Here is a 72,089-nt window from a genome sequence, read left to right as displayed (position 1 = left end):
GGCTATACCCAAATGAAAAACATTTCTTTTATTCCTGATGATCTGATATTGAATATTATTTTAAAGCTGCCAGTCAAATATGTTATAGTATGCAGATCGGTATGCAAAAAATGGAACTTTATGCTACGAAGTTCTAATTTTATTTCTCTTTACGATAACCATCGCACATGTAGAAAGAAAAATGACAAGGAAGGTGGGTCATCTTTCATCCTCCTTAAATTCGATTCAGAATTTTTTGAAGGACTTTGCGACTACATGCTTCCTCATCAATTCCCTGATGTCTTGATTTCGTTTCTTAGTATAAAGAGAAATTGCAACGAACTAATAGCCACTATTGATGGAGAGGAAAAAGTTGATGTACCCTTTTCATCACCAAACATTGGAAAATATTATTTCCGTAATTCATTTAAGTTAAAAACTGTTTACGATGGAATTATATGTCTGTCGAATGAGATTGACATACTTTTGGTTAATCCCTCCACTAGAGAATCTCAAAGGTTACCTTTCTCATCCTTTTCATATCCATGTGCCGATGCTACAGATTCTTATGTTTTGGGTGTTTGGTTTGATGGTCATCAGTCCAATTCAAATCAATCTCCTCCACGAGTCCTACAACATTACAAAGTTTTTAGGGTGGTTATTCTCTTTATCAGATACAATCATCATGATCAAGAATTTGAAGACGTTAAACTTGTGTTTGAAATATACGATTCAAGGGCGAATTGTTGGAGGAAAAGCAAGACAATGTATAAAGATTTTAGTAGTTGGTACCACTTGTTATTAAACGGAGTTTTTCACTTAACTGTTGATGGAGATTATTTGATCACATTGGATGCAAGATCAGAAATATTGGGACGCCTTCCATTGCCATCTGGAATGAATCGTTCAACATTGTTAGACGCACCCTTGTTTAACCTTAGGGGATCTCTAGCCTTGCTGAAAACTAATTACGACACTCCTCGTGTTCCATACTGTCTTACCGATATATGGCTTATGAAAGAATATGGGGTCAAGCAATCGTGGACAAAGCAATACACTATCAAATTTGATGTTCCCTTGGTGCAACATCATTGTAAGCCGATAAAGTTTTGGAAATACATGGACAAGGAAGAGGAGGAGGATGCGTTATTCCTTCAAAATGATGATGGAAAACTCATCTCTATTAACCTTGTTACTAATAAAATAACAAATTTTGAATTGTATGGTATTCCTAGTTCAATGATGATTGTACCTTATATTGAGACCTTACTTCCTCTCAAGTGATTAGTGATTTAAATCAAGCTCTTATTTTATTAATAATAGTTTTAATCTTTATTATCACTCTTACTACTATTATAACTATTATAAGATATTAATATTAAACTTCTTTGAATATTAATATTAATAATTTTTTATATGTTTTATGGACTTTTATAATTTTATTTTATTAATTCACTAAAGTAGTTTAAATGTCTAGAGTGTAAGTGGTGCCCGTTTCTTAAATAAACATTATTTATTAATAAACTGATTTGTTACGCTTTAATAGTATGAGTTAATTTTTTAATTAATAATCTCATTCTTAATCTTTATAACTTTTTTTCATTTATTATTATAATATAATAAGCATTTTCATGATTAAATTTGATGAGTAAAACCTATTACCAGACACTAATTCGATTGAAGATGATGAGTGAAATTTGATGACTAAAATCATTATGATCGAATTATCATTAAAGAAGATTTCGAATGATTCTTTTTCTTTTTCTCTTTTTATAATCTAAACTTCTCATGAGTTATTGATATCATAGCCGACACTTTATCCTACAAAGAAGTAAGCAGCTCGAATCGATCACTATAAATGTGTATCCAATTCATTAAATTTGTCATTACATTATAATAGACTAAACTATTTTGGCATTTTAACAAGAATGATACTAGGCTCTCACTAATCTTTTTTAACTTATAACATAATAAGTAACTAAATGAATTTAGATTTTCTGTTATTATATCTAGGGATGAATGATATACTAATACTATTAAAACCGACACTCACACATACTAATTCGATTAAAATGGTATTATCAGATTTGTCTTGCTAACTAATACTATTTTGATTAAATATGAAATGGAGGGTTTATTTTGTTGGACAGTACAAAAGAGTTTTATTTCAAAAACAACCACTAAGTTCAGTCAGAATTGCAGTATTCAATGGCTATTACAAATTAAATATTTCTTGACGCTTAAGTACCGACGACAGATATGCGCCGGTAATAGAATAAATAAAAAATAAAATACAAATATTATGACCTTTAAAAAAATGAAAAATATATATATTTGTTCAATACAGGTCTCCCACAACATAGTTAGTAAAATTCCTTCTCTAACCGCTTCACCATTGATAAAGTTTGAGATGTCGATCCATAGAGAGGATGAAGAAGACGAGTAGTTGGATTAGAGTTGTAGGCTAGACCAGAAAAGACCAGTGGATATAGAGGCATGGTTTAGCTTTGAGATTTAGAGCCGGCTAAAAGCGAGGAGAGAGAGACATCGATTAGTAATTGCTTAAAAATATTATAAATGGTGTTCTACGGGAATTCCCCGAACCGAATAGAGCGGAGATAGTAGTAAAAAAATCTCCAAAATAAAATAGGACTATATTGATAAATGTATTTGGCGTCCCGATCCGCCCATTGTCATGTAGGTACTCCAATAACTAACCAAGACAACTTTTCTTCAAATAATGATTGTTGTTTCACTTCTTGAATCAACAAGACCATTTAATCTACTACACATATCTTGGTTGAAAAAAAATTAAAGTTAAAAATTATGAAATATAATTTATTTAAAATATTTCGAATTTAATTAAATTGAAAACTAATGGATACCAACCGTTTTCATTCAATTATTTATTTAATTACATTCAATTATTTATTTAATTACGTATCATGAGCTTGTATAGAAAAATTTAAAGTGTAAGTCTGTTGGCTCCGAATTACAATTATAAATTGTGAATAAAAAACGAGTATCTACACATATTAAATTAAAACTAAACAAGTTAATCACATTTATAAAATTTTAAAATCTTAAAAATAAAATAAGCTTAGTTAGGCAAAAATAATTATAACTAAAAAACTAAATGTGGTTTTTTTATTTAATATTTTTAACTTATAAATTTATTTCAACATTTTATTTATAATTTATTTTTCACATATAATAAAAGAAATGTGTTAATCGAGTAAAAGTGTGTTAAACTATTCAAAAAAAAAAATTCTTTGGGAAACGACATAATGTCATTTCATTAAAAGCCCAAAAAAAAGGGGAAACCTATATGAGTGCATGAATTAAAGCAAATCAAGCATTTACTCTAATTTTTAAAAACCGGAATTACAAACCAAATGAATAAACACAAACAAAACATTCAAACAAACGAATTACAACTTTACAAACAAACAATAATAAGTTTAATATCGTCTTGAAGTTGTTAGATTGAGTGACTTCATCGTAACTAATACCATAATTTTGACATAAACACAAATTTTGCTCATTTTTGGGAATTTGCCTCCAAGTCCGAACAAGGGAATTGCAATCAAACTTAATGCTCTTACAAGCATCATCAACACCACCTCTCACCCTCGTGAAGACTCTTGAGTTTCTTTCCATCTAAACATGGTAATCGATAGAAGAAAAACCACATTTAAACATATTTGAATGAAATAGATTACCTTTAGCTTTCAAAATGGCCACCTCCTTGATATCAATCCAATCCGATGGGAAGAAAACTAACTCCATAATTTTTGTAAACCGCCTCCATAACTCAAATGTAAACAGACAGCCACCAAATAAATGATTCATCGTCTCTTCATTGCCATCACAAAGTAGGCATTTAGAATCCGGAATATCCATAAAACGCTTAAGACGATCCATAGTTGAAAGTCTTTTCCTAAACAAAAACCACAACACATTGCTGCCTCAGAATGATTTTGGATGACCATACAACATGAGACCGCCCCACAACGTTCCCCCTATCGCGAATAGACTCCCAATCTAGGTTAGAATTGAACTTTCCGTCTCATTCCACCTTTCAAACTCGTGAGTCGATAGTGTCATTAAAGTGCATCGTTTGTATGAAGTTGAGAATTATAACACCTTCCAGAATATGTCTCCGATTCCAATCTCCATCCCGAATGTCATAAGAGTCATCTCCTAGCCTCCACAAGCTCATTACAAGTAGCAGCCTTTGGCGGTGGGCTTCATGTGAAGCCTTGAAGAAGTCGAGCCAATAGCATAATTGACACGGTGATCCAAGGTTAACCGCATGCCAACCACATAATTGGGTGAATCTGAGGTTAACCACGGGACAACCATGTTGACCTTTACTAAAAGAATATACATGGAGATCTTGATCAGTAATTATATCACACGTGACGTGAGCCATCATATTTAAGGTGCGCTCATGATTGAATTGAAGCAGTTCACAAACCATATCTTAGAGTTACGTCCCAGACCTAGACGACTCAAGAGAACTTGGCTACCCTTAGGCATGAAATAAGCAACCACCATGGTGTCATAGATGGACACATGTGGGGCACTGAATGGAGACGAAAAGATTTTTTAAAGCAAACTTTAATGTAATTGAGATTGTTGGGGCTAGATTAATGAACAAATCAGTTCTTTACGACAACCTTGTCTAGTTCCTGAACGGTTCTTACCAATATCTCTAGTTGATATATATCTTCCGAATTAATGAACTAATTTTTAATAATATATATTTAAATATATTTTTTATAATTTATAAATATAAATGTGTTAGGTATATAAGTATATATATGTCTAAATAAGTTTATTTACCTGTAATTATGTGATAAATATTTATAATATTTTTTAAATAATATTTTTAACTTAAATTATTTTATAATATATACATATATAGAGAGAAACACAATTTTCTCAAATCACTGGATTTTATCAACAAAAATACATGACCCATTTTGTTTAGTAGACGAGTAATGTTTTTAATTTACAAGTTGACCCACCCAAAAAATTTAAAGAAATTAATTTAAAAAAATATTATATATTAACCAACTAATCTAATAAAGTTTTATATTTTAAAATCACATAAAGTTTAATAAAAGTGTGATATTAAATGTGATTTAAAAAAAATATATTAATAGAAAAGCAGTTTTCTCGAATAACTGGGTACCCGCTTCATATACACGATCCGTTTTTTTAGAGTAAATATCGTATTTTAATTTGTAGGTTGACCCACTCATAAAATTTAAAATGTTTAAATTTAAAAAACAATATTAAATATGATATATATAAGTTTTGAACATACACTACATTTTAACCAATAGTTTATATTTCAAAATCAATATAAAATTTGATAAACATGTCACACTTTATTTGTGTATTTTAAATTTTGTATTATAAACACAAAATTATCAAATTACTAGGATATTGCACCAAAACGTAAGTATTTTCACTTTATTTTTAAAAATTAATTTTAAATATTATATACACCAATAAATAAAAATAATTTTTATAATTTTCTCTCTTGTAAAATGATTCAAAAAACGTACCCTATTAATGTTGAAGTCATTTTTTTAAATATATATTGATTTGGACTACTGTTTTTAAAATTGACCTAGTAAGACACACAAACTATACAATATAAAACTATTTTATATTTGTGTATTGTGCTGTTCACATCATATTTAAATTAAACTAGACTATTAAATCACATTAATAAAATTATAATAAAATTTTAAAATCGTAAAAGTATAATAAACTTTGTTGGAAAAAAGAGGTGGATACCAATCCTAAGTTTCTGGGTTTGAGTCCGTCAGACGGCATGTTCTGCGCTTGGTTAAATGGTTAAGTGTGTTTGCGGGCTACATACTTAATCCGTTTTCCCATTCTTTTCCAAAAAAAAAATTGTTGGGAAAAAATAATTATAATTAAAAAATAAATGTGATTTTTAAAATAAATTTATTTATAACTTATTAATTTATTTCAACATTTTATTTATAATTTATTTTTCACATATAATAAAAAAATGTATTAATGGAGTAAAAATGTGTTAATTGATTCAAAAAATGTTACATAGATCAAAGCATATTAAACAAGTTAATCACATGTTAAACAATCGAAAACAAACTAAAATGTCAAAATACAAACTAAAATGTCAAAATATGTTAAGTGAAACAAAAATTATTAAACGTATGCTAAACAAGTTAAACAAATGTGTTAAAAAAAAGTTTAAAAGGTTTTAAATTAGTCAAAACGTATTGAACGAGTTAATTAAGTGTAAAAAATGACTTTGGTTTCCCTAATTTTATTTTATCGGCGATAATTTAAGCGTTGCTAATTTAAACTTTTCTAACTTATGCGTCGCTAATTTGAGCGTCACTATAATTTACACAGACCGTATTTCCTCCTGTGAACTATGTATAGTGGTCTATTTGGCGACGCTATTAAGTGCCGGTAAATTGTTAATTTTAATGTGACAAATTTAGTCTGATTTGTTACACAGTAACTTATTTTGGATCGCATCAAAGTTCTCCTTTACAAATGAAAAAACATTATAATTTGCAAAAAGTATGTGCATGGTTGTCTGGCGTGAATTGCAGCTATGATATATTTTAGTTAGATATAGATAGATAACTATAATTAATGACCATAAATTAATTGGACTCAATAATAGAAGTGGGAACATAATGGTAAAGTAGTTATTCTAATTTTTTAAATTAAAAAATAATAATAAATTAAAAGTTAATACTATTTTTAATTGTTTAGCTTGTTTTTATTTCCGCACAATTCATTAATTGAAAAACCTTAAAGCATATGCAGCGCATGACATGTGTCCGCATTGAACGTATTGGACAGCGTGTAAAAGGGCATGTCATTGCTTTTTTTAATTTTATGCATTGTATGTAAAAGAAAAAAGAGGGCAGCGCCCTCTATGCCGGGCATGCCCAACTCTGATTTTTTAATTATTATATAATATAATATACTCTATAATATTTAAAATAGTATAAAATAAAAATAACATTTTAATTATTCAGAGAATGGCGGACGAGAGCATTGGAGTGTTTTGACCAAGTACAACATGTGCCCGTCTTCAGCTGAGGTGGAAGATTGATTTGACAAAAAAAATGGGCAGAGGTCTTGTGCGCTGGACATGCTCTTAAGTATACTATGATTACTAATAATTTTAACCCGGAAAACAATCATTGATAAATATTTTTTCATAAAACCCACAGAAAAGTTAATAAGAACATCATATAAATTTTATTAAAACCTTTAAAAACTCTTTTTTTTTCTTTCTTTTTTTAAATCCATACATTATAATGACCCCATAATATACAACAAAATTATATTTTATTAGTAAAACACCTAAATTTCCACAATTAACAAAGCTCAGATGAAAGCATATTATATATACATTTAGTTGTCCATAGCTCTACACCTTTGTATTGTTAAGTTCAACATAGAACCTCTCATTCAAGCGTGGCTTTGCAAAAACATATAGAGGTTTGGAGAGAACCATCTCATCAATAGCCTCCACAAGCTCAATAGAAGTAGTGTTTGGTGGTGGACTCCATGAGAAACCTTGAAGAAGTCTAGCTAGAAGCATAATTGAAATGGTGGATCCTAGGTTGACCGCAGGACAACCACGCCGACCTATACTGAATGACAATAGATGAAGATCTGGATCATTCAATATCACACCTGAGCAGTCATTCTTAAGGTGACGTTCAGGCTTGAATCGAAACGGTTCATCCCATATCCTAGAGTTACGCCCTAATCCTGGGCGACTCAAGAGAACATGACTTCCCTTAGGTATGAAGTAACTAGACACTATGGTGTCAGAAATGGACACATGTGGGATATTGAATGGGGAAACTGGATGGAGACGAAAAGCTTCTTTGACGCAAGCTTTAATGTAATTGAGGTTATGAAGGTCAGTTTCTTGGACAAGCCTATCAGTTCCGACTACTTGGTCGAGTTCTTGAACGGCTTTTACCAGTGTCTCTGGTTGGTTTATCATCTCGCCAAGAGCCCATTCAATAGCATTCGATGGGTTGTCAATCGTTGCTAACATTATTTCCTGTAGACATGTATACAATAATTATTTTGTAATGCATCAATGTTAAAACATCATTGATTTCCATGCCAATAACATTACTTTTGGTTTTAAAATTACTTAATTGCTTCTTTGTCTTACAATCTATGAATAAGTGTATATCATTAATAAAACACACCAAGGAAATACATTAAAGTTGTATTACCAAAATTTGTGCTTTAATCTCCTTTGATGTCAATAGAACCTTTCCATCATCATTCTTTAGAGTAATTAAAACATCAAGAAGATCATGTTTCTCTTTTCTTGTTCCATTTTCCCATTGTTCTATTCTCATATCTATTAGCGGGTCTTGATATTTCCTCACATTCTCAATAGCTTGTCGTGTTCTTTTCTCATTGCCGTCGAGATCCATTCTACAACGAAGAAATGGAAAATAGTCAGAAATGCAGAAATTGTTTAAACAACTTAGTATAGTGAAAATCCCAGCCACATATTCCTCTTCTTCAGGTTCTGGTCCCCCATTTTTAGCAAATTTCCTAAAAGAACTCTTACTAAAAACCATATTTCGCATCACATTTCCACAAAAGTGTTGTGATGCAACTCTAACGTTTACTTCCCCGCCATTGGTCTTGATAACATGATAGACATAACGAACAAGGTGGTCAGCCTCCTCAATTCTTTTATTTTCCATCCAATGGAGGGTTGTCGGGGAGAGAATGTTAGTGACCAATACACGTCGCATCTTTTTCCACTGGTCACCAAATGTCGTAAGGGCGGTCGTGAAAAAACCGTCACTCACTAGCTCTGATGATAGGAACGAAGGACGTGAAGCAAAATTTTCATCTTGTTTTTTCAAAAACTCACATGCAATCTCTGGAGACGTAACCACTATCACATGCACACTCCCTAAACGGATGCAAAAGATTTCATAGCCCATTTTCGACATGGTGTCATGCACCCATCGAAAAAAAGGTCTATTTCTCATCATTATGAAAAGACTACCAATAATTGGCCATGGTTTAGGACCCGGTGGTAAACATGCTTTAGGAGGTAACATTGGGGTACTTATTATTTTCTTGTAAAGGAAAATGGACAATGTAATAGCCAAATATAAAATGACAACATGAAGGATGATGATGGACATTGCTTAAAAGATGGAAAATGCTATGTGGAGTAGACATGAATATATGTGAAGGATGGAATGAGCAAAATATTTAATGAGATAGTTGGGGAGGAAATCCATACAAGATAATGTTTTCCCTTTGAAAGATTTAATATTACATCAAATTATATTGCATCAAATTAAGCCAATGGAGCCCCCAAAATTCTGTCGGTTAAGTCTATAGAAAATTTGACATAATGACCCTAAATATGATCTTATTTAAATTTTGACTAACAAATAAAATTAAATGCGTTAGTGACACATTTTATTTTTTTTGGACGAAAACGCACCCGTTGCGAGACACAACTGGTACACTTTGAAAAGTCCACAATCGCGAGACGCAACCGGCATTCGCGAGACGAATCATTTTTTAAAAAAAAAAAGTGTCTCGCAATTGTGGACTTTTCACAAGGCATTTGTGAACTTTTCACCTGATATCCGGTTACGTCTCGCAAAAGGAACATTTTTGTAAAAATAAAAAAAAAAATTATATATATATATATATATATATATATATAATGTATCAGCAGCACATTAATATGCTGCACACAAATGCAATTAAGATAATCATTAATGTCATTCAGTCAAATTTTCCATATATAACTTGGTATTAATAAAGCTTTATTTTCTTTTATAAAATTTTAGTGTTTTTATTTTAATATATAAAAGATAGATGATTATTTTAATATCTTGAACTTTCTAGACTACATTTATTATTAAACAAATAAGTTGTAATAATTAATTTTTGATAGCTATGTATATCTGCAATAAATTATTTTCTTTATGAATTTTAAAAAACTTGTTTTATGATTATTTTTTTAGTCCAATCAATTCGTAATAATGGCAACAACCGACCAGCCCTAGGTGATGCGGACTAAGCAATTGCCTAAGGACATCCAAATGTCCCAAAATTTCAATACATATTTATTTCTATTTCTATATAGTGTCAATTAATAAATTATTATTTTGTATTATTTTTTTTAACATTTTATATATATTAATATTTTCATATATATAGGAGGTTTATAGTATTATTATAATTATATATTAAATTTGTGCACACATTTTATTTTATAATTAGTATAATTGTTTTAATTAAAAGTCCACCATTTTTTAAAGAAAAAAATGAACGAAGCATGGGTAGATAGAGAAATGATGATGAAATATTTACAAGAACAAATTCAGCCATATTCAGATTCCAAAAACTGGAAAATTTGTCATGTTTATTCATGACAATAAATTTCATAATGGTAAACGAATAAATGTCACCGCCCAAGAGAAAGTCCTTTTCCCAACTTTATTTACAACAACTCTCAAAATATATATATTTTTTTTTAATAAACCCTAACATCTCCAGCTACCCTTATTGATATTCAGTAACTCTTCAACATTAAAATAAAATTATATCAATCTTTGTCATTATTTGTTGGGAAAAAATGTATAATTTATTCCTTATTTGATTGAAAAACTTATGAGCAAATAAAACATAAATAAAAGCGGAAATAAAATGACACAATGCACACACAAAATTTATACGTGGAAACCTAGCTCCTCAAATCAAGGAGTAAAACCATGGGACTTTACGTATCCAGTTCAAGTTTCACTATAATTAGAGTCAGGAATACAATCAAGGTATAACCTGCACATTTAATACCGCAGAAAGATAAAAGGGCATAACCAAAAAGATACAACTTTTTGGTCCCAAACAAGTCAAATAAAAACTTAAATTATTAAGAACCTTTAAGCCCAGAAAAAACTCCGGTAGAATCTTCAATCGTCAGTTTGATGAACCATGCGCGGCTGTAGACGAAATCTGCTACAAGATTTTCTCTTTCTTCATCTCTTTTAATTTTTGACTTCTACTTCTTATTGACGGCTACCAATCTTTAAATACTAGAGCAATTAAGTTATAACATAACCCTTCAAAATACTATAATACCTCAATGAATTAAAAGTGAACTTGAACCACTAGTAGGCATTTTTCAAAGTTGGGAGCTCAAACAAAATCCAACATTATTTTCTATTTATTCGATGGAGAATTCATGAACAATCTTGTCGCTCAGTAATTTATATATATGATAAAATTCATTTTCAAATGGTGTGTTGATATCTTCTATGGCGTTTTTTAATCTTTTCATTGTTATTGATGATTACGGAGGATATGAGAATAAATTACCGTTAAATGTATAATAAGATAGTCAATTGCTGATTTTAATATTCCATTTTCTTTTGTTTGTTTCCCCTATAAATTTTACAAATTCTATCCAACTTAATAATATTAGGAGCGAGATGCTCAAATAATTAATCAAAACTAACATAAAATTTATTAAATTATTATGTAATATTCTTAATTAAGAAATCGTATGTATAGAGAATAATTTTAGAAACGAAATGAGGCAAACAAAAGAAAAACAAAATATGAGCCAAAACAAAAGTATGCACTATATAAATTTAGAGTAATGATAGAGGTTAGGCAGGCTGGCCCTGAGATTTTGGGGCCCCTAAAATAGTAAAAAAAACTTTTTTTTTTAATTTTATTTAATAAAATAAAATATAAATAATTAATAATACGAGACTAAAAAGGAGATATAAAAATTATTTTTATAATATTAAAGGAGAAAAAAGAGGAAAAAATAATATTAATAATATAATATTATTAAATATAAAAAAATGGGGCCCTATAAAAGTGGGGGCCCTATGCAAGCGCATTGGTTGCCTTACCCCAGGGTCGACCCTGACGTTAGGAACATCGACCCACCACCTGACAGGCACGTGAAAAAAATAAGGCACATTTGGAAAAAAAGAATTATTAGGTAAAAAATTAGGGAGAGAAAGTCATGTTTAAAATAGGATGCTTTCAAACATGGTTTTCTCTCTCTAACTTTTTATATTTATAAAAAAAAAAATTCTATCCTGGTTTATTTTTTCCATGTGGCTATAGGCCTGGTTTATTTTTTCCATGTGGCTGTAGGGGTCGCTGCTCTCAACGTCGCTCTCCTTATCTTTGTTCATAAATTTAATATAACCAATCTAAATAAACGAAACAATACATGAAAAGAAAATACATTCATAACTATAGTTGAAATATATGAAAAAATTTCTCACAAAAATTAATTCATTGTCAACACTTGTATTAATTTGCAGGCTCGATCTCTTTTCTCCTCTTTTTTAAAAATAAAATTGGATTCTCTAGACCGACCATGCACATTTGTAACGACATAATTGTTTAAAAACTTAAGCTTTTAATTCCTCGTAAATCTCAACAAGTACTCATTATTCATAAACTCAGATATGAGATCAGTTCCATATCATAATAAATAAATAAATAAAATATAGTTAAACTGAAAAATAACAATAATCAATAAAGTTCAATCTTGGAGAATACTGTGTGAAATGTGGATTGAGGCGGTTAGACTTGCGTGTCCGAGATAATGAACCTAGTTCAACAATTTGAATCACCTGTTGCGAATCTTTCACAAAAATTATGACATTGAAATAAAAACACACTTTCATTAGCATGAAACAAAGCCTTTTTAAAACTAAACATAACTAAAACTGAAACATAAAAAATAGACAACTAACACATTAGTGCCCCCATTAACTCCACTAACATTGAAGACTTAACTGAGGGATAAAAAAAAATTAATTGAAGTTAACAAACTACCCACCAAATAATAACACTAACACAAACACACTTAAGCTTGTGAATCATTAAACTAGGATGATTTAGTTGATGAACAATTAAGCCACATAGTAAATGTTATATTAGTGTCATCTCATCTATATTAGGTTAAATGCTATGGATTTTAGTAATACATTTAAAAAGAAAACAAGTCTTTTCACATTCATACATAATAAAAACATGATATAATAAATCTATTTATTATTACATGATCTTAGCAAATATAAAAAACGTCACATATCAACTAGGTGACCAAATGAAGAAATCAATATAACATGATGAAAGACACATAGCTAGCAAACAAGGCTCTAGATGTCCGTTACTTTGCATCTATTACGAATTAAGTGATGCATACAACCTCTCATCCAAGCGTGCCCTTGCAATGGCTCGTAGAGGCTCGGAAAGAACCATCCCATCACTAGCCTCCACAAGTTTAATGCAAGTCGTATTTGGAGGTGGGCTCCATGTGAAACCTTGAAGAAGTCGAGCCAATAACATAATTGACATGGTAGATCCTAGGTTAACCGCGGGACAACTACGCCGACCTATTCTAAATGACAATAGATGGAGCTCTTGATCATTTAATATCACATGTGAGCCATCATTTTTAAGGTGACGCACCGGATTGAATGGAAGTGGTTCATTCCATATTCTAGAATTACGTCCCAGACCTGGACGGCTCAAAAGAATATGACTACCCTTAGGTATGAAATAGCCGGACACCATGGTGTCACAAATGGACTCATGTGGGAGATTGAAGGCCACCATTGGATGGAGACGAAAAGATTCTTTAAGGCAAGCTTTAATGTAATTGAGATTGTTCATGTCAGATTCTTGGACAAGCGGTTCTTTCCGACAACCCGGTCTAGTTCTTGAACTGCTCTTATTAATGTCTATGGTTGGTTTATCATCTCACCAAGAGCCCATTCGATAGCATTTGATGGGTTGTCAATTGTTGCTATCACCATTTCCTACACGCATATATTGAGAAATTAGTTTGTAATGCATTTGTATAAGTTTCAAAACATGTAAATAATTTACTCTTTACATTAAGAAAAGAGATTTAAGTTTTTATTACCAAAATTTGAGCTTTAATCTCTTCGGATGTCAATAGAGTGTTGCCTTTGTCATCCTTTAGAGTGATTAGAACATCGAGAATATCATCTTTTTCTCTTCTAGTCTTCTTGTTCCTTCTTTCCATTGTTTAATTCTCATATCAATTTCCGGGTCATGATATTTCCTCAAAGTCTCAAAAGCTTGTCTTGTTCTCTTTTCATTCCCATCGAGATCGAATCGACGGCGAAGAAATGGAATATAGTCAGAAATGCAGAAATTATACAAACACGAGAGTATATTAAAAACGCCATGAAGATGTTCCTCTTCCTCGACTCCAGGTCCCCCATTTTCAGTCCGTTTGCCAAAAAACCTCTTACTAAAAATCATATTTCGAATCGTATTTGCGCAGAAGTGTTGTGCTACAGCCCTAACGTTCACCGCACCATCCTCATTGCTCTTGATAACATTGTAGACATAGTTAACGAGATGATCAGCCTCCTCTGCTCTTTTGTCGTGCATCCAATGGAGAGTTTCCGAAGAAAGGATGTTAGACACCAATACACGCTTCATCTTTCTCCACTGGTCACCAACTGTCGTAAAGATCGTCCCGGAATAGCCACCGCTCACTAGCTCTGCTGATAAGAGAGTAGGACGTGCCGTAAAATTTTCATCTTGTTTCTTCAGGAACTCGCATGCAATCTCTGGAGAGGTAACAATTATCACATGCACGCTTCCTAGACGAATGCAAAATATCTCGTAGCCCATTTTTGACATGGTGTCATGAACCCATCGAAAAAACGGTTTATTTCTTATCAATATTGAAATATTGCCAATAATTGGCCATGGTTTAGGGCCTGGTGGTAAGCAAGCTTTTGTAGGTATTGGAGTACTTAATGTTTTCTTGAAAAAGAGAATGGTTAATGTAAATGCTAGAAATAAAATAGTAGCATGAAGGATTATGATGGTCATTTCTTAAAAGTTGCAAATTGCTATGTGGAGAAGAGATGCAATGGAAGGATGGAAGAAACTAGCATTATTTATAGAGACAACACAGTATGCAAGGCCGCGGCAAGCCCTCGGTCTAGGGCAACTCACTCCTCAGGGCAGCCTATTTGTTAAAAATATTAAACTATTTATTAAATTTAATATAATTTTAAACATAAATGGTTGTAGCTTTATGTGGTTCAAGATAAAAAAAAAAATAGAAGTTTTATATAGAGTATGAGTTTGAATCTCACCAAAAATAGTTTTTTTTTATCAATTTTTTAAACTAAACCTAAGGCAACATAACATATATCAACCTTCTTCCACCATGCTTGGGCAGCCCAAATCTCGAGACCGACTCTCGAGACCGACTCTGACAGTATCTCTTTATTAGTTTGGATCATTACAACCTTCTAAGTCTAATAATAGAATAAAGAATTTTTTTTCAACAACCAATGTAAGCCAGGATATCGATATAAAACAAACCTTGCTTTCAATACTATATATGGAGTGATGGACAAATAGAAAGATAAGGATAAATCAAGTATCATGTTGAAATCTTCAAAATCCAAATGGTGGACCATATATAGTAATAAATAGTGTTGTAATAATGCAGTTATAATAGGCGTGTTGACAAATAGGAGTTGGATTTATTAAAAATTTGGAGTATAGTGAATAATAAAAATCATTCACTATATATACTCCAAATTTCTAATAAATCCAACTCCTATTTGTCAACACGCCTATTATAACTGCATTATTACAACTTTGTTTATCAGTCTGAACTTTAGCGAAGGGAAATTAGCAACTATGGTACTTAATTTCCCGTTGTTAGGTGACTCAAGAATATCATAAATCGCTAATTAAGGACCTCGTAGTGGACAACTATTAATTGGAGGTGGAGGATCTAGCTCCGTTGAGATCACAAGATACCGAAACTTGGGTATTCATTGGTGATGAGATTCTTATAAGCTATAAAATGGAAACATATGAATGGAAGGCTTAAGACTTTGAAAATATTAGTCAAGATGTTCAACTAGAATACTCCGGAGAGTACAAGTTTAATTCATTAGAAATATAAATGATAAAGACATATAGAGCCAACAAATAAATGTCACAAAGATAAACACACAAAATTCTTAGTAAAGTGAATTACGTTTTGAAAAGGGTAATGTGACTTTTCTAGTTCATTGTTGTTTTGAGATAAGTGTTGTTGATTCATTATGATATACACGTGGACAAATTATACAATTTCTTTTTGAAAAAAAAAAATGGAACAACGAATTAAGTATGTAACCCCGCGTAAACACATTTATCCATACGCAAAACTTGTCATCTGACATGTTTGAATCAGGACTTTTGAGTGAGAATATATTCACCTCTTGTTGCCGTAGCCTAGAGAGGGGATAAATTATACAATTTCTTATTATTACTTGAATTTAACTGTTTTTTGGTGATATTCAAATGGTAGATTAATAAAATTGTATTATCTTTATAAATATTATCTTGTTTTGAATAATAAAATTTAAACATATATATATTTAATGTTGAGAGGAACTGTACACCTTCAATTTAAGAGTGATTTTTTTTCTCACATAGAACCCTCTTACACTTATTACTTAATTATTTTTTGTATTTATTTTTTTCATAAGTCACATTTGTCACAATTTTGTTAATCATACTGTTTCAATATTAAAAACATTATTTGCAAAGTTATGTGGGCCCAATTATTTGTGTAGCGTGGATTGCAGCTATGATTTTGGTTAGATATAGATAGCCATAAATAATTAATTGGGACTCAATAATAGTAAAGTAGCTGTGCTAATTTTTATAAATTAAATAATAATAAATTAATAATTAATACTCTTAAATGTTTAACATGTATTTATTTCCGCATGAAAATTATTCATAACATATAGACTTTCAACTCCATTATCAAACTCACAATTAGTGTCAAATATTTATTTTGTGTATTTTTGGAAATTACCAATAAAATTATTAGATGTATATAGTTGAATATCTAAACAATTATAAAACCGACCCAATATAGGATAAATTCAATCCGCGAGATATATGTTCAATTGCATAGTCTTCATTTATTATAACCAACTACCTACCTAAGTTAGGAGGGTAAATAAAATTGAACTGAAGTGATGAAAACCAACCGAACCAATCGAACTGAGTTTTGACAGTTCAACCAAGCATATTCTCGGTTTGGTTGACGATTTATTTAAAAATAAATCCACGGTTAAAACAATTGATAAAATATATATATATATATATATATATATATATATATATATATAAATTTAAGAATTTTTTTTATAAATAGTTCACCTGGGCTAATAATAAAGTAAATATTTATTTGTTAAGAGTTTAAATCTTGACTAAATTTTTATCACAAACATATTTATTGTTATTTAATCTTCAACTTTTCTATTAAAACTCATTTTGATTTAATTAATAGTTCAATTTATTATTTTAAAATAAAATATTATTAATTTTAAAATAAAATAAAAAAGTTTATTAAAATTTTATTTATAAAATTATTCATAAATTTCAAATCTTCACGCCCAAATAAAATAAAATAAAAAATATATATATTTCTTACTTAGTTTATCATATTATTATATAACTGACCCAATAGAATTGAGCCGAATCAAAGGAATTTTTTGATGGAAAAATAACTTAATCTAATCGTTAACATAAGTAGTATGACTAAATATAAATTTATAAAAAGAATATTATATAAATCTAAACCAATATTAACTGGTCAATTAATAAATAAAATTAACATATTTGAGTAGATATACATATATAAAGTTGGAATATTTTTATAAGTTGACCAACAAATTAGGAATGTAATTGGGTTTAGGGTTGAACTTTTCTTGTACTAACTAACTAATCATATTATAAGTGCCCTTTAAATGGAGAACTTTCATTTGATATTTTTATCGTCTTCTACTTTCTCATCACTTTAATTTTGTAAGTTTTTTTTCCACCTTATTTTGTTTACTATTACTAATTATTGTTCATATCAATAGAGATCTTGATATCCATAAAGAATTGATCTTATTAGAGGTATGAATTATCAAGGAAAACGTCGCTATTGATCAAAATCACTGCTAATCTGATTAACCGTCACTGTTGCTTCCAATGCTTGATAAATATATATCTAGTTATTTTCTTTAGAGTTGATAAGGATATTTGAACAAAAGTTAAATTGATTGTTTTGGTTTTTTCAGGATCGTTGGCTATACCCAAATGAGAAACATTTCTTTTATTCCTGATGATCTGATATTGAATATTATTGTAAGGTTGCCAGTCAAATATGTTATAGTATGCAGATCGGTATGCAAAAAATGGAACTTTATGTTACGAAGTTCTTATTTTATTTCTCTTTATGATAATCATCGGGCATGTAGAAAGAAAAATGACAAGGAAGGTGGGTCATCTTTCATGCTCCTTCGGTTCGAATCAGAATTTTTTAAGAGAGTTGTTGACTGCATGCTTCCTCATCAATTCCCTGATGTATTGATTTCGTTTCTTAAGGTAAAGAGAAAGTGCAACGAACTAATAGCCACTATTGATGGAGAGGAAAAAGCTGATATCCCCTTCTCATCACCAATGGTTACAAACATTGGAATATTTTATTTGCATCATTCATTTAGGTTAAAAAATGCTTACAACGGAATTATATGTATATCCAATGAGATGGACATACTTTTGGTTAACCCCTCCACTAGAGAATCTCAAAGGTTACCTTTTTCAACCTTTTCATACCCATGTGCTGATTCTACCAATTCTTATGTTTTGGGTGTTTGGTTTGATGATCATCAGTCCAATTCAAATCAGCCTCCCCGAGGAGCCCTACAACATTACAAGGTTTTTAGGGCGGTTATTCTCTTGATCGGATACAATCATCGTTATAGAGGTTTTGAAGACGATAAACTTGTGTTTGAAATATATGATTCAAGGGAGAATTGTTGGAGGAAAAGCAAGGCAGTGTATAAAGACCTTAGTAGGTGGTACAACTTGCTATTAAATGGAGTTTTTCACTTATCTATTGACGGAGATTCTTTGATTACATTAGATGCAAGATCAGAAATATTGGGACACCTTCCATTGCCATCAGAAATTATTGGTTTGTATATGGCACCCTTGTTTAACCTTAGGGGATATCTAGCCTTGTTGGTAAATAAATACGACACCTCTGTTTCAAACCGTTATACCGATATATGGCTTATGAATGAATATGGGGTCAAGGAATCTTGGACTAAGCAATACACTATGATCAATTTTGATGAACCCTTGGTGCAACATCTGTGTAAACCGATAACGTTTTGGAAATACATGGACAAGGAAGAGGAGGAGGATGAGTTATTCATTCAAAATGTTGATGGAAAACTCATCTCTATTAACCTTGTTACTAATAAAATAACAAATTTTGAATTGTATGGTATTCCTAGTTCAATGATGATTGTACCTTATATTGAGACCTTACTTACTCTCAAGTGATTAGTGATTTTAATCAAGCTCTTATTTATTAATAATTGAGATTTAGGCCTCTTAGATAGATCGACTTTTATGATTTTATTTTATATTAGTTCACTAAAATTGTTTAAATGTCATTGGTGTTGCTAGTTTCTTAAATATATTTTTTATTAATAGATGGATTTGTTAAGCTTTAATAGTATGAGTTGATTTTTTAATTAATCTCTTTGATAATCCAATTCTTAATCTGTATAACTTTCTTCATTTATGAATTATAATATAATAATTAGCATTCTCAAGATTAAATTTGATGAACAAGTTTCGTAAAACCTATTAACAGAAACATTAGTTCAATCGAAATTGTAATGTTCAAATTTGTCTTATTACGAAAACCATTTTGATCGAATTAAGTATCAATATATAATGGTATTACCCATGAAAACAAAAAACATTAAAGAAGATTTTGAATGTTTCTTTTTTTTTAATCTGAACCTCAAGTGAATTATTAATATCCTAGCTGACACTTTATTCTACAAAGAAGAAGGCCGTGTCCAAATCTATCACTATAAATAAGTATCCAATTCATTAAATTTGTCATTACATTATAATAAACTAAACTATTTTGGCATTTTAACAAGAATGGAAATTAGGCTCACTAATTTTTATTTTTTAACTTATAACATAAAAAGTATCATTTATTTACTTGGAAGTTACATTTTCTCTTATAATACCTCGGGATGAATGATATACTAATACTATTAAAACCAATACTCAGACATACTAATTCGATTAAAATGATATTATCGGATTTGTCTTGCTAACTAATTAATACAACTTTAATCAAATATGAAATGGAGGGTTGATCTGTGATTACCTTTTACATGTAATTTGGAAACTATGAAAGAATTAACCAATTCACCCTAAGAAGTTTTTACCAAATTTTAAATTTAAATTCAATAAAATTGGATCATCACTTTCGGGCTTTGTCTGAAGGTGATGATCCGAAAATACTTCCACGTTCTAAAATAGTCTTATTAAACTGTAATTGGGTTTGTATTTTCCCCAAAATATTTATAGAAAATAAAAATAATTTATTTAGTTAAAAATAGAGGGTCAAAATTATTTTATATTATTTATTTATTTATTTTTTAAATTGAGAAGAACTAACATTGATTGGAATGTCATTCGTTTCCATTCAAATTCAAAGTGCTCTCAAATTTAACTGTCAATATAGATGTTGGTTCGGTTAGATATATTAGTTTTATTATCTTTATTAGCACTTAAGGATATTTTATTAGCATTTAAGGGTATTTCAGTCTATTGTAATCACTAACTATATAAACTCTTTAATTACATTTAGTTTATTTTATGTTTGCTAATTATAAACCCTAGCCTCTCTTTATCTTATCATGGTATCAGAAATTCTCTTTGTTCAACCTAAAACTTTCAATCTATATTTTTCGATTTGAATTTGGTGTTTGAGTCTGCAATCGTCAATGGTATTTTTCGTTTTCGCTTCCTTTTGCTCTAACTGATTTTGTTTGAAAATTTGTATATGTGTCGCGTCGTGCCATATTTCTGTTATTGTATTTGTGTTGTCGTTTTTGGTATTTGTATCTGTGTCACGTCATGTCGCATCGTGTTGTGTCGTGCCATATTTGTTGTTGTTGTTTTCACCATGTCTGACTTTAAAGATGATTCTCCACCAAGTTCATAATGGACTTATCTTCCACCGCATATTGGTAATACAATTGTTGTTCCAACCTTGGATCCATATATATTTGAGAAGTTTAAGCAGTTTAAGCAGCTCCTTGTCTCACAGCCGCATGCCATGTCCGCCTCCTTTCATAAAGGTTTGTCATCGTCTGGTCTCACATATTCCCCGTCTTTCTTTAAACCTTGTATAGTGGTTAAAAATTGTCAAATTTTCAGCATTGCCTTTTTGTAAAAGTGTTTCTTTTTCCACTGCTCCATTTGATCTCGTGCATTCTGATGTGTGGGGACCTTCTCATGTTTCTTCTAAATGAGGTTCTTGATATTATGTTTTGTTTGTTAATGACTTTACTCGTTATACTTGGGTTTATCTTATGAAACGTATGTCTAAATTTCTTACTATAGTCACCAATTTTCAATCTCTTGTGAGAACCCAACATTCTTCTGTCATTAAATGTTTTAAGTGTGATTTGAGAGGTGAATACACTTCTAATTATTTCTCTCAGTTACTTGACTCTGATGGTACCATTCACCAAACCTCATGTACTGACACTCCTCAACAAAATGTTAGGATTTGTATCTCCCAAATCCGACCAGCTTGAAACAATCTGTAAAAATGCAAGAAAGAATAACACAAGAAGACACAGATTTATAGTGGTTCACTCAAATTGAGCTACATCCACTTCAGCCACCACCAGATTTCACTATGAAGAAAAAGAAGGAATACAAAGTTTTATGCCTCACACTTTATCTATCTAGAATTTTTTCTTAACAATTTAACCCTTAATAATCACATATTTATAGGGTAAACATTCAGGTAATAAACCTAAATAACTTTGGTCAGGCCCAAGCCCCAAACCAAAAAGAAACCCAATAAACTCTAATTAACAATGTAGAGTTTATTATAAGTGTAGACTTTATAACTCAACACAAAATAGTGTGGCTGAAACATCGTCATCTTGTTGAAACAACTCGTTCTTTCATGCTATCAGCCTAGGTTCCTAGTGTGTTTTGGGGGGAAGTAGTTTTTATCGCTGCTCAAGTGATCAATATATATAGAATCCCAATATCTCATAATTCAAGCTTGTCCTCTTTTGAAAAACTATATGGTCATTCACCTGATTATTCCTCGTTGCGTATTTTCGGTTGTATTTGTTTTGTCCTTTGACCACATGTTGAGCGTAATAAGTTGTCTCATCGGTCTGTCTTATGTGTCTTTCTGTGTTATGGTGTTGGTCAAAAGGGATATCGTTGTTTTGATCTAGTTAGTCAAAAATTGTATATTTCGCGTCATGTTGTATTTTTAGAGCACATTTCATTAATTATTCTTTGTTCGTGCTAGTTCACATCATATGACCCAAACAGATCTAGTTTATATTGATCCCTTTGACATTGAGCCCGATAAAGATATATCTGATACTTTAGTCCACGATACTTTGGTTCACAATACATCCATCTCCTATGTCCCTACTCCTACGACCACCCAAATTCCGGATGAGATTGCGGATCCTCTTCCTAGCCTATCTAATACTTTGGTTCACGATACATTCACCTCCCAAGTTCATACTCCTATGATCACCCAATTGCCGGATGAGATTGCAGATTCTCCTCTTATTCGTAAGTCTCATAACTTCCCGATTTTAAGTACTCCTCTTATTCTACTTCATTTGCTTTGTTTGTCACTTTTGTTCATCGTTTTTCTGAGCCTTCATCCTATAAGGAGGTTGTTCATGATCCCCTTTGACAGACTGCTATGGTTGAGGAACTTACTACTTTAAATCAGACTCATACATGAGATTTTGTTTCATTACCGTATGGAAAATATGTCATTAGCTCTCGTTGGGTTTACAAGATTAAAATAAAAAATTAGATGGTTCTATTGAGAAATACAAGGCTCGACTTGTTGCTAAAGACTATTCTCAAAAATATGGCATGGATTATGAGGAAATATTTGCTCCTATTGCGAAAATGACAATTGTCTGCACTTTGATTGTTGTTGCTTCGATTTTCCAATGGAAAATTGATCAAATGGATGTGAAGAATGCTTTCTTGAATGGTGACCTTCATGAAGAGGTTAATATGATGCCTCTCCCGAGTGTTCCTCGTCAACTTGGTGAAGTTTGCAAACTTCGTAAAGCTCTTTATGGTCTCAAACAAGCACCACGTTCCTGGTTTAAAAAACTCTCTATGGTGATCACTTCGCTTGGCTTTTTTCCTAGTCACAATGATTCAACTTTATTTGTCAAACGTACAATAGCTTTATTTTTTACTCTTTTTCCCTTTTGAAGTCCTTCTACACAAAATTGCATATAACAATAGTATATACTCAAAATTCATAATTTTTTGAACCGTTAATTTGAACCTACTAGGTCTCCCAAATTTCGTTTGTTTTATGAAAAATGATGTTTGGGGTGCAAAAGAAAACCTTGAAATGGTTGTTCTATACACTTTGCCAATAGCAATATTATACTCAAAATTCATAATTTTCCAAACTGGTCATTTTGAAGGTATTGGGTCAACCAAATTCTGAGTATTTTAAAAAAATCGTGTTTGTACCGCTTTTAAATGGTCATTTCAAGTCATTTCTGAAAAGTGTTTCTGATTTTTGTTCTCCTGGTCCAATAATAAGTATGATCATCATATTAGACCGAATAAATTTATTTTAATTTTGGAGTGTAAAAATGATGTGCTACCTAAGCCTAATAAATTTATCATCAATAGTGTGCATTAAATGTTATAACTTGTCAAATTTTAGTCTTAAAATTGTAAGTTTCTCGATCAAGATATTTTTCAGTGTTTAACTAGTAGGATAATATTCACATGTTCTGTTATGTCCTTTATTTTGAAAAGTTTAATTCTTTTAGTTGATGTCCATTGTTCAGTTCTCTTCATGTCTAAATATTATTAACAAAATACAACAGTCTTACCCTCCTCCTCTTTGAGGAAGTGGAGGAACACAATAAAGAATGAAGGGCGGGATAAAAATTATTAAAATAAAATGTAATAATATTTCAATTTTCATTAAAATAAAATGCAATAATATTTCAATTTCTATTAATGTAAACAAATAACAAGAAAATCTTGTATTGCTATTTCCCTTCACGAAACCAATCAGGCATAGGGGTTAACTAAATGCACATCTTTAAAGCATTGCATTGAAATGTCCAAAGTAACTCAATACATTTAGATTTGAGATTTTATTATATTTAATGAGTTAATTAAGACTATTAAAGCCATTGATAATAACAATGGGTTCAGGTTAGGTTCTAACATTAAATAAAAAGATTTAAAGACCGTGAATTCAAGTCATTAATTAATAGTAGTTGGGGTTCTCATTTATAGCGAATTGGATTTTGATGTGAGAGTAGCTAGATGGGTACGCAAATTTAATTCCAGTTGCTAAAAATTTGAAAAAACACAGTTCAAATCTATTCTTTTATTTCGAACTCCGATTGCGCGACAAATTTGACAGTGTATAATCGTTTCATTTAGCTTTTCAATTTGAAATAGATCGTGACACATTTATTGAATAACTTGAAATCTTGTATTGCTCAAGGCTTTCATTGACATAATATTGGTAAAATTTCATTAAGTTTTTAGCTGTATCAGTTGTCTATGATTAACTATTAATCATAAAATGAAAACACGTACCCTAACTTTAACATTTGTAGACCATGCCTAATAGGCCAATTAACATTTGTCAAACTAGTCGGCAACTATAAATTTGCTTCCACTCATATACACCCAAAAGTTGTGATATTTACAACTCATTTCTCAACCATATATAAAAACCAAGGTAACATCCTCAAAAAAATGTTTTCAAGTTATTAAAACACATGTTGTCAATTTCTCAACCACTCAAAAAATATATTTTCACTTATTAAAACAATGTAAAATTATATTCGAACTTGAAGAGTTTAACAAGGCAGGTTAAAACTACAGTAGTAATAAGAGTTTGAAATTTATTTCAAACACATCTTGTGAATTAATCCTTAAACGATGATTTTGTTCAGAAACATATATATAAGCCACATAATTTATGTGATATTATTGTTCTCATTGGAAGCATAATATGTATAACTTCAATATAACATGGTGACACACACATAGCTTTGGAAACAAAGCTTCTTAATTAGAACAAGAAAACATGAATTAATATACTTAGTTGTCCATAGCTTTGCATTTATTAAGTGATGCATACAACCCCTCATCCAAGCGCGGCCTTGCAAAGGCTATTAGAGGCTTGGAAAGAGCCATCTCATCAGTAGCCTCCACAAGCTCAATGCAAGAAGTATTTCGAGATGGGCTCCAAGTGAAACCTTGAAGAAGTCGAGCCAATAGCATAATTGACATGGTGGATCCAAGGTTAACAGCGGGACAACCACGACGACCTATACTAAATGAAAATATGTGGAGATCTGGATCATTCAATATCACATGTGAGCCATCATCTTTAAGGTGACGTTCAGGGTTGAATCGAAGCGGTTCATTCCATATCTTAGAGTTACGTCCCAGACCTACGCGGCTCAAGAGAACATGGCTACCCTTAGGTATGAAATAACCAGCCACCATGGTGTCACAGATGGATACATGTGGGACATTGAATGCTGTCATTGGATGGAGACGGAAAGATTCTTTAACGCAAGCTTTAATGTAATTGAGATTGTTCAGGTCAGATTCATGGACAAACCGGTTCTTTCCGACAACCTGGTCTAGTTCTTGAACGGCTTTTACCAATGTCTCTGGTTGATTTATCATCTCACCAAGAGCCCATTCAATAGCATTTGATGGGTTGTCAACAATTGCTACCATTATTTCCTGCACATACATATTAAGAAGTTATTTTGTAATGTATTTGTATAAGTTTAAAAACTTATGTAAATAAATTTGACTTTTATTTTTTTAACCTAATTTCTTTGATCTTTTAGGTTATACTATGAATATATAATTAGTGTACAACCATAAGAAAAGAGATTTAAGTTTTTATTACCAAAATTTGAGCTTTAATCTCTTTGGATGTCAAAAGAGTGTTTCCTTGGTCATCCCTTAAAGTGATTAGAACATCGAGAAGATCATCTTTCTCTTTTTTTGTTCCTTCTTTCCATTGTTTAATTCTCATATCTATTTCCGGATCTTGATATTTCCTTACACTCTCAACAGCTTTTCTTGTTCTTTTTTCATTTCCGTCTAGATCTATTCGACGTCGAAGAAACGGAAAATAGTCAGATATGCAGAAATTGTACACACACTTGAGTATAGTAAAAATCCCATCCAGATGTTCCTCTTCCTCAACTCCAGGTCCCCCATTTACAGTCCCCTTTCCGAAAAACCTCTTACTAAACATCATATTACGAATCATATTTCCGCAAAAGTGTTGTGCTGCAACCCCAACGTTCACTACACCGCCCTCATTGCTATGGATAACATTGTAGACATAGTTAACGAGGTGATCAGCCTCCTCTTCTCTTTTGTCGTGCATCCAATGAAGAGTTTCCGAAGAGAGGATGTTAGAGACCAATACACGCCGCATCTTTCTCCATTGGTCACCAACTGTCGTAAAGATCGTCCCGGAAAATCCACAGCTCGCTAGCTCAGCTGATAAGAACGTAGGACGTGCCATAAAAATTGCATCTTGTTTCTTCAGGAACTCGCATGCAATCTCTGGAGAGGTAACAGTTATCACATGGACGCTCCCTAGCCGAATGCAAAATATCTCGTAGCCCATTTTCGACATGGTATCATGAACCCATTGAAAAAATGGTCTGTTTCTAATCATTATGAAAAGACTGCCGATAATTGGCCATGGTTTAGGGCCGGGTGGTAAGCAAGCTTTAGGAGGTATCGATGGAGTACTTAATGTTTTCTTGAAAAAGAGAATGGTTAATGTAAATGCTAGAAATACAATAGTAACATGAAGGACTATGATGGTCATTTCTTAGAATATGCAAATTGCTATGTGGAGAAGAGATGTATATATATATGAAGGATGGAAGAAGCATTATTTATGGAGACAATTGGAGCTAGTTTGATGTTTGGTTATTTTGAAATTTTGAAGAAAAATTTTTTATTCAATAAAATATGTTATTTGAAATTTTAATGTAATTTTGTATTTAAAATTAAAATTTTATAAAAATAAAGTAGAGTTAGTTTAAGTTGATTAATTAAATAGTCTAAAAAAATTAATAGGAGAATTTCTATTTAATAAAAAAAAATCCAACATCAAATAAGTTATTAGCCGATGAGGAAAGGTTTACAATAATTGGGTTGGCTTAATTAGTTTTATTTTTAATTCAACCATAATTAAACATCCAATCTGATTATTCAATATCAGCAGAGCAATTATTAACAAATATATATATATATATATATATATATATATATATATATATATATATATATATATATATATATATATATATATATATATATATATATATATATATATATATATATATATATATATATATATATATATATATATATATAAAGCATAATTAAACATTCACTCTCATTATTTTTAATTCAACAATAATTAAACATTAAAAAAAAGCAGCTTTCAAAATCAACACTCATTAATTAATTTAAAATAATCCAAGATTTATTTTAAAAACATGTAAGAGTTTATTTTTTCCTCTTATGCTGGGTTATTTAAGATATTTATAAAGTTTTTTGAAAAAAGTATTATTGTTCGATTAAAAATTTGTTATTTTAGTTTGTATTTTTTTAATGTTGTTTTTTATGTAAAATATTCAAAAGTAAAATATTTTTTATTGTTTTAACTGATAAATCATCGACCTCTTATTTGACTAATGAGTCTGCGAGCTTCGGTATTGTGTGTAGGAATAACCAGGCATTTTTATGTGCAGCAAAAGGAGACTGCTTCTCAGCATCAACAGCGGAAGAGGCCGAAGCGAGTCGAAAGGAAAAAGAGTTATCTTTGAACGCTACTACACATCCTTACGAATACGTCAGTCTAAGGTGCATCGGATTCAGGCGCAGGAACAGGCACACTGGAGCTTGGAATCTTGCTTCTTTATAAGGTCTTTTTTGTTCGAAAATGAGAACCATGTATTAGAACATTGCCCGAGATCCGGTCGCACGACTGACTTGGATTATCAATGCCTTAAGCACATTACGGATTTGAGTTTAAATTGTTAAATATAAATAAAATGAGTTTTTAGTTTCATCATTTCGATCTTTTATATATATATATATATATATATATATATAATATAATATAATATAATATAATGCCTAATCCCCTATAGAGTAAGGCTCAAAGGGTGTGTACTATCCAAATATGTTTGACTTTTCATTATCTTTCTTCATTACTTTTAACTCATTCTATAAAATAATTAATTTTGTGAAAGTGTTATAAAATAAAACACAAAATCTGGAATAACATATTAGATTTGAACCCGAATAAAATATGGAATGAGATGGTTGATAGTCAAAATGAGGATAAGTAAATCAGTTGTTTGACCGAAGTGGAAGTAAAGTCTCGAAATGAGAGATCGATTGAGGAAAAACATCGATATTTGTGGTTAAAATATCATCATTTGTTACTTCTTAATTCCATCCCCAATTTGACCGGTTAGCAAAATCCTAAAATGATCTAAAAGAAGAAAAAGCACAATTGATCACAAGTAAACTTTTTGTTTTCAACACTAATTTAAGCCTATTAATCATATAAAACAAAACTTAGTTTCAATACTTTATATATACATGAATGGATGGCCAAATAGAAAGATAAAGATGAATCAAGTTCAATGAATCTTTTAAATCTTCAAAGTAAATCCAAATGGTGGACCATCATCATCATTAATTAGCTATAGAATTTGGATAAGCTCAAAGCTGTCTCAGATTAAACTCCCAAAACTTGTTTTGGATCATCTTTTAACCAGATCGAACTTGTTGGTTTGCTAGATTTTATATAAGTTAATTAGGTTTAATGTAGAATAAATTCATTAAAATTGTCCAAACATTTATTTAAACCATAGTTAATTAATTATATTATATATATATATATATATATATATCAGTTATTAAAAAATAATTAAAAAAATATTAATTAAATATCAAAAGAATACAAAAGTTCGTTACAATAACCAATCGTATGACAATTAATTAAGATAAAAGTCATACTTAATATATAGAATTAATATAATTAATCGTTTTATATTTAAAATTGATTTAAATCTCCATTTGATAATATTATCAGTGTATCCATTTTTATTTGAAATCTCCTTTGAATTTAGTTTGATACAATTGTGTTATAAAAAAAAAAATCAACGTAAAACAACTATTTGACTCTTTTATCATTTTATTTTTGGACACATTCACTTCAATTTTATTATAACATTTCCAATCATCATATCATGATGATTTTTGGACACACTTGAGTATATTAAAAACTCCATCCAAATGTTAATCCTCTTCCTCAGCTCCAGGTCCCCCATTTTCAGTGCCTTTCCCAAAAAATCTCTAAGTGTTGTGTTACAACCCTAACGTTGACTACACCGTCCGCATTGCTCTGGCTAACATTGTAGACATAGTTAACGAGATGATCAGCCTCCTCTGCTCTTTTGTCGTGCATCCAATGGAAAGTTTCCGAAGAGAGGATGTTAGAGACCATTACACGTTTCATCTTTCTCCACTGGTCACCAACTGTCGTAAAGATCGTCCCGGAAAATCCACCGCTCGCTAGCTCAGCTGATAGGAACGTAGGACGTGCCATAAAATTTTCATCTTGTTTCTTCAGGAACTCGCATGCAATCTCTGGAGAGGTAACAGCTATCACATGCACGCTCCCTAGGCGAATGCAAAATATCTCGTAGCCCATTTTTGACATTGTATCATGCACCCATCGATACAATGGTTTATTTCTTATCATTATTGAAATATTGCCAATAATTGGCCATGGTTTAGGGCCTGGCGGTAAACAAGATTTAGGAGTACTTAATGTTTTCTTGAAAAAGAGAATGGTTAATAATGTAAATGCTAGAAATAAAATAGTAACATGAAGGACTATGATGGTCATTTCTTAGGGTTATTTTTTATTTTTGAAGAAAAAAATTTAATTCTATAAAATATGTTATTTGGAATTTTCATATGTATTTTTGTATTTAAAATTTAATTTTATAAAAATAAAGTATAGTTAGTTTAAGTTGATTAATTAAATAGTTAAAAAAAATTAATAGGAGAATTTCTATTTAAGAAAAAAAAAACAAATCCCAACATCAAACAAATTATTGGCCGGTGAGGAAAGGTTTACAATGATTTGTTTGGCTTAGTTTTATTTTTAATTCAACCATAATTAAACAATTTACTCTAGTTAGTTACTTCACTTCATTTATTAACAAATATAATTTTTTTTTTTTATAATAATACCCTTTCAATATTTTTATTTTTACTATAAAAAAAAAAAGCAGCTCTTAATTTAAAATAATCCAAGATTTATTTCAAAAACATGTAAGAGTTTATATTTTCCTCTTGTGCTGGATTATTTAAGATACTTTTAAAGTTTTTTGAAAAAGTATTATTGTTTGATTAAAAATTTGTTATTTTAGTTTGTTTTTTTTTAATGTTGTTTTTTATTTAAAATTTACAAAAGTAAAATAAATTTTGTTGTTATTTTAACTGATAAATTAAATAATTAAATTATTAAATATAAATAAAATTGAATAAAATGAGTTTGTAGTAATAGGACAAATATCTATTTCATCATTTCAATATTAAAACATTAATAATCTATATATATCTAATAATGCTTAATCCACGTATAGAGTAAGAGCTCAAAGGGCGTGTGCTATCAAAATATGTTGGTTTTTCATTACCTCTCTTCATTACTTTTAATTCATTCTATAAAATGATCAATTTTGTGAAAATGTTACAGAATGAAACACAAAATCTGGAACAACAGATTTGAACCCGAATAGAATATGGAATGAGATGGTTGATAGTCGAAGTGAGGATAAGTAAGTCAGTTGTTTGACCGAAGTGAAAGTAAAGTCTCGAAATTAGAGGTCGATTGAGATTGATGGATAAAAATGTGGAATGAGAGGATTGATTAATCGAAATAAGTAAGATCATTCGATGAGTGATCGATTGAGGAAAGAAATTGATATTTGTGGTTAAAATATCATCGGTTACTGTTAGGATTTGTATCTCCCAAATCCGACCAGTTTGAAACAATCTATAAAAAAACACAAGAAAGAAGAACACAAGAACACACAGATTTATAGTGGTTCACTAAAATTGAGCTACATCCACTTCAGTCACCACCAAATTTCACTATGAAGAAGAAGAAGGAATACAGAGTTTTTGTCTCACACTTTATCTCTCTAGAATTTTGTCTATCCAATGTAAACCCTTAATAATTACATATTTATAGGGTAAACATTCAGGTAATAAACCTAAATAACTTTGGTCAGGCCCAAGCCCAAAACCAAAAAAGATAAACCCAATAAACCTAAATGACCCTGTTTACCACAATTCCAGCACTCAAATGTCCGCCCAGACTTGGACTGACTCCTCCTGCTCCTTGACATAGATCTGCTCTTACCTCGGTTGAAATTTATATCATTACCTCTACCCCTGTTTTCCACATTCAGAGCAGAACCTTTGAATGTTTCACCAGAATTAATTTTACGAACCTCTTCAGCAAGAATACGATCTCTAACTTCAACAAATTTCAGTTTAGCATTTCCAACTGAATTACTAATTGCTGCCCTCATAGGTTCCCAGATATTTGGTAGAGATGCTAACAAAATCAGGGCACTAACTTCATCCCCAAAATCAATCTCAACAGATAGAAATTGATTCACAATTGTATTGAATTCATTCAAATGAGTAGTGACAAGAGTACCATCAATCATTCTTAAGTAAAATAGTCTTTTCATTAAGTGTACCTTGTTGTTAGCAGATAGTTTTTCATACATATCAGAAAGAGCTTTTATCAGACCCATGGTGGTCTTCTTCTTTGCTACATTGTGAGCAACCGTCTTGGCTAGCGTCAATCGGACAACTCCCAAAACCTGTCTATCAAGGAGTTTCCATTCAACTTCATCCATCTTCTCTGGTTTCTCACTCAAAGGAACATGAAGCTTCTTTCCATAGAGATAATCTTCAATCTGCATTCTTCAGAAGACATAATCTGTCCCATCAAATCTTCTAATTCCATGTCCTATACTGTTCTCACTTGCCATTATTTCCAATGCTCAGATCTAGATCAGCTGCTCTGATGCCAGTTGTTAGGATTTGTATCTCCTAAATCCGACTAGCTTGAAACAATCTGTAAAAAAACACAAGAAAAAGAACACAAGACACAAAGATTTATAGTGGTTCACTCAAATTGAGCTACATCCACTTCAGCCACCACCAGATTTCACTATGAAGAAGAAGAAGGAATACAAAATTTTTGCCTCACACTTTATCTCTCTAGAATTATGTCTATCCAATGTAAACCCTTAAAAATTACATATTTATAAGGTAAACATTCAGGTAATAAACCTAAATAACTTTGGTCAGGCCCAAACCCAAAACCAAAAAAGATAAACCCAATAAACTTTAATTAACAATGTAGAGTTTATTATAAGTGTAGGCTCCATAACTCAACCGTTATTTCTTAATTCCATCCCCAATTTGACCGTTAAAATCCTAAAATGATCTAAAAGAAGAAAAAGCACAGCTGATCACAAGTAAACTTGTTTATTTTTTTCAACACCAATTTAAGCCTATTAATCATATAAAACAAAACTTAGTTTCAATATTAATTAAAACATGAGTGGATGGCCGAATAGAAAGATAAAGATAAATCAAGTTCAATGAATCTTTTAAATCTTCAAAGTAAATCCAAATGGTGGACCATCATCATATATCATTAATTAGCTAGAATTTGGATCAGCTCAAGCTCAGAGCCCAAAACTTGATTTTGGATAATCTCTTAGCCAGATCGAACTTGTTTGATAAAATATTGTTTGCTAGATTTTATTAAAGTTAGATTTAATGTAGAATAAATTCATTAAAATTGTCCAAACATTTATTTAAACTATAGTTAATTAATTATATTATTATATATAATATCGGTTATTAAAAAATAATTAAAAATTATTAATTAAATACAAAATGAATACAAAAGTTCATTACAATAACCAATCGTATAACAATTAATTAAGATTAGTGTAATGCACTACTTAATATTAATATAAAAGTCATTACATTAATATATAGAATTAATATAATTACTCGTTTGTATAATATAATTAATCGTTTTATATTTCAAATTGATTTAAATCTCCATTTGATAATATTATCAGTGTATCCATTTTTATTTGAAATCTCCTTTGAATTTAATTTGATACAAGTTATAAAAAAATCTCAACGTAAAACAAATATTTCACTCTATTATGATTTTATTGGGATCGGGATCGTCAAAGGAGACCGGGTCTCGTTAGGGTGAACGTTTACACACACGCCGGTTGATACTAACTCTGTTATAGGTTAATATCGGTCTCTATACTTCGCAAGTTATCACAAACTCTTGAACCGTGTTCAAACGCGGAAGTGTCTGTTTCAACTTGAAGCAACGAAATCACAATTTAGTCAGCGATAATAGGACACAGGATTTATGGATGTTCGGAGATAAAACCCCTACGTCACTCCTTCTTCTCAAACGTTGAGAAGAATATTCACTCAGAATATTCAGATCGTTTACAATGCTTACGTCGAACATCCGAGACTTATTTACTACTCGTTTTCGACTTGTCACTAAGCTCACTCTGTTGAACAGAAACAGATTATGTCAACTTACAATGCTCACCACTCACACAGAATATATGAAATTGTAATACACTTGAATTTCTAACACACAATGGTTTAAAAGCTTAAGCAATTTGAAAATAGTGAGCACACTTGTGGAGTTTGTCAACAGGATTGATTGAAAAGACTTTCGGGCACAATGTCATTTTATATATGGCATTGTTCTCTTTGGGTTTTTTAAAAAACTCATCTCAAATCAATTTTCCAATCAATCACTTCTCAACAATCACATCACTCATTTCATTAATCAAAATATTAAAATACCCTTTATTTTAAATTATTATTTTTTATTTTATTCATATATATCAATACCTTTTAAGTTTTTTTACCAAAAATAATCAACACCTCCTCAAAATCATCACTAATCATTATCTTTTTCCCTCTCTATGTTTTTTCAAAAACCCCAATCCGAACAAGAACAGTTTCCCAAACTAACCTTGTTTGGCGTTCACTTTCCCAAACTAACCTAGTTTGTTCATTTATTCCCAAACTAACCTAGTTTACTATTCAAACTCATTTATTTTTTTATTTTTTATTTTTTATATTTTTACATTTCAAATTTATTATAGATATATATATATATATATTTAAATTATTATTTATATAAACTAAATTATTTATATTTTGATATATATTTTAAATTATTATTTTTATAAATTTAATTATTTATATTTTGATATATAATTTTAATTATTTTTTTATAAACTTAATTATTTATATTTTAATATAAATATTTAATGGTTCGTTAACTTAAGACATATTTTTTTACAATCCTTAAGTTAGGAATACAACACATTAAAAATTGATAAAAAATTTATTGTGAAATTATATCACAATGAAAAGTCAAAATTATTTAAATAAAAGACAACCCAACAAATATAAATAATAATTTGAATGAAAAATTGTCAAAATTATTTTAACAAAAGACAACCCAACAAATATAAATAATAATTTGAATGAAAAGTTGTCAAAATTATTTTAATAAAAGACAACCAAATAAATATAAATAATAATTTAAACAAAAGTTGTCAAAATTATTTTAATAAAAGACAACCCAATAAATATAAATAATAATTTCAATAGTAAAATAAATAAATTTATGGGGATGAAAATCATATTGCCATATATATATATATATATATATATATATATATATATATATATATATATATATATATATATATATATATATATATAAATATATATATAATAAATTTGAAATGTAAATATATATATATATATATATTAAAATATAAATAATTAAATTTATAAAAAAATAATTTAAATTATATATCAAAATATAAATAATCAAATTTATAAAAATAATAATTTAAAATATATATCAAAATATAAATAATTTAGTTTATATAAATAATAATTTAAATATATATATATATATAATAACTTTGAAATGTAAAAAAATAATAAAAAAATAAAATTAAAAAACTGAGTTTGAATAGTAAACTAGGTTAGTTTGGGAATAAATGAACAAACTAGGTTAGTTTGGGAAAGTGAACGCCAAACAAGGTTAGTTTGGGAAACTGTTCATCCGAACAAGGCCTATATTTATATTTATATTTATATATATATATATATATATATATATATATTTTAAGTTTCTCTTCTTTTCCTTTTGATTGGTTTTTCGAACTTTTCCACTATCATATATGTTTGTTCCATATTTGTTTTGCAATTTCACATTAGAATCTCTTGTTTGAATATCTTTGTTCACCTTAGCTAAATACTTCCTATAACTATTAACAGGGTGAAGGATGGTGAATGAAACTACCTTTTAAGGTTTATTCCAGAATAAAAGGCTTATTCTAGAATGGGTGAGTATAGTTAATGAAATCAATCAAATCACGTTCAATGATAGGATTGATTTTAATAAGTTTCTCGATTATTACAAACTTCATAATCAATAGGCCCCATGCATGCTCGAAATCGTGTTTGTTTATTTTTAATTTAGTATATGAGAGTTTTAATTTATTTTATTTTAAATATTTTTCAAATTATACTATTAAAATATGTTTTTTTTTAAAGATCCTAAATTATAACCAGTGATGGAATAAATCCTTCTTATTCCTACTACAATAATTATAGTGGTATCTAAACATTTAATTACTTCTTGTAAGTACAGTCCAGTCAAACTAATTTTGTTTGAATTGAATTTATTTAATAAAAACTTTTAAAAATATTATATATATATATATAATATAATTGTCAGCTTTAATTCATCCTAACTATTTGAAAAAATATCAAGTGTTTAGAACTCGTTTTCTTGTGGAATTGTTTTTTTAAGATATATTGGGTTTTTTTTTTATCAAATTCTAAAATTGACATAGACCCTATATAACAACAACCAAAACTAAGACCAATTAAACAAAGCTTCACAAACATAAAAGAAACCAAACTAAATTCAACTTCCTATTCTCAACAACAACTAAAACCAAAATCAATCAAACTAAGCTTCACAAACTAATTAAACTCCACATGTTCTCAACAACAAACTCATATTCTTTGACTAAACTATTGAGAATAAAGAAAAGAAGAAAAAGTCTCTCTCTACTTAAGTATCTGTTAACCCGTATAAGGTGTTGTAGTGGGAATTTTTAATTTCATCTCTATTTTCCTCCAACAATTTGAGGAAGACAATGTATGTAAGATACGAATCAGACCCTCCCTGATGAGAAATTCCCCCCTTTCTTTTGAGTCTCAAACTATTTGACACAATATCCAACCCTTTTGTATTGCCTTGCATGAATACATTTGAAAGCAATTTGACATCAATTGAATACGGAAAATAACGTGCTACCAGGATCATAAACTCTTGATAGGTTTGAGGAAGATCCTGTTGCGTAAATAGTTTTATGAGATACCCCATATCTGACGATCCCTGAAAACTAACTAAACAATTTCTTTTATTATTAAACACACCAGATGCTAACAATTTTTCACCAATAGAACCACATAAAGGAATCCCACGAGTCTTAAACAGCTCCAAATCAAGTCCACTTTTTATGAGTAACTCAATGGAATCAGGATCAAACTCGTCGTCCGTTGTTAAATCAAAATCTGAGAAGTTGAACTGCCAGACTTTTTTTTTTCTGATTTTCATCTTTAGGGAGATTTCCATCTTGATCACCCAAAGTAAAACCTAGTTGAATTAGCTTTGTGCGATTGACATTTTCCCGTATAACACTGTAAGGTACTAATATGTCACTGTTTGGGGATTTTATTATGGTACCTGGGAATTCCGTATCAAATGCAACAAAATTGAACTCCCGAACAATCTGGGTGATTTCTTCAATTTCATGATCCATGTTTTCTTTCCACACGTTGATAACCATAACGTCGTCTTCTTTCTCTTTTTCTTTTGAGGAGGATGCCATGTTCTTGATTAATTCTGTTCCATTAAAATACAAGTGATGATGCAGAGTAATATACGTTACTACGTGTACTTAGATAATTAATTAACCCACAATTGAAGAAGTATACTAACCTTAGCACTTGCAGTCAAGATCAACTATGAAGTTCTTGAAATACGGTAGAATCATATCCTATAAATTACTTAAACTATATATATAAATATATATAAACCGTTTAATAATACTCAACCGTTTTCGTTGAGTTATTATTTTTTTTTTCAATTTTTGTTGTTCTTGAATTAGGGAATGACAATTAAAGTAACTATTCAATTAAAATAAAATTCCAATTAAAAAATATTTGTTTATTGAGTTAACATTATTCATGTATAAATTATATGGCCGTCTTTTATTATTATTTTCAAATAACTCTTCAAAAATAAATTATATATAATGTTAGGCACATAGTTTTACCTTTGTATTTCTTTTAGTGTAGAATGTGTTAAAAAACAATATAAAATCAATAAATGAACATTTAATTCAACCCAAACAAATATATGTTATTGCTATCCAATCTACATTTGGAATTTAGTTTTACAAAAAAAAAAAAAAACATATAATTATAAGAAGATATATAAATTTAATTATTCTTTAATTTATTAATGTCATACTTTGTCATTTTTAATATATAATAACATCTCTAAAAACAAGACTCCAATTCTTTTATGAATAATTCTAACAACATATTACCAACTTCTTTAATCATTATAACCATCTATAATAAACTGTTTTTAAAATTTACTATTAATGACACTGAGAATATCTTATAATTTATTTAAGAAGAGTCTATTTAAAAATTGAAAAATATGTCTAAGACAATGGGTGAAAAATAAAGTAAAACTATTGATATTATTTACTAGGAACATCACAATCATTCTTTTAAATCCTCAAATAAAAAGTGAAAATAATTTATTTTTATTTAGTATTAAAGATGTGATTCAATTATTAATTAAATTATTTTTTAGATGAAGAGTGAACAAATAAAAATAATGATTGATAAAATTAATTTTAGATTAACTTAAAATATATATATATATATATATATATATATATATATATATATATATATATATATATATATATATATATATATATATATATATATATATATATATATATATATATTTCTTTAACAAAAAAATATATATATATGTGATTGATTTTTTTTTTTTTTAACAAATAATTTCAATTATCTGTACCTTCGACAGTTGAGTCACAACCCTTAAACGTCAAATTTATAATAATAATAATAATATTAATAAATGTTATTGCAAAAACTAATAATAATATTATTATAACTCAACTAGTATGAAAATATTGTAGCCTATTTTAAAATTTAACTAGTCATATTCTAGAACTAATTTTTTTTTGCAATTAATACTTTGTTGGTGGATATTTTTTTCAAGTAAAGTTTTTATAATCTTATCATTTAGCAATTATATTTAACCAAGAAATAAAATTGATTGAACGTTCTATATTTTTTATAACAAACTAACCATAGTAGTTACGCCCTTAATTTTAACTATTTTATATTATGATCTGTTTTTCATTTTTTTTGCAAAGAAGAAATTGGGCTTAGAGATGATGTATTATATACGTGGGAGAAGTATTTAGATTAAAATGTCAGTTTGATAGGGAGGGGTGTAAGCAAAACCTAATAAACCTCAAAATTGTACGGAATCGATAAAAAAAGTTGTCGATTTAAATAATAAAACCATATAAACTACTGTGCTCTCAAGTTAAAATGCTTTTATATAGTTATTAATATACTATTCGGTGAGCCGATCTCAGCCGTTGGATCGGTATATATGTATACCAACGATTGAGATTAGTTAAAGATTTAATATCGAATCAACGGCCCATATTATTTCATTTACAATAACGCGGATTGACGACGTGTCACACAATCGTTGGATATTTTCTTGGCGCGGGCAATTGGACGAGGACGGCTGACTGCTAAGATTGTTCCGCGTGCATTATAAATATATATTATTTTAAAAAAAATTATCTATGTAATAACTTCTTTTGAATGTGATATTTGGACAGTCGCGGGTATTTATTCATAAACCTACAATGTATTTATTTAAATGGGCAAAATGTGAAGTTGTTCTCAATATTCATTTAATTAAATGTTAACAATCACTCTTAGAAATTAAATTAGAAACTAAAAATGAACAAAAAAAAAATCGATTAAAATCTTTTGAAGCTAAAAAAATGAGGATTATAAGAAGGTGAGGGTACTATTCATGAAGAAGGGCTATTTTACTATTACTGGCACGAGAATAATATCGTGCTTATTAAAAGAAAATACCTTGAGTTGTTCTAAGCTCATCAGTTGAGATCGTAAGCTCAAAATACCTTTGTTATTAATTTGGACGATATAGAAGTAGTAGAACCGGTACATCTTTCAGGGTCGACGAAGGACAAGGCTCATAGATCATTTGGTCAAACGCTGATGATATGAGCACACTAATCGACCATAGCTAGGGATGGCTTCGGTACGTTCCGGCCGAGTAGTGAAGTATCTATCTCAAAACTCTATTTTCACTATTTATATAATTATTCTTCATTTGATGGGTTGTCAATTGCTTCTACCATCATTTCCTGCACACATTTATAAAAATTAGTTTGTAAATGCATATCGTTCTGTAACAAGGTAGATTAAATTATTTTTCGATACCCGTCCATTAAGTGTGAAATATAACTTATTAAATATAAATAAATTTTAAAATTAGTAATATCAAAATTTTAAAACACAAATAAAAACATTATATACATATATGACAAATGTGGTTAGAAGAGTTGAATAAATAATTAAAAAGAATTAAAAATAAAGAAGAAAGTTAAAAGAGTTATGGTTGGATACAAAGAGATAATAGAGAAAATTAATATTTTGATTTAAAAAAAAAAATGAAAAGTTAAGATAGATCAATATTTTTTTTATTACTAAAAAAGTTATATTTGAGTGAAGTTTGGGTAAAATAAAATAAATAATGGTCACCCCATGACCAACTTCAGCCTTACTGCAAACACAATAACATACATATTTTTACCCTCCAATCGAACGGAAAAATGTGAATTCCTTCATTCTCTCCTTACAATATATATTTATACGTTGAATGGGTCGGCTCGACTCGCAAATTCACATTTTAATTAAATTTAAAAACTTAACCTTTGTTGATTTGAATATTTAATTTTTTATATTATTTATTTCAAACATTTCATTTGATACTTTAACTTTTATTTTAAATAATTTTTTATATTATTTATTTATATTTTTAATTTTATTTATTTCCTATATATTTTTAATAATATTTTTTTCATCATAAATATATCATAAAGTTTATAATAATGAATAATATTTAATGATGTTTAATTTATTTATTTTAACGATGTTTGTTTTAATGTAATATTTTGTGTTCGTGTAGTGTAATTATTTGTGTATGTATAAATTACTGATTTATAATTATTTTTATTATAATTCTCTTTAATGTGTGTGAGTTTGAAAAAAATATTGGATTTAATTTGTAAAATTAATAAATATACAGATAGTTATTGAAAAAATTAAAAAGTTGGTGTAAAATAAAATATTCTTAAAATATTTTTTTTAATTTGAAAATACGTTTTTGAGTTTTTGATGAATTACTGTTTGATATGATATTTACTACATTTTGTGTTTAAGAATAAGTTTAAGAGGGATAGATGGTCTAAACTCTAAAGCTTCAATATTTTTTAACATTAATATAATTAGATTTCGGATTTTAGTTTCACACACTATGTTTCCGAACCCAATCATGCAAGTAACCTTCTCCATTCCATACCCAAACTCAATTTAAAATCACCGAACTCGATTATCGAACACTCACAAATATCGAGTTTACATATACCTGTCATCCCTAACCAAAAACGACTCTTTTCTATGCGGTAAAAGAGATTTCTTCTTCTAAATTTGATTACAATTTCACCAATAGTGAAATTTTTATCTTTTATAAACAATGTTAGAAAATCAACTAATGTTGACTAAGAGCTAATTTAATTCACTCTAGTTTAAAAGGATCTTGTTATCTACTCCTAGAATAAATCAAGACAAAGAAAAAATAAAAATAAACAGATCACTCTAATTTATGAATAATTGTTTTCCTACCTAGACTACCGTTTAATTATCCTCACTGTCTCAACAGCTTGTCTTGTTCTCTTTTCATTCCCATGCGAAAGAAATGGAATATAGTCAGAAATGCAGAAATTATACAAACAAGAGAGTATATTAAAAATGCCATGCATATGTTCCTCTTCCTCGACTCCAGGTCCCCCATAAAATTTTCATCTTGTTTCTTCAGGAACTCGCATGCAATCTCTGGAGAGGTAACAATTATCACATGCACGCCCCCTAGACGAATGCAGAATATCTCGTAGCCCATTTTTGACATGGTGTCATGCACCCATCGAAAAAACGGTTTATTTCTTATCAATATTGAAATATTGCCAATAATTGGCCATGGTTTAGGGCCGGGTTGTAAGAAAGCTTTAGGATGTATTAATGGAGTACTTAATGCTTTCTTGAAAAAGAGAATGCATGGTTAATAACGTAAATGCTAGCTAGAAATACAATAGTAGCATGAAGGACTATGATGGTCATTTCTTAGAATATGCAAATTGCTATGTGGAGAAGAGATGTATATATATATGAAGGATGGAAGAAGCATTATTTATGGAGACAATTGGAGCTCGTTTGATGTTTGGTTATTTTGAAATTTTGAAGAAAAAAAAATTATTCAATAAAATATGCTATTTGGAATTTTAATGTGATTTTGTATTTAAAATTTAAATTTTATAAAAATAAAGTAGAGTTAGTTTAAGTTGATTAATTAAATAGTTTTAAAAAATTAATAGGAGAATTTCTATTTAATAAAAAAAAAATCCCAACATCAAACAAGTTATTGGCCGATGAGGAAAGGTTTACAATAATTGGGTTGACTTAATTATTTTTATTTTTAATTCAACCATAATTAAACATCCAATCTGATTATTCAATATCAGCAGAGCAATTATTAACAAATATATATATATATATATAAAAAACATAATTAAACATTCACTCTCATTATTTTTAATTCAACCATAATTAAACATTAAAAAAAGCACCTTTCAAAATCAACACTCATTAATTAATTTAAAATAATCCAAGATTTATTTTAAAAACATGTAAGAGTTTATTTTTTCCTCAGATGCTGGGTTATTTAAGATACTTATAAAGTTTTTTGAAAAAAAAGTATTATTATTCGATTAAAAATTTGTTATTTTAGTTTGTATTTTTTTTAATGTTGTTTTTTATGTAAAATATTCAAAAGTAAAATATTTTTTTTATTGTTTTAACTGATAAATTAAGTAATTAAATTGTTAAATATAAATAAAATTGAATAAAATGAGTTTTTAGTTTCATTATTTCGATCTTAAAACATTCATAATAATAATAATATATATATATATATAATATTTATATTATATATATATATATATATATATATATATAATATATCCAAATATGTTTGACTTTTCATTATTTTTCTTTATTACTTTTAACTCATTCAATAAAATGATCAATTTTGTGAGGGTGTTACAAAATGAAACACAAAATCTGGAACAACAAATTTGAACCCGAATAAAATATGGAATGAGATAGTTGATAGTCAAAGTGAGGATAAATAAATCAGTTGTTTGACCGAAGTGGAAATAAAGTTTCGAGATGAGAGGTCGATTGAGCAAAAAAAAAAATGATATTTGTGTTAAAATATCATCAATTGTTACTTCTTAATTCCATCCCCAATTTGACCGGTTAGCAAAATCCTAAAATGATCTCAAAGAAGAAAAAGCACAATTGATCACAAGTAAACTTTTTTTTTCAACACTAATTTAAGCCTATTAATCATATAAAACAAAACTTAGTTTCAATACTTTATATATACATGAGTGGATGGCAAAATAGAAAGATAATGAATGATAAATCAAGTTCAATGAATCTTTTAACGCAACTATTGGATGGAGACGAAAAGATTCTTTAACGCAAGCTTTAATGTAATTGAGATTGTTCAGGTCGGATTCTTGAACAAGCCGGTTCTTTCCGACAACCTGGTCTAATTCTTGAACGGCTCTTACCAATGTCTCTGGTTGGTTTATCATCTCAGCAATAGCCCATTCGACCGCGTTTGATGGGTTGTCAATTGTTGCTACCATTATTTCCTGCACACATATATTAATTAAGAAATTATTTTGTAATGCATTTGTATAAATTTGAAAATTTATGTGAATAAATTAGACTTTCATTTTTTTTTCTTATTTTCTTCTCTTTATCTTTAAGATTATACTATGAATATACAAGTGTACAACAATAAGAAAAGAGATTTATGTTTTCATTACCAAAATTTGAGCCTTAATCTCTTCCGATGTCAATAGAGTGTTTCCTTGGTCATCCTTTAAAGTGATTAGAACATCAAGAAGATCATCTTTCTCTTTTTTTGTTCCTTCTTGCCATTGTTTAATTCTCATATCTATTTCCGGATCTTGATATTTCCTCACACTCTCAACTGCTTGTCTTGTTCTTTTCTCATTTCCATCGAGATCTATTCTACGTCGAAGAAACGGAAAATAGTCAGAAATACAGAAATTATACAAACACTTGAGTACAGTGAAACTCCCATCCAAATGTTCCTCTTCCTCAGCTCCAGGTCCCCCATTTTCGGTGCCTTTCCCAAAAAATCTCTTACTAAAAATCATATTCCGAATCATATTTCCACAAAAGTGTTGTGTTACAACCCTAACGTTGACTACACCGTCCGCATTGCTCTGGCTAACATTGTAGACATAGTTAACGAGATGATCAGCCTCCTCTGCTCTTTTGTCGTGCATCCAATGGAAAGTTTCCGAAGAGAGGATGTTAGAGACCATTACACGTTTCATCTTTCTCCACTGGTCACCAACTGTCGTAAAGATCGTCCCGGAAAATCCACCGCTCGCTAGCTCAGCTGATAGGAACGTAGGACGTGCCATAAAATTTTCATCTTGTTTCTTCAGGAACTCGCATGCAATCTCTGGAGAGGTAACAGCTATCACATGCACGCTCCCTAGGCGAATGCAAAATATCTCGTAGCCCATTTTTGACATTGTATCATGCACCCATCGATAAAATGGTTTATTTCTTATTATTATTGAAATATTGCCAATAATCGGCCATGGTTTAGGGCCTGGCGGTAAACAAGATTTAGGAGGTAAAGTTGAAGTAGTTGTTATTTTTTTGAAAAGGAGAATGGTCACTGTAAATGCTAGAAATAAAATCGTAGCATGAAGGACGATTATGGCCATTGCTTAAAAGATACAAATTGCTATGTGAAGGATGGAAGGAGCATTATTTATTTATAGAGACAATTGGTGAAGAAATGTGGTTTACAATTTAAGTCTATAGCGTGCGTGGTATTGTTCATTGGACACTTAAAGTTTTATTCTAATAAGACAAACATCATTAAAACATTCATAACTAATAATGGAAAAAAAAAACATTATGGTACTAATTAAGTTCAAAATACAGTAAGTCGTTACTCTCATAAATCCAACCCCTATTTGAGGCATTAGCAAAAAAAAGGAAAAAAATACAGTTGAGAATCAAGAACTTAATTAGGAACTGAATGAAAAGTTTCTTTAATTAGCAACTAGACAAGTAAAGTATCATGTATATTTTAAAACAATAGTATTTAAAAAACAATCGCAATCAAGAGAAAAAAGGAACAGGTTAAACAAAAGAAAAATAGAAAACGTCCCAAAGTTTTATATATATACCCATTCAACTTTAATTTAATTCAGTTATATATATTTTTTATATGAAATATAAAAAGTTCACCTTTATATATATTTGGTATACTATAATTCTCTATGTAGAGTAGATCAAATGTAATTACGACTTGGATTAATCTGAACGGTTCATCAAAAAGTATAATCATTGTACTAGAATCAACATGGAAGTGATATCCTCACCTTCTGAAAGGGTTTTCGAGCACATTCACGTTTCGTGGAGTGTGACGTATGAATATCAAATTTGGGAGGATACCTGGTGGGGACCTGAGTTGGCCAATCAGGGCCGGTCCCAATAGCTTAGAGGCAAAATGCAAAATCAAATTTTTTTGCCTCCAAAATTAAAATAAATATAATAGTTGTATATTTTATCAAAAACATATTAAATATATAACTAGATCATTGATTTCAAAAATAGAAAAATTACTTGTGATCGTATTATATGCTTTCGGTGATTTTGAAGTATTCATTGATAATATTAATTGTGATATATTGGGTAATATGTTTCTATAATAAAAAAAATATGATAGTTATTTTTAAATGAGAAAAGATTATAAAGATAAACATAAGAATAAACATATAAAAAAAATTAATTTAAGAGCATGATTTTCAAAATTAGGTTAGGGTTGAATTTATGATAAAAAAAATCAAAATATTATAGATGAAAATACGATTACAATATAATTAGGGTTATTGATATAAAAAATTTATGGTGAGAAAAAAATATTATTATATTAGATATAATATTGAGAGAAAAAATTAATATATTATTATATAGGGAGAGAAAAAGTTAGTGTTATAAGAAAATAAATAAAAAAATATAATATTATTTAATAAAATATATATTTTATAATATATAATTAATAATATTATATACTAACATTTTAAAATTGAGTGCTAAAGTCTTTTCAAATACTATTGTTATTATTTATCTTGCCTTTGATATTTTTTCTTCTTTTAAATAATGTTAATTCTTTAAAGACATTGTATGAAACTAGTAAAATTTAATACATTAATTGATTTAAATCTACACTATTTTATATAAAGTTTGGAGAAACTAGGAACAAGTATGAAACTACAATATTTATTGGTAGCCGTTTATATATGATCTCTTTTTAAGGTTTGACAGAGCTGGTCATATGTTGAGACAAGCGAAAAAGCCGCCCAGGCCCCTCCCTCCTTGGCACCTTCAAAAGAAAAAAAAAATTATCCAACCGATTAAGTATGTAACCCGCAAACATATTTAACCATTTAATCAGGCGTAAAATTTGTCGTCTCTCGAACCTATTAACTTAGGGTTAGTAAGTTCTATTTTAACATTTAACTAACTAGATTAGCAAAGTTAAATATAATTAAAAAAAATTACTAATATTTTCATTGTAACATATAAAATATAACAAATTAAATAAATAAAAAAAAATTCCAACAATACCTTAATTAAACTTCGGCCGGCCTGGGTTTGAAATTGAACATCATCAGTACTTGTCCAAACTTTTGCAATAAATCCAATTCTTGAAGACTAGCTCATCACGCGTACCACCAATCCAATCCAATCGTCCAACAATAATGAATAGTGGTTGAATTAAATATTACAACTTGTTTTTGTCAAAGTAGCAAGATTGTGGTCGGGTAATACCTCACATGTATTTATAGGACTAATTATAGCTATTACATTAATGACACACTAATTTAGAGCATTCCTTATAAGTGTCAATCAATATGCACTAATTTAGGGATTTCATCTAATTGTCAATCAATGATGGACTAATCAAGGACATTCTTTTAAGTATCAATTAGTGATGCGTCAATCAAGCACCTGCCTTCCAGCTAGAATATTCCTTGCGTTGTGCTTAAGCGGGCTTAAGCCTCCTCCTCTTCTTGAGTCATGAATATTGGGTCATGACATTCTCCTTAAGTCTCCTCTTCCTGGGCCAACAAGATTGGGCTGTGACATTCTCCCCACTCAATCTGGCGACGTTCTCGTCGCTTCCTCCTTGTAGACCTGGATGATGTCTCCACATAAGATAAAATTTTTGAGCGACATGCTGGCTTTCTAACCCGTTTCTTCTCTAAGAAAGGGCTTTCGTATTGCCTCACAAGCCCCTTATGAACTTTGGAAAATTGTCTCTCTTGATGGAGGAGAAGTTTTACTGTCACTCGGTTTCCTCCAAACTCCAAGTGTCTTCTCTTCTTGTCCTCCAATTTCTTCATTCTTTTGGCGGTCTTGGCTATTTCACACTTCTCTTTCTTGAATGGAAACTCCTCCGGTTGCCTCTTCAATTCCTCAAATTTGGGAGGTTTAATGTGATAAAGAACCGCCGTCGATGGTTTAGTACATTTGACTAACTTTTTTCTGTGATCCACCTCTCTCTTATGGTGGAGTTTCTCTGATAATCCAGCGGGCATTATATCGTGACCTTTCTCTAGGACAGTTGTAACTTCTGGAGGTACCTTCTTTAGACGCAGTTTTCTCATCTTCTTTCACAGTGACAAAAGATGATGGGTAGGTCTTCTCCACACCTTTTGAGAGCTGCATGGCAGATAGGTGCATAGTTTCTCTCTTGCCTTCTCTTATTAAAGGTATTGTGCGAGTATTACCTTGCTCTAGAATATACATCATATTTGCATAAGGGAGTAGGATGACATTTACCTTGTCTAGGAACTCTATGCCTAGAACCATTTTGTAGTCGTCCATGTCAATAATGGAGAAATCCAGAAGGCCATTCCACTCCCCCAAGTTGATCTTTACATTACGAGCAACTCCATAAGTTGCACTTGGTGCCGAGTTGACTGCTTTAAGCCACCCTTTCTCCTTAGTGTACCTGATCCCCAGTCTTCTTGCCTCCTTTACCTCTAGAAAATTATTGTTGACTCCCGTATCCAACAAAGCTTTAACCATGTGGTTTCTTACTTTAGTTTCCACAAATAGTCGTCCTTTCTTCGCGGACTTTGGCTCCTCAAACTTTGCTGTAACGACACTAAGTAAGTTTAACGACCCCAATCAAGCTTCATCGTGAAGGCGTTCTTGCTCCTCCATCAATGCTGATAGTTTGTTCTTCATAGGGCACTCTCTTGCTTTGTGCGGCCCTTCACAAAAGAAATATTTTATCCAGGGTTTCTCTCCACGTTTCTCGTCCCGATCTCCTTTACCATTGGATTTGAATAACTTAACTGGGTCTTCACTGTTATGGAGATGGTCTCCACCATTTTTCCCATTGTCATTCCTCTCATAGGTCGACTTTGGTTTCTCTTGCATTCTCATCTCGACAAGAGATTCAGCCACGGCAATTGCGGAGCTTAGATCTTGGACACTACGTCGTTTCAATTCCAGCTTCGCCCACATTTGTAGACCATTAGTGAAGGCAAACAAGGCTTCGTCGTCTGAGTAGTTAGGGATCTCAAAGAGAGTAGCGATGAACTCCTTAACATACTCCTTGATACTCCCTCTTTGTGAGAGCCGTCGCAACTTGGCCCTTATTTCTCGAATGGCGTTTTCAGGATAGAACTGTCTTTTAAGTTCCTCCTTGAATTCACTCCATGTATTGATAGAACACGTACCTTTTTCAATGTCGTTACTCCTTCGCCTCCACCACAGCATTGCGGTGTCTTCCAGGTATGTCGTGGCAGTATCTATCTTCCTCGTCTCTTCTACTAGGCCGAGTGCTTTGAAATACTGGTCCAGACTTCATAAGAAGTTGTCGATCTCTTTCGCATTCCTCTCGCCTAAATACACTTTAGGCCTTGGATTGTCTATCCTTATCGGATTGGGGACTCCTACAGGCGCGCGTCCGCACTCTTGCGCAACCGCCTTCTTGAGTAACGCCACATCCTATTCGGTAGCTTGTAACTTAGAAGTCATTACCTCGAGTTTCTCAGTCAAGGTACTGATTTCACCAAGGAGGGTCTTCTCCACGATCTGAGCTTGCTCTTGACATTTGGACAAGCCTTCGTTCAGGGCACCTTGCATTCCTCCTCGGAGCTCGTCTCTCTCCTTCTCAAGCTCGGCAATGCGTTCATCTAGGTCCCCGTTATTATCTTGTTCGTACGCCACGGTGAGTTCTACCTTCTCCAACCTAGCGATAATGTCAACGATAGCGTCTCTTGATCTTGATCTTTCTTTGGTAGCTTTGGTTACTCCCGCCTGAACTTTGCGAGAGTTCCTACCATCTTCTCCGGTCTTGTGGGGAAGATTCTCTACTTCGTCCACGACCTTTGAATTCTCTTCCGATCTCTTCGTCATTTCAGCTCTGATACCAATTGTCACGGGCTCAGTCTTTTTACTGACGATCCGTGCGGCACTAGTTACGATCTTCTCAAGAACGAGTAACTAGTCAGCCTTACTCGACGCAACACCCGACGTAACACCCGACGTTTAATAGAATTGACATAAGAATTCTAGAGAGAGAGTAACTCTTACAAAGAATAGTATTATATTACTCGAATACTTGGTGATTTACAATGTAATACCTCATAGGTATTTATAGGACTAATTCTAGCTATCACATTAATGACACACTAATTTAGAGCATTCCTTATAAGTGTCAATCAGTGATGCACTAATTTAGGGATTTCTTCTAATTGTCAATCAGTGATGGACTAATCAAGGACATTCCTTTTAAATATCAATTAGTGATGCGCTAATCAAGGACATGCCTTTCAACTCTCAATTAGTGATGCGTCAATCAAGCACCTGCCTTCCAGCTAGAATATTCCTTGCGTTGTGCTTAAGCGGGCTTAAGCCTCCTCCTCTTCTTGGGCTAGGAATATTGGGTCGTGACATTCTCCTTAAGTCTCCTCTTCCTGGGCCAGGAAGATTGGGCTGTGACAATATGCATCGCATGACCTGTGCTCGAATTGGACAGCGTGTAAAAAGGTAGGTCATTGCTTTTTTTAATTTTATGTGTTGTATGTAAAAGAAAAAAGAGGACAGTGCCCTCTATGCCGGGCATGCCCAATTCAAAAAAGGGCGGACGAAAGCATTGAAGTGTTTTGACCAAGTATAACATGTGCCCGTTTTCAGCTGAGGTGGAAGATTGATTTGACAAAAAAAAATGGGCAGAAGTCTTGTACGCTGGACATGCTCTTAAGTATACTAGGATTACTAATAATTTTAACCCGACAAACAATCATTGATAAATATTTTTTCATAAAACCCACAGTTCAAAAAACTTTATTAAAACCTTTAAAAGCTCTTTTTTTTTTTCTTTCTTTTTTTAAATCCATACATTATAATGACCCCATGATATACAACAAAATTATATTTTATTAGTAAAACACCTAAAGTTCCACAATTAACAAAGCTTAGATGAAAGAATATTATAGATACATTTAGTTGTCCATAGCTCTACACCTTTGTATTGTTAAGTTCAACATAGAACCTCTCATTCAAGCGTGGCTTTGCAAAAACATATAGAGGTTTGGAGAGAACCATCTCATCAATAGCCTCCACAAGCTCAATAGAAGTAGTGTTTGGTGGTGGACTCCATGAGAAACCTTGAAGAAGTCTAGCTAGAAGCATAATTGAAATGGTGGATCCTAGGTTGACCGCAGGACAACCACGCCGACCTATACTGAATGACAATAGATGAAGATCTGGATCATTCAATATCACACCTGAGCAGTCATTCTTAAGGTGACGTTCAGGCTTGAATCGAAACGGTTCATCCCATATCCTAGAGTTACGCCCTAATCCTGGGCGACTCAAGAGAACATGACTTCCCTTAGGTATGAAGTAACTAGACACTATGGTGTCAGAAATGGACACATGTGGGATATTGAATGGGGAAACTGGATGGAGACGAAAAGCTTCTTTGACGCAAGCTTTAATGTAATTGAGGTTATGAAGGTCAGTTTCTTGGACAAGCCTATCAGTTCCGACTACTTGGTCGAGTTCTTGAACGGCTTTTACCAGTGTCTCTGGTTGGTTTATCATCTCGCCAAGAGCCCATTCAATAGCATTCGATGGGTTGTCAATCGTTGCTAACATTATTTCCTGTAGACATGTATACAATAATTATTTTGTAATGCATCAATGTTAAAACATCATTGATTTCCATGCCAATAACATTACTTTTGGTTTTAAAATTACTTAATTGCTTCTTTGTCTTACAATCTATGAATAAGTGTATATCATTAATAAAACACACCAAGGAAATACATTAAAGTTGTATTACCAAAATTTGTGCTTTAATCTCCTTTGATGTCAATAGAACCTTTCCATCATCATTCTTTAGAGTAATTAAAACATCAAGAAGATCATGTTTCTCTTTTCTTGTTCCATTTTCCCATTGTTCTATTCTCATATCTATTAGCGGGTCTTGATATTTCCTCACATTCTCAATAGCTTGTCGTGTTCTTTTCTCATTGCCGTCGAGATCCATTCTACAACGAAGAAATGGAAAATAGTCAGAAATGCAGAAATTGTTTAAACAACTTAGTATAGTGAAAATCCCAGCCACATATTCCTCTTCTTCAGGTTCTGGTCCCCCATTTTTAGCAAATTTCCTAAAAGAACTCTTACTAAAAACCATATTTCGCATCACATTTCCACAAAAGTGTTGTGATGCAACTCTAACGTTTACTTCCCCGCCATTGGTCTTGATAACATGATAGACATAACGAACAAGGTGGTCAGCCTCCTCAATTCTTTTATTTTCCATCCAATGGAGGGTTGTCGGGGAGAGAATGTTAGTGACCAATACACGTCGCATCTTTTTCCACTGGTCACCAAATGTCGTAAGGGCGGTCGTGAAAAAACCGTCACTCACTAGCTCTGATGATAGGAACGAAGGACGTGAAGCAAAATTTTCATCTTGTTTTTTCAAAAACTCACATGCAATCTCTGGAGATGTAACCACTATCACATGCACACTTCCTAAACGGATGCAAAATATTTCATAGCCCATTTTCGACATGGTGTCATGCACCCATCGAAAAAAAGGTCTATTTCTCATCATTATGAAAAGACTGCCAATAATTGGCCATGGTTTAGGACCGGGTGGTAAACATGCTTTAGGAGGTAACATTGGGGTACTTATTATTTTCTTGTAAAGGAAAATGGACAATGTAATAGCCAAATATAAAATGATAACATGAAGGATGATGATGGACATTGCTTAAAAGATGGAAAATGCTATGTGGAGTAGACATGAATATATGTGAAGGATGGAATGAGCAAAATATTTAATGAGATAGTTGGGGAGGAAATCCATACAAGATAATGTTTTCCCTTTGAAAGATTTAATATTGCATCAAATTATATTGCATCAAATTAAGCCAATGGAGCCCCCAAAATTCTGTCGGTTAAGTCTATAGGAAATTTGACATAATGACCCTAAATATGATCTTAATAAAATTAAATGCGTTAGTGATATCTTTTATATTTTTTTGACGAAAACGCACCCGTTGCGAGACACAACTGGTGCACTTTGAAAAGTCCACAATCGCGAGACGCAACCCCGGTTGCAAGACGCAACCGGCATTCGCGAGACGCAACCGGCATTCGCGAGTCGAATTTTTAAAAAAAAAAAAATTGTCTCGCAATAATGGACTTTTCACAAGGCATTTGTGAACTTTTCACCTGATATCCGGTTACGTATCGCAAAAGGATTATTTTGTAAATATATATATATATATAATGTATAGCAGCACATTAATGTGCTGCACACAAATGCAATTAAGATAATCATTAATGTCATTCAGTCAAATTTTCCATATATAACTTGGTATTAATAAAGCTTTATTTTCTTTTATAAAATTTTAGTGTTTTTTATTTTAATATATGAAAGATAGATGATTATTTTAATATCTTGAACTTTCTAGACTACATTTATTATTAAACAAATAAGTTGTAATAATTAATTTTTGATAGCTATGTATATCTGCAATAAATTATTTTCTTTATGAATTTTAAAAAACTTGTTTTATGATTATTTTTTTAGTCCATTCAATTCGTAATAATGGCAACAACCGACCAGCCCTAAGTGATGCGGACTAAGCAATTGCCTAAGGACATCCAAATGTCCCAAAATTTCAATACATATTTATTTCTATTTCTATATAGTGTCAATTAATAAATTATTATTTTGTATTATTTTTTTTAACATTTTATATATATTAATATTTTCATATATATAGGAGGTTTATAGTATTATTATAATTATATATTAAATTTGTGCACACATTTTATTTTATAATTAGTATTATTGTTTTAATTAAAAGTCCACCATTTTTTAAAGAAAAAAATGAATGAAGCTTGGGTAGATAGCGAAATGATGATGAAATATTTAAAAGAACAAATTCAGCCATATTCAGATCCCAAAAACTGGAAAATTTGTCATGTTTATTCATGACAATAAATTTCATAATGGTAAACGAATAAATGTCACCGCCCAAGATAAAGTCCTTTTCCCAACTTTATTTGCAACAACTCTCAAAATATTTTTAATTTTTTTTTATAAACCCTAACATCTCCAGCTACCTTTATTGATATTCCGTAACTCTTCAACATTAAAATAAAGATATGTCAATCTTTGTCATTATTTGTTTGGAAAAAATGTATAATTTATTCCCTATTTGATTGAAAAACTTATGAGCAAATAAAACATAAATAAAAACGGAAATAAAATGACACAATGCACAAACGAAATTTTTACGTGGAAAACCTCCTCAAATCAAGGAGTAAAACCATGGACTTTACGTATCCAGTTCAAGCTTCACTATAATCAGAGTCAGGAATACAATCAAGATATAACCTGCACATTTAATACCGCAGAAAGATAAAAGGGCATAACCAAAAAGATACAACTTTTTGGTCCCAAACAAGTCAAATAAAAACTTAAATTATGAAGAATCTTTAAGTCCAGAAAAAACTCCGGTAGAATCTTCAATCGTCAGTTTGATGAACCATGCGCGGCTGTAGACGAAATCTGCTACAAGATTTTCTCTTTCTTCGTCTCTTTTAATTTTTGACTTCTACTTCTTATTGACGGCTACCAATCTTTAAATACTAGAGCAATTATGTTATAACATAACCCTTCAAAATAATATAATACCTTAATGAATTAAAAGTGAACTTGAACCACTAGTAGGCATTTTTCATAGTTGGGAGTTCAAACAAAATCCAACATTATTTTCTATTTATTCGATGGAGAATTAATGAAGAATCTTGTCGCTCAGTAATTTATATATATGATAAAATTCATTTTCAAATGGTGTGTTGATATCTTCTATTGGCGTTTTTTAATCTTTTCATTGTTATTGATGATTACGGAGGATATGAGAATAAATTACCGTTGTTAAATGTATAATAAGATAGTCAATTGCTGATTTTAATATTCCATTTTCTTTTGTTTGTTTCCCCTATAAATTTTACAAATTCTATCCAACTTAATAATATTAGGAATGAGATGTTCAAATAATTAATCAAAACTAACATAAAATTTATAAAATTTATTAAATTATTATGTAATATTCTTAATTAAGAAATCGTATGTACAGAGAATAATTTTAGAAACGAAATGAGTCAAACAAAAGAAAAACAAAATATGCCTAAACAAAAGTATGCGCTACATAAATTTAGAGTATGTCTCCACATCGACCCACCACCTGACAGGCACGTGATAAAAATAAGGCACATGTGGAAAAAAAAAGAATTATTAGGTAAAAAATTAGGGAGAGAAAGTCATGTTTAAAATAGGATGCTTTCAAACATGGTTTTCTCTCTGTAACTTTTTATATTTATAAGAAAAAATTTCATCCTGGTTTATTTTTTCCATGTGGCTGTCAAGTAGGGGTGAGCATAATTTGGGTTTACCCAAACCCAACCCTAACCCAAAATATTAATTTGGGTTGGTTAATATGGGTTGAGTTGAGTATGAGTTGAGTTGAGTATGGGTTGGGTATAATTTGGGTTGGGTTAGGGTTACCCATATTACCCAAATTATATACATTTAATTTAATTCTCTATTATTAATCCAATATAAACTAATCATCTTCCAACATTAAGTCGAACACGTTTTTAACATTTTAATACGTTTTTCACATATTTAACACGTTTTTCACAGGTTTAAGACGTTTTTAATATTTTTAACACGTTTTCACACTTATAACACGTTTTTCACACGTTTTTTACACGTTTAACACGTTTTTAATATTTGGAACACATTTTCACACTTATAACACGTTTAACACGTTTTGACATGTTTAACACGTTTAACACGTTTTGACATGTTTAACACGTTTTCACATTAATAACACGTTTTTCACGTTTTTATCACGTTTAACACGTTTTTGACATGTTTAATACGTTTAACATGTTTTTGACAAGTTTAACACCTTTTTTTTTTATGTTTTTGGCATGTTTAACACGTTTTTAACATACCTAATACGTTAACACGTTTTTGATAAGTTTAACACGGTTTTTACATTTCTGGCACGTTTAACACGTTTTTAACATTTTAATACATTTTTGATATGTTTAACACGTTTTTCACTCGTTTAACACATTTTTCACACGTTTAACATGTTTTCACACGTTTAACATGTTTTCACGTTTTTGACATGTTTAACACGTTTTTGACATATTTGACATGTTTTTCACATTTTTGGCACGTTTAACACGTTTTTGACATGTTGAACACATTTAACACGTTTTTGGCTCATTTAACACATTTTTAGCACATTTAACATGTTTTGGTATGTTTAACATTTTTTCACGTTTTTGACATGTTTTCACATTTTGGCACGTTTAACACGTTTTTGACATTTTAACACGTTTTTGCACATTTAAGTATTTAACATATTTTTGACATGTTTAACATGTTTTTTTGCACGTTAACATATTTTGATAAGTTTTAACATGTTTTTCACGTTTTTGGCACATTTAACACGTTTTTCATGTTTTGGCACGTCAAACGTGTGAAAAACATATTAAACGTGTCAGAAATGTGAGAAACATGTTAAACGTGTCAAAAACGTGTTAAAAGTGTCAAAATGTGCCAAAACGTGGAAAACATGGAAAACGTGTCAAAACGTGCCAAAAACGTGAAAAACATGTTAAATGCGTCAAAACGTGTTAAACGTGCCAAAAACATGAAAAACATATCAAAATGTGTCATAATCATGAAAAACGTGTCAAACGTGTCAAAAACATGTTAAACGTTTTAAACATGTCAAAATATGAAAATAATATCCAGCATGTCAAAATGTGTTAAACGTGTTAAATGTGCCAAAACATGAAAAACGTGTCGAAAACGTGAAAAACGTGTCAAAACGTGGAAAACGTGTCAAAACGTGTTAAACGTACCAAAACGTGTTAAACGTGTCAAATATGTGAAAAACTTATTAAATGTGTCAAAACGTGTTAAACGTGCCAAAAACGTGTCAAAATGTGGAAAACGTGTCAAAACGTGTCAAACGTGCCAAAAACGTGTCAAGCGTGTCAAAATATGAAAAACTTGTTAAACGTGTGAAACGTGCCAAAAACGTGAAAAACATGTCAAAATGTGTTAAATGTGTCATAATCGTGAAAAACGTATCAAACGTGTTAAACATGTCAAAATATGAAAATAGAGTTCAGCATATCAAAATGTGTTAAACGTGCCAAAAACATGTTAAACGTGTCAAAAACATGTTAAACGTGTGAAAAACGTATTAAACGTGTCAAAAACGTGAAAAACGTGTCAAAATGTGTTGAACGTGTCAAAATGTGTCAAAAACGTGGAAAACGTGTCAAAACATGTTAAATGTGCCAAAAACGTGAAAAACGTGTTAAACGTGTCAAAAATGTGAAAAAAATGTTAAACGTGTCAAAACTTGTTAAACGTGTCAAAACTTGTTAAACGTGCCAAAAACGTGAAAAACGTGTCAAAATGTGTTAAATGTGTCGTTATCGTGAAAAATGTGTTAAACGTGTTAAAAACGTGTTAAACATGCCTAAATCATAAAAAACGTGTTCAACTTATCAAAATGTGTTAAACGTGCCAAAAACGTGTTAAACGTGTGAAAAACGTATTAAACATGTCAAAAACGTGAAAAACGTGTTAAACATTTCAAAACGTGTCAAAAACGTGAAAATGTGGAAAACGTGTTATACATGTTAAAAACGTGTTAAACAAATAAAAATGTGTTAAATAAGTCAAATACATGTTAAATGAAAAAATAAAAATAAAATAATTTGGATTACCCAACCCATACTCAACCCAACTCATATTAGTAAATAATATGGGTTAAATTATGGGTTGGATAAATTTAATTTGGGTTGAATATGTGTTGGGTAATACGAGTTGGGTTTACCCATTTGCTCACCCCTACTGTCAGGTGGGGTCGCTGCTCTCAACGTCGCTCTCCTTATCTTTGTTCATAAATTTAATATAACCAATCTAAATAAATGAAACAATACATGAAAATGAAAAGAAAATACATTCATAACTATAGTTGAACTATATGAAAAAGTTCTTCACAAAAATTAATTCATTGTGAACTCTTGTATTAATTTGCAGGCTCAATCTCTTTTCTTCTCTTCTTTAAAAATAAAATTGGATTCTCTATACCGACCATGCACATTTGTAACGACATAATTGTTTAAAAACTTAAGCTTTTAATTCCTCGTAAATCTCAACGAGTACTCATTATTAATAAACTCAGATATGAGAGTTGGAATTTTCCATATCATAATAAATAAATAAAATATAGTTAAACTGAAAAATAACAATAATCAATAAAATTCAATCTTGGAGAGTATTGTAAAATGTGGATTGAGGCAATTAGACTTGCGTGTCTTAGATAATGAAACTAGTTCAACAATTTAAATCACCTATTAAGAATCTTTCACATTACTACAATCTTGACATTGAAATAAAAAACACACTATCATTAGCATCAAATAAAGCTTTTTTAAAACTAAACATAACTAAAACTGAAACATAAAAAATAGACAACTAACACATTAGTGCCCCCATTAACTCCACTAACATTGAAGACTTAACTGAGGGATAAAAAAAATTAATTGAAGTTAACACACTACCCACTAAATAAATAACACTAGCACAAACACACTTGTGAATCGTTAATGAACAATTAAGCCACATAGTAAATGTTATATTAGAGTCATCTCATCTATGTTAGGTTAAATGTTATGGATTTTAGTAACACATTTAAAAAGAAAACAAGTCTTTTACATTCATACATAATAAAAACATGATATAATGAATCTATTTATTATTACATGATCTTAGCAATATATATCAACTAGGTGACCAAATGGAGTACTTCAATATAACATGATGACACAAGTAAATAAAGCATGAATATACTTAGATGTCCATTACTTTGCATCTATTACGAACTAAGTGATGCATACAACCTCTCATCCAAGCGTGCCCTTGCAATGGCTCGTAGAGGCTCGGAAAGAACCATCCCATCACTAGCCTCCACAAGTTTAATGCAAGTCGTATTTGGAGGTGGGCTCCATGTGAAACCTTGAAGAAGTCGAGCCAATAACATAATTGACACGGTAGATCCTAGGTTAACCGCGGGACAACTACGCCGACCTATACTAAATGACAATAGATGGAGCTCTTGATCATTTAATATCACATGTGAGCCATCATTTTTAAGGTGACGCTCCGGATTGAATCGAAGTGGTTCATTCCATATTCTAGAATTACGTCCCAGACCTGGACGGCTCAAAAGAATATGACTACCCTTAGGTATGAAATAGCCGGACACCATGGTGTCACAAATGGACTCATGTGGGAGATTGAAGGCCACCATTGGATGGAGACGAAAAGATTCTTTAAGGCAAGCTTTAATGTAATTGAGATTGTTCATGTCAGATTCTTGGACAAGCCGGTTCTTTCCGACAACCAGGTCTAGTTCTTGAACTGCTCTTATTAATGTCTCTGGTTGGTTTATCATCTCACCAAGAGCCCATTCAATAGCATTTGATGGGTTGTCAATTGTTGCTATCACCATTTCCTACACGCATATATTGAGAAATTAGTTTGTAATGCATTTGTATAAGTTTCAAAACATGTAAATAATTTATTTTTAACAATAAGAAAAGAGATTTCAGTTAATATTACCAAAATTTGAGCTTTAATCTCTTCGGATGTCAATAAAGTGTTGCCTTTGTCATCCTTTAGAGTGATTAGAACATCGAGAATATCATCTTTCTCTATTCTTGTTCCTTCTTTCCATTGTTTAATTCTCATATCTATTTCCGGGTCATGATATTTCCTCACAGTCTCAAAAGCTTGTCTTGTTCTCTTTTCATTCCCGTCGAGATCTATTCGACGGCGAAGAAACGGAAAATAGTCAGAAATGCAAAAGTTGTACAAACACGAGAGTATATTAAAAACGCCATGAAGATGTTCCTCTTCCTCGACTCCAGGTCCCCCATTTTCAGTCCCTTTGCCAAAAAACCTCTTACTAAAAATCATATTTCGAATCGTATTTGCGCAGAAGTGTTGTGCTACAGCCCTAACGTTCACCGCACCATCCTCATTGCTCTTGATAACATTGTAGACATAGTTAACGAGATGATCAGCCTCCTCTGCTCTTTTGTCGTGCATCCAATGGAGAGTTTCCGAAGAAAGGATGTTAGAGACCAATACACGCTTCATCTTTCTCCACTGGTCACCAACTGTCGTAAAGATCGTCCCGGAATAGCCACCGCTCACTAGCTCTGCTGATAAGAGAGTAGGACGTGCCATAAAATTTTCATCTTGTTTCTTCAGGAACTCGCATGCAATCTCTGGAGAGGTAACAATTATCACATGCACGCTTCCTAGCTAGACGAATGCAAAATATCTCGTAGCCCATTTTTGACATGGTGTCATGAACCCATGGAAAAAACGGTTTATTTCTTATCAATATTGAAATATTGCCAATAATTGGCCATGGTTTAGGGCCTGGTGGTAAGCAAGCTTTTGTAGGTATTGGAGTACTTAATGTTTTCTTGAAAAAGAGAATGGTTAATAATGTAAATGCTAGAAATAAAATAGTAGCATGAAGGATTATGATGGTCATTTCTTAAAAGTTGCAAATTGCTATGTGGAGAAGAGATGCAATGGAAGGATGGAAGAAGTTAGCATTATTTACAGAGACAACGGTCCTGGGTAAGTCCGGCAAGCCCTCAGTCTAGGGCCACCCACTCCATAGGGCAGCTCATTTGTTAAAAATATCACACTATTTTATTAAATTTATTATAATTGTAAACATAAATTGTTGTAGCTTAGTGGTTCAAGATAAAAAAAAATAGAATTTCTATATAAAGTATGAGTTTAAATCTCACCAAAAGTAGTTTTTTTTTATCAATTTTTTATTAAACTAGACCTAAGGCAATATAACATATATCAACCTTCTTCCACAATGCTGGGACAGCCCAAACCTCAGACCGACTCTGACAGTATCTCTTTATTAGTTTGGATCATTACAACTTCTAAGTCTAATAATAGAATAAAGATTTTTTTTTTCAGCAACCAATGTAAGCCAGGATAATGATATAAAACAAACCTTGGTTTCAATACTATATATGGAGTGATGGACAAATAGAAAGAGAAGGATAAATCAAGTATCATGAAGCTTTGAAATCTTCAAAATCCAAATGGTGGACCATATATAGTGTTGTAATAATGCAGTTATAAATAGGCGTGTGGATAAATAGGAGTTGGATTTATTAGAAATTTGGAGTATATCGACATGCCATTTTATAATTGCATTATTACAACTCTGTTTATTAGTCTGAACTTTAGCAAAAGGAAATTAGCAACTACGGTACTTAATTTCCCGTTGTTAGGTGACTCAAGAATATCATAAGTCGCTAATTAAGGACCTCGTAGTGGACAACTAATAATTGGAGGTGGAGGATCTAGCTCAGTTGAGATCCCAAATACCGAAACTTGGGTATTCATTGGTGATGAGATTCTTATAAGCTATAAAATGGAAACATATGAATGGAAGGCTTAAGACTTTGAAAATATTAGTCAAGATGTTCAACTAAAATACTCCGGATAGTACAAGTTTAATTCATTAGAAATATAAATGATAAAGACATATAGAGCCAGTACAAATAAATGTCACAAAGATAAACACACAAAATTCTTAGTAAAGTGAATTACGTTTTGAAAAGGGTAATGTGACTTTTCTAGTTCATTGTTGTTTTGAGACAAGTATTGTTGATTCATTATGATATACATGTGGACAAATTATACAATTTCTTTAAAAAAAATGGGATAACGAATTAAGTATGTAACCCCGCGCAAACATATTTAACCAAACGCAAAACTTGTCGTCTGACCTCTTGAATCAGGACTTTTGGGTGAGAATATTCACATTTTGTTGCCGCTAAGCTAGAGAAGGGATAAATTATACAATTTCTTATTATTACTTGAATTTAACTGTTTTTTTGGTTGGTGGATTAATAAAATTGTATTATCTTTATAAATATTATCTTGTTTAGAATAATAAAATTTAAACATATATATTTAATGTTGAGAGGAACCGTACACCTTCAATTTAAGGGCTTGTTCTTTTTGGGTTTTTAAAAAAACTCAACCTAAATCAATTTTCAAATCAATCACTTCTCAACAATCATATCACTCAATTCATTAACCAAAATACTAAAATACCCTCTATTTTAAATTATTATTTTTTATTTTATTTATATATATCAATACCCTTTAAGTTTTTTTACCAAAAATAATCATTACCTCCTTAAAATCATCACCAATCATTATTTATTTTCTCACTCTAGGTTTTTTAAAAAACCTGAATCCGAAAAAGCCTAAGAGCGATTTTTTTTCTCACATAGAACCCTCTTACATTTGGTACTTCATTATTTTATTTTTTATTTTTTTTCATTAGTCACATTTGTCACAATTTTGTTAATACTGTTTTAATATTGAAAACACTATATATATATTGTTTTCATTAGTCACATTTGTCACAATTTTGTTAATCATACCGTTTGAATATTAAAAAACATTATTTGCAAATTAAGTTATGTGGGCCCAATTATTTGTCTAGCGTGGATTGCAGTTATGATTTTTGTTAGATATAGATAGCCATAATTAATGACCATAAATAATTAATTGGGACTCAATAATAGTAAAGTAGCTGTGCTAATTTTTATAAATTAAATAATAATAAATTAATAATTAATACTCTTAAATGTTTAACATGTATTTATTTCCGCATGAAAATTATTCATAACATATAGACTTTCAACTCCATTATCAAACTCACAATTAGTGTCAAATATTTATTTTGTGTATTTTTGGAAATCAAATATTTATTTTGTGTATTTTTGGAAATCAAATATTTATTTTGTGTATTTTTGGAAATTACCAATAAAATTATTAGATGTATATAGTTGAATATTTAAACAATTATAAAACCGACCCAACATATGTTGATAAATTTAATCCGCGAGATATAGGGTCAATTGCATAGTCTTCATTTATTATAAACTACTATCGACCTAAGTTAGGAGGGTAAATAAAATTGAACTGAAGTGATGAAAACCAACCGAACTAATCAAACTGAGTTTTGACATTTCAACCAAGCATATTCTCGGTTTGGTTGACGATTTATTTAAAAATAAATCAAATGTCAAAACAATTGATAAAAAAATATATATATATAAATTTAAGAATTTTTTTATAAATAGTTCACCTGGGCTAATAATAAAATAAATATTTATTTGTTAAGAGTTTAAATTTTGACTAAATATTACTCATGAATCATATTACTCATGTCCCCGAGTTTAGGGTTCAAATCTTCACGCCCAAATAAAATAAAATAAAATATATATATATTTCATACTTAGTTTATCATATTATTATATAACTGACCCAATAGAATTGAGCGGAATCAAAGGAATTTTTTGATGGAAAAATAACTTAATCTAATCGTTAACATAAGTAGTATGACTAAATATAAATTTATAAAAAAAAAAACATTATATAAATCTAAACCAATATTAACTGGTCAATTAATAAATAAAATTAACATATTTGAGTAGATATACATATATAAAGTTGGAATATTTTTATAAGTTGACCAGCAAATTAGGAATGTAATTGGGTTTAGGGTTGAACTCTTCTTGTGCTAACTAACTAATCATATTATAAGTGGTCTTTAAATGGAGAACTTTCATTTGATATTTTTCTCGTCTTCTACTTTCTCATCACTTTAATTTTGTAAGTTTTTTTCCACCTTATTTCGTTTACTATTACTAATTATTGTTCATATCGATCAATAGAGATCTTGATATCCATAAAGAATTGATCTTATTAGAGGTATGAATTATCAAGGAAAACGTCACTATTGATCAAAATCACTGCTAATCTGACTAACCGTCACTGTTGCTTTCAATGCTTGATAAATATAAATCTAGTTATTTTCTTTAGAGTTGATAAGGATATTTGAACAAAAGTTAAATTGATTGTTTTGGTTTTTTCAGGATTGTTGGCTATACCCAAATGAGAAACATTTCTTTTATTCCTGATGATCTGATATTGAATATTATTGTAAGGTTGCCAGTCAAATATGTTATAGTATGCAGATCGGTATGCAAAAAATGGAACTTTATGTTACGAAGTTCTTATTTTATTTCTCTTTATGATAATCATCGGGCATGTAGAAAGAAAAATGACAAGGAAGGTGGGTCATCTTTCATGCTCCTTCGGTTCGAATCAGAATTTTTTAAGAGAGTTTTTGACTGCATGCTTCCTCATCAATTCCCTGATGTATTGATTTCGTTTCTTAAGGTAAAGAGAAAGTGCAACGAACTAACATCCACTATTGATGGAGAGGAAAAAGCTGATATCCCCTTCTCATCACCAATGGTTACAAACATTGGAATATTTTATTTGCATCATTCATTTAGGTTAAAAAATGTTTACGACGGAATTATATGTATATCCAATGAGATGGACATACTTTTGGTTAACCCCTCCACTAGAGAATCTCAAAGGTTACCTTTTTCAACCTTTTCATACCCATGTGCTGACTCTACCGATTCTTATGTTTTGGGTGTTTGGTTTGATGGTCATCAGTCCAATTCAAATCAGCCTCCCCCAGGAGTCCTACAACATTACAAAGTCTTTAGGGCGGTTAATCTCTATATCAGATACAATTATCGTGATCGAGGTTTTGAAGACGTTAAACATGTGTTTGAAATATATGATTCAAGGGAGAATTGTTGGAGGAAAAGCAAGGAAATGTATAAAGACCTTAGTAGGTGGTACAACTTGCTATTAAATGGAGTTTTTCACTTATCTATTGACGGAGATTCTTTGATTACATTGGATGCAAAATCAGAAATATTGGGACACCTTCCATTGCCATCAGAAATTATTGGTTTGTATATGGCACCCTTGTTTAACCTTAGGGGATATCTAGCCTTGTTGGTAAATAAATACGACACCTCTGTTTCAAACCGTTATACCGATATATGGCTTATGAATGAATATGGGGTCAAGGAATCTTGGACTAAGCAATACACTATCAATTTTGATGAACCCTTGGTGCAACATCTGTGTAAACCGATAACGTTTTGGAAATACATGGACAAGGAAGAGGAGGAGGATGAGTTATTCATTCAAAATGATGATGGAAAACTCATCTCTATTAACCTTGTTACTAATAAAATAACAAATTTTGAATTGTATGGTATTCCTAGTTCAATGATGATTGTACCATATATTGAGACCTTACTTCCTCTCAAGTGATTTGATTTAAATCAAGTTCTTATTTATTAATAATTGAGATTTAGGCCTCTTAGTCTTAGATATAGTTTTAATCTTTATAATTACTCTCTACTACTATTATAAGTTATAAGATATATGTTTTATAAGTTTGATCGACTTTAATTTATGGTTTTATTTTATTTTATATTAGTTCACTCAAATTGTTTAAATGTAATTGGTGTTGCTAGTTTCTTAAGTATATTTTTTTTATTAATTAGACTGATTTGTTAAGCTGTAATAGTATGAGTTGATTTTTTAATTAATCTCTTTGATAATCGACTTCTTAATCTGTATAACTTTCTTCATTTATGAATTATAATATAATAATTAGCATTCTCAAGATTAAATTTGATGAACGGGTAATCGTAAAACCTATTAACACAAACACTAATTCAATCGAAATTGTAATGTTCAAATTTGTCTTATTACGAAAACCATTTTGATCGAATTAAGTATCAATATATTATATAATCGTATTACCCATGAAAACAAAAACATTAAAGAAGATTTTGAATGTTTCTTTTTTTTTAATCTGAACCTAAACTGAATTATTAATATCCTAGCTGACACTTTATTCTATAAAGAAATAGGCCGTGTCCAAATCTATCACTATAAATAAGTATCCAATTCATTAAATTTGTCACTACATTTTAATAAACTAAACTATTTTGACATTTTAACAAGAATGGAAATTAGGTTCACTAATTTTTATTTTTTAACTTATAACATAAAAAGTAACTAAATGAATTCATTTAGTTACTTGGAAGTTACATTTTCTCTTATAATACCTCGGGATGCATGATATACTTATACTATTAAAACCAATACTCAGACATACTAATTCGATTAAAATGGTATTATTGGATTTGTCTTGCTAACTAATTAATACAACTTTAATCAAATATGAAATGGAAGGTTTATCTGTGATTACCTTTTAAATGTAATTTGGAAACTCGGTGAAACAGAATTAACCAATTCACCCTAAGACGTTTTTACCAAATTTTAAATTTAAATTCAATAAAACTGGATCATCAACAGAATTAACCAATTCACTCTAAGACGTTTTTACCAAATTTTAAATTTAAATTCAATAAAATTGGATCATCATCACTTTCGGGCTTTGTCCGAAGGTGATGATCCAAAAATACTTCCACATTCTAAAATAGGTTAGGATTAGTCTTATTGAACTGTAATTGGGTTTGTATTTTTCCCAAAATATTCATAGAAAATAACAAGAATTTATTTAGTTAAAAATAGAGGGTCAATATTGTTTTATACTATTTTTTCATTTATTTTTTTTTTAAATTGAGAAGAAATAACATTGGAATTATATAGTCCGTTTCTATTCAAATTCAAAGTGCTCTCAAATTTAACTGTCAATAGCGGTTAGTTTGGTTAGATATATTAGTTTTATTATCTTTATTAACACTTAAGGGTATTTTAGTCTATTAGCACTTAAGATTATTTCAGTTTATTATAATCACTAACTATATAAACTCTTTAATTACATTCAATTTATTTTATGTTTGCTAATAAGAAACTCTAGCATCTCTCTTTATCTTATCATGGTATCAAAGCATCATTTATGGATTCTCTTTGTTCAACCTAAAACTTTCAATCTACATCTTTCGATTTGAATTTTATGTTTGAGTATGCAATCGTCAATGGTATTTTTCGTTTTTGCTTCCTTTTGCTCTAGCTAATTTTGTTTGGAAATTTGTATTTGTGTTGCGTCGTGCAGCATCGTGTCGCATCGTACCATATTCATGTTATTGTATTTGTGTTGTCGTTTTTGGTATTTGTATTTGTGTCGCCCGTGTCGCATTGTGCCATTTCGTGCCATATTTGTGTTGCTGTATTTGGGTTGTCGTTGGAGATTTGTATTCGTGCCGCATCATGTTGTGTCGTGCCATATTTGTTGTTGATCGTAGCCTTGAACCGTCTGGTTTGACTCACTTTTTACTCTTTTGCCCTTTTGAAGTCCTTCTACAGAAAATTGCAGGTAGCAATATTATACTCAAAATTTATAATTTTTCGAACGTATTAGGTCTCCCAAATTCCGATTATTTTATTAAAAAATACATTTGGGGTGCAAAAGCAAGTCTTGAAATGGTTGTTCGGTACATGTTGGCCAATAATAATATTATACTCAAAATTCATAATTTTCCAAACCGGTCATTTGGAAGGTATTGGGTCAACCGAATTCTGAGTATTTTTGAAAAAATTGGTGTTTGAACTGCTTTTAAATGGTTATTTCAAGTCATTTCTGAAAAGTGTTTCTGATCTTTGTTCTCATGTTCTAATAATCAAGTATGATCATCATATTTGACCTGCTACCTAATCCTAATAAATTTATCATCAATAGTGGTCGGCAATAAATGTTACACCTTGTCAAATTTTAGTCTTAAACTTGTAAGTTTCACAAGATATTTTTCAGTGTTTAACTAGTAGGGATAATATTCACATGTTCTATTATGTCCTTTATTTTGAAAAGTTTAATTCTTTTAGTTGATGTTCATTGTTCAGTCCTCTTCATGTCTAAATATTAACAAAATACAATAGTCTTACCCTCCTCCTCTTGGAGGAAGTGGAGGAACACGACCATAAAGAATGAAGAAAGGGAAAAATTATTAAAATAAAATATAATAATATTTCAATTTTCATTAAAATAAAATGCAATAATATTTCAATTTCTATTCATGTAACGAAATAACAAGAAAATCTTGTTTTGCTATTTCCTTTCATGAAACCAAACAGGCCATAGGGGTTAACTAAAGGCACATCTTTAAAGCATTGCATTGAAATATCCAAAGTAACTTATACATTTAATTTTGAGATTTTATTATACTTAATGAGTTAATTAAGATAATTAAGGCAATTGATAATAACAGTGGGTTCAGGTTAGGTTCTAACATTAATTAAGACAGAATTAAGTCATTATATTAGTGGATAGGTGTGGATGGGTTCTCACCTTATAGCGATTTGGATTTTGATGTGAGAGTAGATGTGTACGCAGGTTTAATTTTAGTTGCTAAAAATTTGAAAATATCACCGTTCAAATCTATTCTTTTATTTCGAACTCCGATTGCGACAAATTTGACAGTGTATAATCGTTTCAAGTAAAATGAATCAAAATTGACTATTTTTAAAGCTGTTCCTAAAGGGCCCAACGAATTCCTATTTAGCTTTTCAATTTGAAATAGATCTTGACATCTCTATATATATAATGATGCTTAATTTTTAAAGTGTCCGGATTGCCGGGTCGAGAGCTGTGGTTAATTTGGATATATGTGAGAGTAAATGGATACTTGGGTCGGATTGTGGGTTGACCCGCCCATAAACTTAAAACGGTTAAAAATAAAATTAAAAATGCTATAGATATGGTTCGAACTTGCAACCTAACAAAACAAGTACAACCTTTTAACCAACAAGGCTAATAACACTTTATATTTTAAAATCAACCTAAAATTGGATAAATGCGTGACATTTTAACAATATAAGTTCAACTTTTTAACTAACTAATCTATATATATATAATGATGCTTAATTTTTAAAGTGTCCGGATTGCCGGGTCGAGAGATGTGGTTAATTTGAATATATGTGAGAGTAAATGGATACTTGGGTCGGATTGTGGGTTGACCCGCCCATAAACTTAAAACGGTTAAAAATAAAATTAAAAATGCTATAAGTATGATTCAAACTTGCAACCTAACAAAACAAGTACAACCTTTTAACCAACTAGGCTAATAACACTTTATATTTTAAATTTAACCCAAAATTTGATAAACGCGTGACATTTTAACAATATAAGTTCAACTTTTTAACTAACTAATCTATATATATAATTAAGCTTAATTTTTAAAGTGTCTGAATTGCCAGGTCGAGAGCTGTGATTAATTTGGATATATGTGAGAGTAAATGGATATTTGGGTCGGATTGTGGGTTGATCCGCCCATAAAAATTTTAGCGTAATATTTTTTTCACGGTTTTTTATATTATTATTCGTGCAAATGCATGGGATACGTGCTAGTTTATTGAATAACTTGAAATCTTGTATTGCTCAAGGCTTTCATTTACATAATATTTGTACAGTTTCATTAAGTTTTCAGCTGTATTAGTTCTCTATGATTAACTATTAATCATAAAATGATAACACTGTATTAGTTCTCTATGATTAACTATTAATCATAAAATGATAACACGTACACCATTATAGCCTAATATGCCAAAAGTAGTACCCTAACTTTAACATTTGTACACCATGCCTAATAGGCTAATTAAGTAGTACCCTACCAATTGAGTCAATTTGGTTCCACTCATATACACCCAAAAGTTGTGATATTTACAACTTATTTCTCAACCATAAACACCAAGGTAACATCCTTAAAAATATGTTTTCATGTTATTAAAACACATGCTCAACCACTCGAAAAATATATTTTCACTTATTAAAACAATATAAAATTATATTCGAACTTGAAGAGCTTAACGAGGCAGGTTAAGACCGTAGTACTAAGAGTTTGAATTTTTTTTCAAACACCTCTTGTGAATCCTTATATTTAAACGATGATGATTTTGTTCAGAAACATATAAGCCACATAATTTATGCGATATTATTGTTCTCATTGCAAGCATATGTATAACTAGATAACCTTTGGAGACTTCAATATAACATGGTGACACACACATAGCTTTGGAAACAAAGCTTCTTAAATAGAACAAAAAAACATGAATTAATATGCTTAGTTGTCCATAGCTTTGCATTTATTAAGTGATGTATACAACCTCTCATCCAAGCGTGGCCTTGCAAAGGCTAGTAGAGGTTGGGAAAGAGTCATCTCATGAATAGCCTCCACAAGTTTAATGCAAGTAGTATTTGGAGGTGGGCTCCAAGTGAAACCTTGAAGAAGTCGAGCCAATAGCATAATTGACATGGTGGTTCCTAGGTTAACCGCGGGACAACCACGACGACCTATACTAAATGACAATATGTGGAGATCTTGATCATTCAATATCACATGTGAACCGTCATTTTTAAGATGACGCTCAGGATTGAATCGAAGCGGTTCATCCCATATCTTAGAGTTACGTCCCAGACCTAGACGGCTCAAGAGTACATGGCTACCCTTTGGTATGAAATAACCAGCCACCATGGTGTGACAGATAGACACATGCGGGACATTGAATGCAGCCATTGGATGGAGTCGAAAAGATTCTTTAACGCAAGCTTTAATGTAATTGAGATTGTCCAGATCAGATTCATGGACAAACCGGTTCTTTCCGACAACCTGGTCTAGTTCTTGAACGGCTTTTACCAATATCTCTGGTTGATTTATCATCTCACCAAGAATCCATTCAATAGCATTTGATGGGTTGTCAACTGCTGCTACCATTATTTCCTGCACAGATATATAGAGAAATTATTTTGTAATGCATTTGTATGTTTAAAAATTTATGTAAATAAATTTTTAATTTATTTATTACCTTAATTTGTTTATCTTTAAGATTATACTATGAATATACAAGTGTACAACAATAAGAAAAGAGATTTAAGTTTTCATTACCAAAATTTGAGCTTTAATCTCTTCTGATGTCAATAGAGTGTTTCCTTGGTCATCCTTTAAAGTGACTAGAACATCGAGAAGATCATCTTTCTCTTTTTTTGTTCCTTCTTGCCATTGTTTAATTCTCATATCTATTTCCGGGTCTTGATATTTCCTCACACTCTCAACTGCTTGTCTTGTTCTTTTCTCATTTCCGTCGAGATCTATTCGACCTCGAAGAAACGGGAAATAGTCAGAAATGCAGAAATTATACACACACTTGAGTATAGTAAAAATCCCATCCAGATGTTGTTCTTCCTCAACTCCAGGTCCCCCATTTTCAGTCCCCTTCCCGAAAAACCTCTTACTAAAAATCATATTCCGAATCATATTTCCGCAAAAGTGTTGTGCTACAACCCTAACGTTTACTGAATCGTCTAAATTGCTCTGGATAACATTGTAGACATAGTTAATGAGGTGGTCGGCTTCCACAGCTCTTTTGTCGTGCATCCAATGGAGGGTTTCCGGAGAGAGGATGTTAGAGACCAATACACGCCGCATCTTTCTCCATTGGTCACCAAATGAAGTAAAGATTGTCGTGGAAAATCCACCACTCACTAGCTCTGCTGATAGGAAGGTAGGACGTGACACAAAAATTGCATCTTGTTTCTTGAGGAACTCGCATGCAATCTCTGGGGAGGTAACAACTATCACATGCACGCTTCCTAGGCGAATGCAAAATATCTCGTAGCCCATTTTCGACATGGTATCATGAACCCATTGAAAAAATGGTGTATTTCTCATCAATATTGAAATATTACCAATAATCGGCCATGGTTTAGGGCCGGGTGGTAAACAAGATTTAGGAGGTAAAGTTGAAGTAGTTGTTATTTTTTTGAAAAGGAGAATGGTCACTGTAAATGCTAGAAATAAAATCGTAGCATGAAGGACAATTATGGTCATTGCTTAAAAGATGCAAATTGCTATGTGTAGATTGAAGACATGCATGTAAAGGATGGAAGTAGCATTATTTATAGAGACAATTGGTGAAGAAAGGTGGTTTACAATTTAAGTCTATAGCGTGGTATTGTTCATTGGACACTTAAAGTTTTATTCTAATTAGACAAACTACATGTTTCATTAGGTCACATCATTAAAACATTCATAACTAATAATGGAAAAAAAAAACATTATGGTACTAATTAAGTTCAAAATACCGTAATTTGTTACTCTCATAAATCCAACCCTTATTTGAGGCATTAACAAAAATGTCCTAGATAATCAAATTTGGTGTTAAATTTAAAATATAAAGTTTTATTAGCCTAATTGGTTAAAGAGTTGTACTTGTTTTGTTAGGTTGCAAGTTCGAACTTAAGTTTATGGGCGGGTAACCTACAATCCGACTCAAGTATCTATTTACTCTCACATATATATCCAAATGACACTTTAAAAATTAAACATAATTATATATATAGATTAGGGTTAGTGATATAAAAGAGTTATAGAGAGAATTGTTTTTTAATATATTATTATATTCCATATAATATGGAGAA

At 30.7% G+C, this 72,089-nt stretch overlaps 10 protein-coding genes and 1 pseudogene across 10 annotated transcripts; 2 read left to right on the top strand and 9 right to left on the bottom strand.

Moving 5' to 3' along the window:
• Positions 1 to 7,374: 7,374 nt before the first annotated feature.
• LOC124912806 (isoleucine N-monooxygenase 1-like) lies at positions 7,375 to 9,122 on the bottom strand. Its single transcript, XM_047453451.1, has 2 exons — positions 8,271 to 9,122; positions 7,375 to 8,089 (listed from the first exon to the last, which is right to left on the bottom strand). Exons 1-2 carry the CDS (start codon positions 9,120 to 9,122, stop codon positions 7,442 to 7,444), a joined length of 1,500 nt encoding a protein of 499 aa, XP_047309407.1. The 3' UTR covers positions 7,375 to 7,441.
• A 4,120-nt stretch (positions 9,123 to 13,242) lies between these two features.
• LOC124912805 lies at positions 13,243 to 14,110 on the bottom strand (annotated as a pseudogene).
• Positions 14,111 to 18,456: 4,346 nt separating this feature from the next.
• Positions 18,457 to 19,467, top strand: LOC124912804 (F-box protein At3g07870-like). Its single transcript, XM_047453450.1, has one exon. It carries the CDS (start codon positions 18,457 to 18,459, stop codon positions 19,465 to 19,467), a length of 1,011 nt encoding a protein of 336 aa, XP_047309406.1.
• A 5,850-nt stretch (positions 19,468 to 25,317) lies between these two features.
• LOC124912803 (isoleucine N-monooxygenase 1-like) lies at positions 25,318 to 27,019 on the bottom strand. The gene is made up of 2 exons (XM_047453449.1): positions 26,147 to 27,019; positions 25,318 to 25,974 (listed from the first exon to the last, which is right to left on the bottom strand). Exons 1-2 carry the CDS (start codon positions 26,930 to 26,932, stop codon positions 25,318 to 25,320), a joined length of 1,443 nt encoding a protein of 480 aa, XP_047309405.1. The 5' UTR covers positions 26,933 to 27,019.
• Positions 27,020 to 29,617: 2,598 nt separating this feature from the next.
• On the bottom strand, positions 29,618 to 29,998 carry LOC124912802 (tyrosine N-monooxygenase-like). The gene has a single exon (XM_047453448.1). The coding sequence runs from the start codon at positions 29,996 to 29,998 to the stop codon at positions 29,618 to 29,620; it is 381 nt and encodes a 126-aa protein (XP_047309404.1).
• Positions 29,999 to 36,544: 6,546 nt separating this feature from the next.
• LOC124912801 (poly(A) ribonuclease pop2-like) lies at positions 36,545 to 37,367 on the bottom strand. The gene is made up of 2 exons (XM_047453446.1): positions 37,223 to 37,367; positions 36,545 to 37,050 (listed from the first exon to the last, which is right to left on the bottom strand). The coding sequence occupies exons 1-2, from the start codon at positions 37,365 to 37,367 to the stop codon at positions 36,545 to 36,547; spliced, it is 651 nt and encodes a 216-aa protein (XP_047309402.1).
• Positions 37,368 to 43,201: 5,834 nt separating this feature from the next.
• Positions 43,202 to 44,549, bottom strand: LOC124912800 (valine N-monooxygenase 1-like). The gene is made up of 3 exons (XM_047453445.1): positions 43,815 to 44,549; positions 43,426 to 43,637; positions 43,202 to 43,244 (listed from the first exon to the last, which is right to left on the bottom strand). Exons 1-3 carry the CDS (start codon positions 44,547 to 44,549, stop codon positions 43,202 to 43,204), a joined length of 990 nt encoding a protein of 329 aa, XP_047309401.1.
• A 5,939-nt stretch (positions 44,550 to 50,488) lies between these two features.
• On the bottom strand, positions 50,489 to 52,264 carry LOC124912799 (isoleucine N-monooxygenase 1-like). The gene is made up of 2 exons (XM_047453444.1): positions 51,413 to 52,264; positions 50,489 to 51,231 (listed from the first exon to the last, which is right to left on the bottom strand). Exons 1-2 carry the CDS (start codon positions 52,262 to 52,264, stop codon positions 50,584 to 50,586), a joined length of 1,500 nt encoding a protein of 499 aa, XP_047309400.1. The 3' UTR covers positions 50,489 to 50,583.
• A 6,313-nt stretch (positions 52,265 to 58,577) lies between these two features.
• On the bottom strand, positions 58,578 to 59,833 carry LOC124912797 (valine N-monooxygenase 1-like). The gene is made up of 2 exons (XM_047453443.1): positions 59,324 to 59,833; positions 58,578 to 59,216 (listed from the first exon to the last, which is right to left on the bottom strand). Exons 1-2 carry the CDS (start codon positions 59,810 to 59,812, stop codon positions 58,578 to 58,580), a joined length of 1,128 nt encoding a protein of 375 aa, XP_047309399.1. The 5' UTR covers positions 59,813 to 59,833.
• A 415-nt stretch (positions 59,834 to 60,248) lies between these two features.
• On the top strand, positions 60,249 to 64,975 carry LOC124912796 (F-box protein CPR1-like). The gene is made up of 3 exons (XM_047453442.1): positions 60,249 to 60,358; positions 63,706 to 63,811; positions 64,013 to 64,975. The coding sequence occupies exons 1-3, from the start codon at positions 60,249 to 60,251 to the stop codon at positions 64,973 to 64,975; spliced, it is 1,179 nt and encodes a 392-aa protein (XP_047309398.1).
• Positions 64,976 to 69,735: 4,760 nt separating this feature from the next.
• LOC124912795 (valine N-monooxygenase 1-like) lies at positions 69,736 to 71,499 on the bottom strand. The gene is made up of 2 exons (XM_047453441.1): positions 70,558 to 71,499; positions 69,736 to 70,392 (listed from the first exon to the last, which is right to left on the bottom strand). The coding sequence occupies exons 1-2, from the start codon at positions 71,497 to 71,499 to the stop codon at positions 69,736 to 69,738; spliced, it is 1,599 nt and encodes a 532-aa protein (XP_047309397.1).
• Between the last annotated feature and the right edge of the window lie 590 nt (positions 71,500 to 72,089).

Source organism: Impatiens glandulifera, chromosome 8, assembly GCF_907164915.1.
Source record: "Impatiens glandulifera chromosome 8, dImpGla2.1, whole genome shotgun sequence".
In the NCBI taxonomy this organism is placed as follows: domain Eukaryota; kingdom Viridiplantae; phylum Streptophyta; class Magnoliopsida; order Ericales; family Balsaminaceae; genus Impatiens; species Impatiens glandulifera.
This window is presented reverse-complemented; position numbering and strand designations above follow the sequence as displayed.

Excerpts from the sequence above, each read along its gene's own strand:
- LOC124912801 (XM_047453446.1), bottom strand. The coding sequence starts at position 37,367 with ATGGCATCCTCCTCAAAAGAAAAAGAGAAAGAAGACGACGTTATGGTT. Across the intron at positions 37,051-37,222 it reads ATTTGATACGGAATTCCCAG|ATTTTGATTTAACAACGGAC; the intron begins GTACCATAATAA and ends TCAACTTCTCAG.
- LOC124912802 (XM_047453448.1), bottom strand. The coding sequence starts at position 29,998 with ATGGGCTACGAGATATTTTGCATTCGCCTAGGGAGCGTGCATGTGATA.
- LOC124912795 (XM_047453441.1), bottom strand. The coding sequence starts at position 71,499 with ATGACCATAATTGTCCTTCATGCTACGATTTTATTTCTAGCATTTACA. Across the intron at positions 70,393-70,557 it reads AGATTAAAGCTCAAATTTTG|GAAATAATGGTAGCAGCAGT; the intron begins GTAATGAAAACT and ends ATATCTGTGCAG.
- LOC124912806 (XM_047453451.1), bottom strand. The coding sequence starts at position 9,122 with ATGTTACCTCCTAAAGCATGTTTACCACCGGGTCCTAAACCATGGCCA. Across the intron at positions 8,090-8,270 it reads AGATTAAAGCACAAATTTTG|GAAATAATGTTAGCAACGAT; the intron begins GTAATACAACTT and ends ACATGTCTACAG.
- LOC124912797 (XM_047453443.1), bottom strand. The coding sequence starts at position 59,812 with ATGCACGACAAAAGAGCAGAGGAGGCTGATCATCTCGTTAACTATGTC. Across the intron at positions 59,217-59,323 it reads AGATTAAAGCTCAAATTTTG|GAAATGGTGATAGCAACAAT; the intron begins GTAATATTAACT and ends ATATGCGTGTAG.
- LOC124912800 (XM_047453445.1), bottom strand. The coding sequence starts at position 44,549 with ATGGGCTACGAGATATTTTGCATTCGCCTAGGGAGCGTGCATGTGATA. Across the intron at positions 43,638-43,814 it reads AGATTAAGGCTCAAATTTTG|GAAATAATGGTAGCAACAAT; the intron begins GTAATGAAAACA and ends ATATGTGTGCAG. Across the intron at positions 43,245-43,425 it reads CGTCTCCATCCAATAGTTGC|GATTTTGCTAACCGGTCAAA; the intron begins GTTAAAAGATTC and ends AGATCATTTTAG.
- LOC124912804 (XM_047453450.1), top strand. The coding sequence starts at position 18,457 with ATGCTTCCTCATCAATTCCCTGATGTATTGATTTCGTTTCTTAAGGTA.
- LOC124912796 (XM_047453442.1), top strand. The coding sequence starts at position 60,249 with ATGAAGGATTATGATGGTCATTTCTTAAAAGTTGCAAATTGCTATGTG. Across the intron at positions 60,359-63,705 it reads TACAGAGACAACGGTCCTGG|GATTGTTGGCTATACCCAAA; the intron begins GTAAGTCCGGCA and ends TGGTTTTTTCAG. Across the intron at positions 63,812-64,012 it reads ATGTTATAGTATGCAGATCG|GTAAAGAGAAAGTGCAACGA; the intron begins GTATGCAAAAAA and ends TCGTTTCTTAAG.
- LOC124912803 (XM_047453449.1), bottom strand. The coding sequence starts at position 26,932 with ATGATTAGAAACAGACCATTTTTTCAATGGGTTCATGATACCATGTCG. Across the intron at positions 25,975-26,146 it reads AGATTAAAGCTCAAATTTTG|GAAATAATGGTAGCAATTGT; the intron begins GTAATAAAAACT and ends ATGTATGTGCAG.
- LOC124912799 (XM_047453444.1), bottom strand. The coding sequence starts at position 52,264 with ATGTTACCTCCTAAAGCATGTTTACCACCCGGTCCTAAACCATGGCCA. Across the intron at positions 51,232-51,412 it reads AGATTAAAGCACAAATTTTG|GAAATAATGTTAGCAACGAT; the intron begins GTAATACAACTT and ends ACATGTCTACAG.